The 71931-nt window shown below is 41.5% G+C and overlaps 3 protein-coding genes across 5 annotated transcripts; 1 reads left to right on the plus strand and 2 right to left on the minus strand.

Moving 5' to 3' along the window:
• The first annotated feature begins 453 nt into the window (after positions 1-453).
• TRAT1 (T cell receptor associated transmembrane adaptor 1) lies at positions 454-16585 on the plus strand. The gene is given in 7 exon segments (XM_077342157.1): positions 454-571; positions 6412-6525; positions 9412-9448; positions 11249-11319; positions 12291-12349; positions 14412-14615; positions 14617-16585. Coding segments are annotated over 6 exon segments (558 nt in total). The 5' UTR covers positions 454-571; positions 6412-6413; the 3' UTR covers positions 14692-16585.
• A 1150-nt stretch (positions 16586-17735) lies between these two features.
• Positions 17736-47886, minus strand: HJURP (Holliday junction recognition protein). Of its 3 annotated transcripts, XM_077342154.1 has the most exons (11): positions 47600-47886; positions 46401-46467; positions 43933-44000; positions 42605-42659; positions 41457-41518; positions 38317-38403; positions 37133-37205; positions 29310-30835; positions 28899-28962; positions 23124-23211; positions 17736-20089 (listed from the first exon to the last, which is right to left on the minus strand). In XM_077342154.1, the coding sequence occupies exons 1-11, from the start codon at positions 47789-47791 to the stop codon at positions 19972-19974; spliced, it is 2400 nt and encodes a 799-aa protein (XP_077198269.1). In that variant the 5' UTR covers positions 47792-47886; the 3' UTR covers positions 17736-19971. The 3 variants fall into 3 exon arrangements, with proteins under 3 accessions (XP_077198269.1, XP_077198270.1, XP_077198271.1); XM_077342155.1 differs by having other exon boundaries at positions 42600-44000; positions 47600-47617; XM_077342156.1 differs by lacking the exons at positions 46401-46467; positions 47600-47886 and having other exon boundaries at positions 42600-42659; positions 43933-43950.
• A 3223-nt stretch (positions 47887-51109) lies between these two features.
• Positions 51110-62895, minus strand: GUCA1C (guanylate cyclase activator 1C). The gene is made up of 4 exons (XM_077344237.1): positions 62707-62895; positions 56562-56711; positions 53847-53934; positions 51110-51871 (listed from the first exon to the last, which is right to left on the minus strand). Exons 1-4 carry the CDS (start codon positions 62893-62895, stop codon positions 51738-51740), a joined length of 561 nt encoding a protein of 186 aa, XP_077200352.1. The 3' UTR covers positions 51110-51737.
• Positions 62896-71931: the final 9036 nt, after the last annotated feature.

The following is a 71931-nucleotide window of genomic DNA, read 5'->3' on the forward strand; positions in this document are numbered from 1 at the left end:
CAGCTGCCGATCTGAGTAGAAAAAAATGTGCAGGCAATACTGTGGGTAGACACTACTGACACTGAGGAACCAATGGTCTTATTCAGTACAAGACTGCTTCATGTGTTCATGTGTAATTCTCAAAAATGTGCAATCTGAAGTCCCTGTTGAGAATCAGATTACTAAAATCCTCCTGAGACCTAATTGCTAAGATGATAAGAGTGTTAGATTTTATCATACAATACAACTTTTCTTGAGGTCTTTATAATCATGTATCTTTGAAATGGCAGTGAAAACCTTCATACAAGAGTATTTGGACTGGAGATGGCCTTTTACTGTCATGTTTCAAAAGCAGAGCTCTTCTCTCACCTTTTCTTCCTTACAAAGAAGAAGAAAGTCTCACCTTCGATCCCATGGTGGTTACAGAAGCTTCGTCTGCCACGTTTCCTGTTTGTAACTGCAAACATCTAAACTGCAATTTAAGTTCTCAGATCAACTCAAAGTTGGGTCAAGAAGCACAAGCCTCTGACACCGTCAGCCTTAAACCCCATTTTCTCCCACTTGTGCTATCAGCAGAAAGCAGGAAAAAAAGGTATGTGTTTTTCTTCTGTCAGCAGTTCTGAGTGTCTGTCTGAAGGCTCAGCTTATATTAATAATATCTCTGATAGACATTATTATCAGTATTAAAAATCTTCCCTGAAGTGAGAAGAGGATCTTTCCACTAAGAATTGTCAGGAAAGAAACGTGTATTTTATATTGTTACTTTTTAATCAAAATTATTCAGTTACTTTATGGATTTCCCTTTAGTAAGGTTCAGCGGTACTGAACTTTGTCATTTGTTAAGGCAGAATTTAAGGTCTGCAGTTTCTTCCTTGGCTGATTTGGCTTGGACTAAAAAAAAAGGGGGGGGAGGAGGGGACCATCCCCATACTGTTGTAATTCAAAGAGCTCTGGTTCCTGAGTGGCTTGGAACTTCTAGCCCTTCCTCTTCTCTCTCGTAATTTTAACACACAGGCCTATTTCATACAGTCCTCTTTGATTATACCAATGAGATTAGTGTCTGCTGTTCACACTATATGATATATCTCCCCCCCCCAGCTTCTCCTTCCTCCCCCCCTCCCAGCCATGAACAGAAGTACTTCTGAATGTTATCTTGCCAAGTATGAGTCCTAATAAGCTCTCAGTCATAATATTCTTCAGTGTTCTGGAACATCTCTCATCTTCTGCTTCTCTTCCATTTGTTAATTTTCCATCTGCTATTTGAACCTCCTTTTAATTTTTTGTTTGCAAATGGAGGAGCAGCACCATCTCCTTGCCTCTGTTTACCTCCTTCTCCCTCCAGTTATCAGGCCAGCCTTAGAACACAGAACACCCAAATAGCATTTAGATGTTTTCCTGCAGATTTTGTGTCAAAATCGGCCTTTGCACAAATAATGAGAGGGCTTTTCCAGTGACTGTATAATTGAAGAAACAGAAGAAAGTACTGTGGCACCTTTAAGAGCAACGTATCTTAATTCTGGATAGATGCTTTCATGTACACGTATCAGAAAGGTGCCACTGGACTCACACATCACTCTCTGCCTTCCTACCAACACCTGAATTCAAAATGATGGGGATGAGGTGGCTGATTTCAAATAGCTAGCTACTGTAAATGCACCAAGTTTGAAGGTCTGTCCTTTCCTTGCGAAGACACAGAGATGTTTCTGACATGACATTTCCCTGTTTGTATTTTACATTTTTTTGAAAAAGATGATATCTGAAACTATATATGTTGAGTTTGCAATTATGTAACCTATGTCACATTTCCTATGATTATCTGTAAACCGCTCCTGCGGAGCAGTATAAATAAAACTGTAAGGGCAAACTGGGAGGTGAAAGGGGCGGGCTGAGACCGTGATAAAAACTCAGAGGGGCCAATCAGGAGCCGCAAAGTGGCTCCTGATTGCCCCCTCTGAGCGTCACTCCGGGGCCAAATGGCCAATTGGGAGTCGTGCACAGCGTGGCTCCCCATTAGCTACTTGGCCCGTCCTCGGCTGTGCGCTCCGGGACTGGTAAGTAGCCCGTGGGGACAGCCTTCACCGGCGGGATAGGAGCAGGGCTGCTGCATCTTTGATGCAGCGGCCCTGCTCCTTTCCCGCCAGCCAGCCAGGGACCTTGGCTGGGGAGGGGGATGGCGCCAAACGACCGCGCCATGGGAAAGGAGCAGGGCACTACTCCTTTCCCACCTCCAAGCCACAGGCCTTGCCCGGGGAGGGGACTGGCGGTGAAGGAGCCCCAGGAGCTCTTTTGCTGCCGCCGAGCCGGCCACCTTCCCCGGGGAGTGAGGAGGGCAGCTGTGCGCTGGCTGCCGGCCACAGCCTTCTGCCAGGCCGTAGGACAGCCCATTTTTATAAATGGGCTTTCCTACTAGTATGAAATAAATCTTTCAAAAATCTCTCTTACATACAGTTTTGTAAGGCATATAAGTGCCCAAGTATAGAATTTATTACCACTACTCCTGACATACTGCTTGGGTGATATCCATCTAAATACTAACAGACAGCATCCTCCTAAACAGGATTAAATTCTTGTAAGACCACTGATGTTGGTGGACCTTCATAGGTGTAGCTCTGCTTGGGATGGCATTGAGACTTCCAAGTCTTTTCTGGCACTGGGTTTAGCATCAAAGTATGCTGTTTATCCCAACAGCTAGGCTATATCAAAATTCACAAAAGGGGAATGTATGAAATAGAGAGGTAATTATCAACTCAGCAGCATGGCTTGTCCAAAACACAGGCTCATGCATTCACACAATATTAACTATTTATGATGATTGGTTCAGTTTATGGAAATACAATAGATATGGATTAAATTACTTGTCTCTGTGGTTATTAAGACTGAAACAAAAATTTGGGAAGGATAGGGTTCAGTGTTTCTGAACCTTAAGCAGCATGTGATAACCAAGGAGCACCATAAAGAAAATATAAAATATATACTGTATGTGGAAACAAACACAGAAAATGAAGCTTGGTAGGAACTTTTAGCACCTTTGCAGATGATAGCGAAAGTGCAATCACTTTAAATATCACTCCAAAAACTCTCCCACTGATTTCAGCAAGTTTAATTAATATTATTCATGATCATCAAACACATTGAACTCTCCTCTGTCGCATTTTGTGGTTGCCCGTTGTAACAATCACAGAATCCCTGGATGGAGTCTGTCAATATATTTTAACGCAAAAGTGATTTCGCAGCTACTTTATGGCTGCCCTATCTGGATGGGAAGCCTGAAGAGAAGTATCAATAAGATTCAGTCTAACTTTCTGTACAAATTTTGACCAGCAAAAACTTTCTGTATATTATTCTGTATATATCCTGTACACTGCCTTGCATCTTGAAACTGGTCAAAGTAACTGGTCTTAGTAACAAAAGCATTGATAATGATTTTCAAATTGCGGTTAAGAGTTCATTTTACCAGTAAAGAGGAGAATCTGGTTCAGTATATGTTGAAAGAATCTGAAATCTCCAGTTGGAATCAAACTATTAAAAAATGACAATTGCTGAGAGTGGTGGGTAAAATTTGAAAAATAAATAAAATAAATAAACTTGGATTTGACTATGATTTCCTATTGACTATCAGAGAGGGAGATCTTTTCTTATATTTAAAATGTCTAACCAAATTAGAATATCAAAAATTAATTATTGATGCTCAGAAAACATACTTTCCCTTGACCTTGACCTTTGGTATCCTCCCCCATCCGGGCCAAATGGCCCCATACATTAGGACTTTAATTAGTTCAAATCTGTGACGAGTCATCTCTCAGACAAGGTTCAACTGACTTCAGCAGTTTTCGAAGGCAGATTCTGGGGGATACCTTTTGAAGATAGACTATGCCTGATGTTTTATTGCACTTTTTATGAATTTCAACGTAAATTTTATATTACGTACCTTTTAGATGAGAGCTCCAATCCTTCTGACTCAATTAAGACTCCATAATCTTTTTGTTGACACAATGCCTGAGAGAATTGAGAAGGTAGCTAGATTTCTCAGAGTGTTTAGTTTATTCACTAGAGCAATTATGGTATTAATAGAAAATTGATTTAATGTATCTCTCCTGTTATATGTTCTGTCAAATGGACCTTTTCTGTATAGTGTCAATAAAGATTTATGTATGACCCTGCATTATTATTATTATTATTATTATTATTATTATTATTATTATTATTATTATTATTATTATTATTATTATTATTATTATTATTATTATTGAGAGCAGTTTGTCTTGCCACCAACCAGCAACTACTAATCAATGTTACTATAGGAAAAGAAGGCCAGTCTAGAGATCTGATTGGAGTATTGTTCTAGATTCCCCCTCTGCCATCAAGCTTGCTGGGTGAAATTGGGTCTGCCACATTCAGCCTTACCTACCACAGGGCAGCTCTGAACAGGATAAAAATGCACTGATAAAGTCAATTGGCCTAGAAATGCTTCAGCATGTGATGTGGCCCTGTTTTTGTTTTACAAAACATGGCTGTAGAGGCATCAAACACAAGTGAGAGATTTGTTCAGAAGTGTGGAGAGAAAGGTTCTTTTCTACTACAGGTTGTATCTGTTGTGTATGGATTTCAAGTACCATGAGTCCGCTGCCGTCTTCATACTCCTTGGAGAAGTAGTGGGAGGACTACCCAGGGGCACAGGCAGAGACTCAATTGGGGGAGTTGGCTGCTGAGCCAGAAGCGGCTGCTGAGCCAGAGGTACCAGCCGAAGCCTCTCCATGCAAGAGTTAGCCCTGCTTGGGGCCAGTTGCTAGTGATCAGGTGGATAGCTCTCATGATAGCCGGTGGCTTGTTGCTTTTAATGAGGGGGAAGAGACCAATCAGCACGTGGAAAGATGACCCATGTGTGGTCTCATCGGCAGTTACCAGAACAGGGAGTATGTTTGCAGGATGAGAACTGGAATCTCTGGTATCAGGCTTATTAGGGGAGCTGAGAGCTTGGATTTGTGTGGAAGCAAATGTGAACAATGATCTAGGTGATACCCACCTTGCCTGACCCCTGCCGGAAATCCTGCCAGACTGATTGGACATTCTGACCTTAGACTAGACCACTGACCACCCTTTTTGGAGCTAGTTTGCCTGCTTGACTGAACCTCTGGCTTTCCGGACCAGCCTTGCTGACTAATCTTCAAACTCTCTGTTTTGCTTCAAGCATACTGAATGGCTGCTGGAGCCTGACACTTCTGGTTAAGCCTGATAACCAGAACAGTAAGAGACTCTAAGCTTGGACCTGAGCCCTTGCTTGGGAAATGCCAGCCCTGGGCTCTTAGCCAATCATGGAACAGACTAATGGATATGTATGTATGTATGTATGTATGTATGTGAAAACACACACACCCATTGCAACGAATATGTGTTGATTCGTTGCAACGGAGAGACCCATCAGCTGGCAGGTGTGTTTGAGCTGTCGTTTCATCGTTGCCACGCTCCCCCCAAGTGAACCCCCCCCTCACGGGCCCGATTTTCGGCCGAAAACAGTGTAAAAACTAAAGGGAAAATACATCAGCAAACGGGCTTGTCTGTTGTTTGTGCTTAGTGAATAAACAGCTCTGGGGAGGGACTGAAGCCGGGGAAGCCTCTAAACAGGCTTGCTGGTGGGTTGAACTTCGCTCGCTCGGAGAAAAAAAAATGGCGATCGCTTCGCAGGAAGATCAGAGGAGAGAGCCAGGGGGAGGGACTTTGTAGAAACCGCAACAATGTTAACGCACAGGTCTTCTTCGCTAGTGTTGCAGATTGGTTGCAGGAGTGTATCGCTTTCCAGAGGGTGAATCCACTTTTGGGGATTTCCCTGAAAGCACTACAAGGAAGCGCTTTTTGCGGATAGGTTTCAGGTGTGTGGCAGATTGTCAACGACGTTGTGCATAACGGCAAATCAGTAGCGTTTTCAATTGGCAACCATTGTGCGATTTTGAAGGCATGCGAAAAGCCCCCTAGTTTTCCTTCCATTTTATTTAAATACTCCCCAATGGCAGCCCCACCTAGCAAGAAAGACTGGCTTCCACTCTTGGATATATGGCAGTCATTTGTACCACTGTACAACACAATTTGTCTATGGGTTTTACCTCTGCAGGTGATGTGAATGGGTACCAGATAAAATTCAAATGATCATCTAGATTGGACAGGGAGGCATGTTGATGATAACTGGAATGGATATTTACATCTGAACCATTAGTTCCTTGCAAAACACATAACCAGCAATGGGTTAGGGGCCGATAATGCAATCAAATACATTATTAGGTTCAGCTAAAGCCTGATGCAATTCATAGGGCTGCCATAATTTGGAAACAATGGAACACACAAAGCATGATTACTTCAGTGGGACAAACACGTGCTTAAACTGTCTTTGAAATAAAAATGCTCATTTATTAAAAATAGGCATGAACATTTCTGTTACAGAAATGGGAAATTCAGAGTGTACCTATGTCTGGATGGGTTTTGCTTTCGTAACGGCAATTATGATTATTTCCTTGGTGAAAAATGTTTCATACTACCTACAAGAAAAGAAACGAGGTAAGAGAGATGGCCTGTTTCATCTTTGAGAATGATTGTTAGAAAAATGTCATAAAAGAAAATGAGTTTGCAGAGTATAGTGTATATTATCCTGAACTGGATTTTTGTAAAATGGTATTTTTAATGGAATAGTAACTTCAGTAATTTAATGTAATATCTAAAACATTATCACCTCACCCTCAGTGTCACTCAAGGATAAAATCACAGTGGCTTTTCAGCATTTTCTTTCAGTTTTAATAAATATATAAGCAATGATAAACTGAGTTACATTTATTCAGAGTATTTCACCCCTCCTATATTATATAGCACTTAAAGCAGTTCACAAAGTATAAAAATGTTATCCATTTGTAAAAGCATCAGTTTAAAATTTAATTGGTATACAACAGCATATAGTTAACATATTAGCAATATAAGGCAAGGGACATATAACACACTCTTTGCATGCACAATGTTCTCTCTCTCTCAGGCAGCTAAAGGAACACACGGTTCACATGTGAGTGACATTACTCATTGCTGTGAACAGTATTGGATTAGATAAACCAATTGTCTGACTTGGTATGGGTGAAAAGCAATGAGCTATATTAGAATTAAGCTTTGAAAACATATTGAACTAGTACCAAAGCCCATTTTAAAAAGGGACTTTGTTGCATAATGGCATAATGGCAATTGGCTGCCATTTTAAAAGGGGCGGCAGGCAGGAGGGCGTGAGAGGATGGCCACAGCTCCCGTTGACCCGTTGGCAAAGCAGGCTAAAGGGAAGGGACCCCCCCCCGCCAGGGGAAACAGGGCTTTGCAGCCTGCAGGGAGGCTCTAAACTCCCCTTCCAGCTCCCTCCCAACAGGAGCATACCTGCAGGCCACAAAGCCCCGTCGCTGCCTCTCTCCTCGTGGGCGACAATGGAGGCTGCAGCCACAAGACTTCTAGCAGGCAAGAAGGAAGGGTGGAAGCTGGAGGGGGAGGACCAATCAGGGTGGACCTGGACAGGGCCCCGGACAGTCTCCTCCCAGGGGGCTGTTTCCCAAATATAAGGGAGCAAAATAGAGTTAAGGATGACTGAGCAGGAGAAATCTGAATAACTCTTAGAGCCTCTCTTTGGTAGGGTAGTAGTTGAGATAATGAGGTTCAAATCAAGAAGTGCCTGGTTTCAAACATAAATGCACCAGGCGACCATATGTGAGAGAATTCACTTTTTGTTTGCAACATGGGGATAATACAGTCTAGTCCTGCTTTAATGATTACATGGTAGCACAGGATCATACAGTCTATTTGCAACAGCATAAGGAGTGAGGGTTAATTTTCATCAATTCCCCATTCCTCCTGTTTACTTCCATACTGTGTCCAACCTGATATATAGAATAATTCCCATGGCCCTCAGACAAAGCATTTTGAGGGGTTCTAGAGGCTCTAGCATCGAGCTAAGGCAGCCAATTGCCATTATGAAACAAGAAAAATTGATTTTATCAAGTGGTCCTGGAGAGGTGTGACATCACTTTTGTTTTTTCATTGAAGTGATGTCAAACCATCACTGACAGCTTACCCTTCATGGTTCTAGCTACACCAAGTCTTCCAACTTGTTGCCTAGAGATAATTCATCTCAAAATGAAACCAAATTATTAGAAACTAGAAAATAAGCCCGCTGTAGTCTAAATGCAGCGGGCGCTAGCGGTTAGCCCCCCCCCCCCGCAGAATGGCCTAACTGTACCGTAGACATGAGGTTGAGCCGAGAGCCATTCTTCTTCTCCTGAGCCGCCGCGCCACCTTGTCCCTCAGAGGGCCGTTGTGCCGGTTGCCCTGGGCGCTCCTCGAGGGCTCCTCAGCCTCTTCTTCCTGGCCTCCGGAGTGGGTGTGCAGGCCGCGCGGCAAGCCCAGTGCCCTTGGCGAGTGGGCGGAGGTTGGCTGGCCGACAGGTGGGCGGAGGAGGAGGAGGAAAGCTCGGCGCAGTGGCGGGCTGTGTACGCCGTAGCAGCAGAGCTCGTCGCAGCAGCAATAGGCGGCGCCATAGCTCATTGCAGGGGAGGGCCCCACTGGCATCTCCGCCACGGCAGAAGGCTCCTCCGGCTGTGTCCGCGCTGCCAGCTCACTAATGGGCACAGTGACATCGCCGTGGCTGCAGAATGTTGCGGCAGCACCGCTGAAGGCCGCGCCGGCTCTGGCGGCTCCTCCGGCTCCGCCGCCATCGATAGCTCCGCTGTCTCGGGCCAGAGACAACTAGCAAATTCATACCCGCAGAGCAAAGAGCCCTGCAAGAGGCATATGGAGACAAACCGTCCCTCAGATATGCAGGGCCCAGGCTATGGATGGCCTTGAAGGTAAGAACCAAAACTTTGAATCTGATCTGGAAGCTAATTGCAGCATAGGTTGGACATGGGCTCTCCAAGATGGCAGATGCATTTTGTACCAACTACAATTTCTGGGTCAGAGACAAGGGAAGGCCCATGTAGAGTGAGTTACAGAAATCTAATCTGGAAGTGACCATTGCATGGATCACCATGGCCAGGTGATCTGGGGACAGGTAATACACTAGTGGCCTGGCTTGGCACAGGTGGTAAAATGCTGTGGTAACAATGACTCGCCAGCTCACACGCCAGCTAGATGGGTCTCTACGTTAGGAGGAATCAAGGCATATTCGTTGTAACATGTGTGTTTTTTTTTTTAACTGTTCTTAAAGGGACAGGGGCTTTTTGGGAGCATGATAACAACCGCCCATTGGCTGTTCGTTTGATTGATGGCCAGGGGCGGGACAAAGCACAGAAAAAATCATTTCCTTTCTAGCGATTTTTGCGAGACTGGAAACCTGTGGGAAATGTTAAAGTTAATAGTAAATCATGCAAAGCTAAAAAATGCCTTGTGGTTTTCAGTATTACTGAATTGTTCATATTTTTCCAGGTAAAGCATACAAAGATGTTCCAGAATACAGCCCAAGGTAGGGCAAATGTTTTCATAGTTTTATTTTACTTCATGTCCTTCAGGTGAGTAGTCAGTTACAATATTAATTTATGTATGAACTAGCAAGAAAGCTCATTGCAACCAGGAATGCAATGGGCGCTAGGACCCAGGGGGCACCGGTAGGTGCAGATCTCTCTCTCTCTTTCTCTCTCTCTCAGCAGGAGCCATAGGAGGTAATCAGGGGTTGTCTCTGTGTGTCTCTCTGAGAGCAAAGTAGCTAGCGTCCACGGAAGAAGGGTGAGAGCTGGAGAGGAAAGGCCAATCAGGCCGCACCCTGATTGGCCCTATTCCATCTCGGACAGCCAGGACACTCTCCACTCCCAGGGCTGTTTCATAAATAAACAATGGATAAGGAAAAACAAACTGTTATTATCTGTATTTACTCTGTTAGATAATGCTTCATTTTTAAGCCAAAAACAAAAAGGTGGAAGAAATGTAGTAGTAGTAGTAGTAGTAGTAGTAGTAGTAGTAACCATAGCCCTTAACAACAATAAAACAGGCAACATCAATATTTAGTAGCATGTATCAAATACAAGGTATTAAAATAGGAAATTAAAGCAATTAAAATAAACTACCTATTATATATGATAAATTACATTCGAAAACATGGTTAGCATTTTCCAGGGCTGTACCTCAGTTCAGGACATTTATCAATTAATTGTAATCAGCTTATATCAGGTTCTGCAGGCTTAAGAGCATTTAACTTTTCTTAGTGGGGGCCAGGATTTCTGTCAGTGCACTACAGGCTCCTGATGCTGTCCATAATGGTTAGCAGACTCAGGAACAACATTGTGGGCAAAGTATATGCAAGTATTATTCCTGACAGAAGAAGTTCCTGATAGAGCAGTTTGTCAGTGGAACAGGCTTCCTCAAGAGGTGATAAGTTATCCTTCTTTGGAAGTTTTTAAGCAGAGGCTAGATAGCCATCTGACAGAAATGCTGATTTTGTGAACTTAGGCAGATTGTGAGTTGGGTGGGCAGGAAGAGATGTTCCAGTGTTTGTCTCTTGTGGCCCTTTCTTGCACACCAAGGGAAATGCTGATCGCCATTTTGGGTTCAGAAGGTGAAGTTCATCCAGACCAGACTGACCAAGGATTCTGGGGTTTTTATGGGGGCAGCATCATCTAGACATGGAATTGGGGTCACTGTGGGTGGGCAGGTAGTTGTGAATTGCCTGCATTCTGCAGGGGGTTGGACTAGATGACCTTGGAGATTCCTTCCAGCTTTATGATTCTATGAAATAAATGTCGTTCTCCATTCATAAAACAATGTGTGGAAAAGAAGATGATTTATCCCTCCCTTTCAGATTATTTCCACTGATACCACAGTAAGTGCCATCTCTGAAGGAACTACTTTGATGTGCAATCACAAGTAGAATTACACATTGATGCTTAATGGACTTATGATGCAGTGCTGCTGAGGATCCCATGGCTAATGTGGCATATCCTAATTTTTTTTTTAAATCTTTTAAAATTGCTCCTTTACCCCCCAAAAAATTGGGTGAATACTAGGCTCAGTCCAATCCTAAAGAGAATAATGCGCCTTGAGTCCACTGAGGTGGTCAGTCTTAGAAGGGTGGGCCTTGGGGTAAGATTGTGCTGTAAATGAGATAGGAGGAACAGCTATTAAAACTCAGTTTGGGTCCAGTGGCACCTTTAAGAACAACAAAGTTTTATTCTGGATATAAGCTTTTGTGTGCATGCATGCATGCTGCAAATGTTGTTCTGATCAACGTGGGCATCCACCTGAATCTAGCTTTTAAAACTTTCTTTCATAGACATGGCGAGTTTTATAATGAAGAATGCCCTGTTTATGACAACCTCAAACACCATCAACAAGATATTCTAAGTAAGTTGTGCTTAAGAATTTGCATCTATTATAATAAATCTATTCCTTATGGGGGCAATGGGATTATTTGGCAATTCAAAACTACTGCCGTATTTGCCGGCGTATAAGACGACTGGGCGCATAAGACGACCCCCCAACATTTCCACTCAAAATATAGAGTTTGTCACCATTGTACGGCCACAGCACAACTGCAGCGCCTCCGGCCCGGCCCTGCATCTCCCTGGCACTGGTGCGCAAGTGCGCATATGCAAGCTCTGCATAGACAAGGGGCGGGCTGGAGCGCCGCTGCTTCCCATCGAGCAGAACGGGCTGGTCACGCTGAAAAATCTGGCACCCCTGTCTCACTGCTGATGCTCACCGCAGCCATGCTGATGACCCGCTGCGGCAACACTGGATACCGTGCGATATTGGATGGTATGTAGAATGAGGTGGGCGGGCATCGGGAGGCCACTATGGGCACCGGGCGAGCATCGGAAAGCCACTATGGGCAGCTATGTCTATCCCAACTGAAGTGCACCCGGCGTATAGGACGACCCCCCCACTTGAAGGCATGTTTTTCAGGGGGGGGAAAGTAGTCTTATACGCCAGCAAATAGGGTATATAGTTTGGCTTTATACATTTTTATTGTGTACTCTATTTTATGGAGCTGTCTTGAGCTCCATAAGAAAGGAAGGCATCAAATAAATGTTTTAAATAAATACATTTGGTGTGTATGTTGCAGTCAGAAGGGGGCAGGAGGTTATAAGAAACAGCAATGTATTTTATGTATGCAAATAATTTTCTAAAAAAGGTTTTAACTATGCCTTATTGAGCACTGAGCATGTTCCATCATAATATTTATATAGTCCAAGACCTTAACCTTTATGTCTATTGAATCACATATTTAGGATTCCTATGCTTTGAATTACCTGTTTATTTTAGGACTTTTAATCACATACAGCATCACTCACTTTTTAAATTTTGATCTCCAGATGAAAGTTACTATGAACAAATGAATGCCCATTCTCAGACATCCAACAATGAAGTACAGGTATTAATACTAATACAACAGCGTTATTTTCCATATTTGGACATTTTAAAGCAGTGTTGCTTGCATGCATTTAAATGCCAGAATTTAAAGCATTTTGGAGCAGGTTAGCCAGTGAGCTGAAGAGAATCTAAAACTGAACATGAGGAAAACAAGCACAGACAGAGTAGTTCAGCAGTGGAATAGGCTGCCTAAGGAGGTGGTGAGCTCCCCCTCACTGGCAATCTTCAAGCAAAGGTTGGATACACACTTTTCTTGGATGCTTTAGGATGCTTTGGGCTGATCCTGCGTTGAGCAGGGGGTTGGACTAGATGGCCTGTATGGCCCCTTCCAACTCTATGATTCTAAGTTCCTGACAGTTAGAGCGGTTTCTCGGTGGAACAGGCTTACTCGGGCGGTGGTGGGTTCTCCATCTTTGGAGATTTTTAAACAGAGGCTGGAGAGCCATCTGATGGAGAGGCTGATTCCGTGAAGGCTCAAGGGGCTGGCAGGTTACAATGGATGAATGAGAGGGTTGCCAGTGTCCTGCATAGTGCAAGGGGTTGGACTAGATGACCCAGGAGGTCCATTCTAACTCTTTGAGTCTAGGATTCTCCCGTGGTCTAGGAAGCAAGGGATGGGAAGAACTTCCTGCACACAAAAGGATACCCTAGAGTAGCCTTTCCCCAACTTTTTTAGCATTGAAAATCCACTGAAATATTTTTTCAAGTTTGAGAACCCCCGTAAGTGGTGTGACTGTGCAGAATATGGTTGGGAAGCATAGCTGTGGACACACCCACCCTGGGCCACTCCCCTTCCCACCCCATTGAGGCCCATCAATTACCATTTCAGAAGCATCAAAATGATCATACATGGTCATATCACCTGATAAAATATTTAACAAATGTTGATATATATAAATATAGCGGCTCTGCCTCCCTCCACCTCCCCTCCTCCAAACGATGGCACACCCATTTGCAAAACACTTCCGGGGCTGTCAAGAAACCCCAGGGTTTCATGAAACTCTGGTTGAAAAAGCCTGCCCTGGATGAAACACATAATATTCCATTGAAACTAATGACATTTGAACCATTAGACTTCCTTATGTACAGACTGCATCAAATGTCCTTCAATTACTTCAATCTCTAAATTTGTCTAAGGTTTTATTCTAAACAAGAATTCAATTTTAGGGAGCAAACAATGCATGTGCAGACTCTTCCCTCAAGAGCAAATCCTTTCCATAGTAAAGAAATTTGGGGAAAGGTATGAATTCTGATGGCCCTACTTGCTGTTATCATTTCTAGGATGTAAAACAACTCACATTTATGTTTACCAAGGAACAGATTGCACCAAGTCCCTGGGATATCCACGGTCATATTTCACAGCATTTTAGAAGAGCTGCAGTCAGTCCCATTTGTGGCTCCGTGGGGAGAGGTGGGCAGAAAGTGGCTTTAATCTTTCCCTCCTGCATGGCTTCACCCATCAAAATTGATCCCTCCCTATTATTAGACCCGAAGGGAGAAAAAAATGTGGCCTGTTTATTTTCAAAGGCCAATAACAGTGTGGGATGTGCATGTGTTGTGAAAGCGTGTAAGGATCAAGAATCAAACCGCTTGCTTTCCACACATCTCTGGCCTGCATCAGGGTCATGTATAGGTCTCAAGGATGCAGAGCTACTGCTTGGCATGCATATCCCAGGTTCAGGCCTCAACCCCTGCAGTTGAAAAGGATCAAGTATCAAGTGACTGAAAAGGCCCCTGCTCAAGACCCTGGAGAGCTGTTGCCATTCGCAGCACCGAACTTGATAGGCCAGTGGTCTGGCTCATGACTACAATTTATCTTGCTAATACCTCCAAATGCAAATCTCTTGGCATTACATCTTATTTTATATTCGGCTCTATTAAACAGAGTAAAACTTAGTGAGTGAGCACACTGCTGCTAAGTCACACATAAATGGGGCAAATGAGCACTGACCGAATATATTTTATACAACAGTGATTTTTAATGCTTCAGGGTTTTTTTTTACCTTTGATGGTCAAGAACACAATCAACTCGAGATTATTAATGCAAATACATTTATTTTCAGCCAACAGCTGAACGTCAGATGTGCTATGCTTCCCTTGATCACAGCGTCAAAAGAAAACACAAAAACCTTCGAAAAAAGAAATACCCTCCATTAGAATCAGAAGAAGACCAACTTACCAGAATCAGCTCCACGCCCTCAGACACCTGTATTTATCTCAATAGTGAGCAGCTGAGCATCGAAAACAAAGTGACTGAAGATTCTTCCTGCCGATGATGATCCCTTAAGTTTGTTTGGTTCAATTGACACTACAAGTGCCAAAGTTCAGCTGGGCTATAGCTAAGCCAAATCATTGTAGCTGATGAAATATGTAATTTGATGACATGTAACTAGATGGGGATTACAGTTGGTAGTGAAGGATGCCTTTGGGTTAAGTTTTAAAGGTGCATTTAGCTTAAAGTGCAACTGCAAGTGTTTAGACCAGGGGTCCCCAACTTAGTGCCGGCAAACACATTTCCTGGTAACCACCGAATGTATTTAGAACGTGAGTGGGGCCAGGTGGGGCTTTTATAGTTACTGGATATTTGATTGCCTGTGCAGATTTAAAAAAAAATATTGCTTTGTCAGGAGCTGCCACCACATCATAGCAATCTTCACTATTTGACTGCAAGCAAGCTGCGTCATCCATTTCATGATGGGCATTACCTCCTGTGGCAGCCGGTTTGTGACTCTGCCCACCATGCTTGTTCAGGATTCTAAAAGGGCCTTTGGCTTCTTCACTATTTTTGACCGGTGTTCCAACAAAAGCCCAGCAACAGTAAAGTGACTATTTTGCTCAGCACTTTGCAGATAAATAGCATTTGTAATTACTTGGGATTTAGCTGTCAGATGGTAGACAGAATCCTTGGATGTTTAAGGCCTGCCACTCGTTTTAAATTTGCTCTTCCTGGCTGCTTGAATCTGTGGGGGAGGTTAGCTGACTGGTTCCAAGAGGTAGTTAAAGCCTCCTTGTGAAGGTAGCTGTCCCAACCCTGAAACTGTGCTGCCCTGGTCTCAGGGAGGGAAGGTATCATGGTACAGCCAGATCTTGTGAGGTCTCAGAAACTAAGCAGGGCTCATACTTGGGAGAGACCACCAAGGAAGCCTACAGAGAAAGGCAATGGCAAACCACCTCAGCTTCTCACTTGATCAGAAACCCCCTTGCTATGGTGACCATAAGTCAGCTGCAGTTTGATAGCACTTTACACATGCCCCCAGACTCAAATGCTTGAATAATTACTGACCTGGTCTCAAATGGTGACTGGATGGGTGGTATCAAGGATTCTTGAAGCAGATTGTCTGGATCACTGCCAATCTGATTTCAGGCCACTTTGTAGAACTGAAATGGCCTTGGTTGCCATTGTATTTTTACATGTGTATTTCATTTGGGGGGGGGGATTTTAATGGGTTTTATGATATTTTTAAATGTTAGCCACCTTAACGGGGATGTTTGTGTGTGGGTATCAGTATAATCATCAGTATAACTTGATGAAAATCCCATCTAGAGTTTAGGCTTAGTATTTTTAGTTTGAAAATGCAGCTTTATGTATGTTTTTTGATATCTGCCTTTGTGACCTTTATAAGGGCAGAAATTCAGCATTACAAATTTTGTAAACCTATAAATTATTCTAATTCAGGGCCCTGCCTTGTTATGACGTTATGATTTTTGAAGTTCAACATTCTAGCAATATTTAAATTATCTAAATACTGTAGCAACTGATTTCTGCAAGAGTTACACAATATCATCAATCAATATATATCATAAGTCAGAACCTCAGAACAAACAGAATTTAAGCCAGGCTTCTCCGACACACTGGGGCAATTGTTAAACACTTTGGAACAGAAGTAATTCTAACATGCCTGCAAGAGGAGACCTGCAACAAACCTTGACCTGCAGAAAGGGCCGTCGAAGATATTACCCTCCGAATTGACTCTTCTAGCTCATGAAGGGCTTTAAGGATAATATAACCAGCACCTTGAACTGAACTTGGATATAAATAGGCAGCCAATGAAAGACAAATCAAAATCTGTATATTCCACTTTGCTCTAGGTGATAGCTGTAACTGCATTTTAAACCGGGTGAAGTTTCAAAATTGTTCGAAGATTGTGCAGACCATGAGGAAATTGGCTGACCTCAAGGGTTATTCTGGCCTGGATCAGCCTAGTCAGATGGGCATCTGCAATAATAGGTTTGAAGCCCACAGTAGTTATCCTAATATATGAAAACTGCAGAGTATTTATGAATCACTAGTAGGCTCTCATTCCGCTCTCGAAGGTGAAGCACCAGAGATTGAACCCCAGGTAGTCTTCACGAACCAAAACTGAGCTATGGCCCTTCTTGTTTCACTAAGAGGAACTACATGGGGCAGACTGACATGTAATGTCCCACACAAGCATGGCAAGAAATGTGTGGGTAACCATGACATCTGACTTGTGAAGATGTTGTTTAATTCTTCTGGCTGGCAGACGGCAAAAACTGCCTAGATTATAAAGAACATTGAGAATTTACCAAAAGGAGGTAAGAAGTTGGGTAGGTTGCTTATTTGCTTTAAAGCAAATAATCACTCATGTGATTATTCAGCCCTTCAAGTTAGTACAACTGCCCCCACAACAGCTGGTGTAATGTGGTTTCTGTGGTTTCCTTGAAACAAATAGTAGCACATGTTGTGGGTCAGAGATGAAAGTTGTAGTAAGAGTGGCTAGACTATTGAAAGGTCCTTTTTAGGGGGCGGGGACTGAGGAAAGGGGCATCAGTATACCTTTAAATTATTTCAAGTCACAGTTTTGAATGTTTGACAGTTCAAATACCATGAGAGATCAGAAAATTCATACTTGATCTGTAGCAGCACAAACATGCTAGGCTAACATCCATCCGCCAGGCCACCCAGCAAACATTATTGTTCCAAATGTATATACTGACAACTGTTCCTTCTTAAACTCAGGACAAGACAACACTGTACACTATTGCAATACTGTGACTAAGACTATTATTTGATTTCTAAGTCAAGTACTAGGAGGAGACAGCAAGGGAAGCTCACTAATTACCTGCAATACAATTAGTATATTAACCAATGCAATGGACAGGTATAGACCTCTACTATCAGTGCCAACACTAAATAGCTCCCTCACATTTATCTTAGATAATAAGCTTTAACACAATAGAGGTTGACATTCACTTCTCTCCACCCATTTCTCCCATCATACATTTGCACAGATCAGCTACTTCTGTTTGGCAATCCAAAAGAGCAAGAAGGTAAGAGGCAAGCACCAGCTCCTCCTGATACCAACAAGCTTTCTTGTTACAGACATGGTACAGAGACCCTACTTTGAGAAGAGGAAAACAACATCTAGCATAAAAATAGTTTATTACAAAGAAAAGCAGGATGTGTAATACCACCCCACTTGCAGTTCTAGATTTTACATCATATTGTTATTCAAGACTAGGGATGTACAAACCATTCCCCCCCAAAAACCCACCAGTACTTTTTGGATTTGGTTATACTGAACCCCTAAAATACTGGTATTTCCCAATATTCCTGAATACCAGTACTGGTATGGAATTGTGATTCAGTAAATAATAAGAAATGCCACATTTTTTTCAGCTCCGTCAGAGACACTTACAAGGACTGAGATCCTTTTAACTGCCTGGGACTCGCCACCGGCTTCTGTTTCTTTAAGCTCAGTTTAAATCAAACTGCAAGTAAAAGGAGCCAGCTCCAGCTAAGCCAGCAGGATGCAGAGATGTTTAGACCTCTGGGCAGAAGAAGTCATATTTAGCACTTGTGTGTGGGAGGCATCTCCCCACCCCCTGCAGACCTAACTCCAAAAGTTAAATCACCATGCAGCAAAGCTGTCTCGGGTGGCCTATGTGGCCTACCAACTCTTGGAGAGATCTCTGCTCACCACACGCACACCGGAGAAGATAAGGTGGGGCACAGCAAAAGCTGAGAGCTCCTGCTGCCCCAGTTGATTGCTATAGCTGAATACTCCCAAATAAAAAAACAAAAGGAAAAAATCAACTTTTTTCCTGGTCAATGATACCTGTAGCCGAAGCAGATTCTCTAATCTGTATTGAATTTAGAAAAATACTGATAAAGTATTTTTCAATGTTTTTTTCCAACTCAGGTAAACCAGATACACATCCCTAGTCAAGACACACAGGTTAAAGAGTATATCAGTAATATTATTTTGCTTTCTCTATAGAAAAAGTAGGAGATAGGGTTGCAAAATAGACAAATACAAGGAATATAGTCAATATTTATAGACAGCTTTTCTACATCTCCCAGCTGTCTTCCCTATGCTTAGCTGAGAAAATCCTTATGACTTCCCCTTCCAATTCATATCCAAAATAAGTTCACTTATTAACAGGGAAACTTTCAAAACATTTCACAAACCTTTCAAGTACAAACCCAAACATACCTCTTAACAATAGATATCAAAAGTAAGCAAAGACAACAATATTCAATTAAAACTAATGCCAGTCTTGATTTCCTACCATATCAATGAACAATGGATTACAGAAACATCAGGATCAAAACAGCAATGAAAATAAAGGGAAATTTCTTTATGTGCTTGCATTTTATAGAATTGTTAAGTCCTCCTTCTTATTAGGGTAGATAACATGAAGACTGATTTCTTTAAAAGCCAAATAAGCAATAGAATACTGTGCCTCCTAACCACAGTGGTCTCAAAGTTGTTGGCAGAGGCACTATTTGAACTGTCTCTGAAAGCTTCTAGATGAATAATTATTCTTAATTAGAACTCTGAAATTAGATATTGCCCAACACTAAATAAATACCATGCAGTTTCTTTTAAAATACAGCTCTTTAAAGCAAAGTAAGCATGGCTTGTTGCACCTTTTAGACATTTTCTTGCCCACTTAATCTTGCTAAAAATTTGGGAAGAAAATGGTTAAAACCTGCAGTTGTCTAATCAAGGAATGCCGTTGCCCTTATAAGAAACGTTTTTCCATTGCATAGCTTTGCCCTTCCTATTGAATTATATCTATCATTTTTTATATCTATCATTTTGCCATCCAGCTTATTTTAAATTCTTTTATCCCCATATAGTTCATTTGAACTTGAGGTTGAGTTTGTTAGTCTGGTGAATGAGAGCACACAAAGAGGCAGACTGTTATATTTCATTGATTGCCAAATCAGTGATTTAACAAGATTAGATTGTAATAACTGAGTAGCTTCTGGAACACAGACCATATATAAAGGTTTATTACATAATAAAATTTAAAAGTGTCAAGCACTAGACATGTGCATTTATGACATTAAGACCAAATTTGCTAAGCAATGATTTAGATTTTTCCAAATCATTTATTTTCAATGGCTAATGCTCACAGAGTAGTACATACATTAAACAATGTGTTAAATGTGCATTAAGAATAAATTTTGTCCAGTGGATTATGTAACCAGAAAATGTACTCCAAATGATATTAGTTTCGTATAGACAATAATCCTCAGATCTGATGTATTTTCAAGAAAATGGTCTCTTGGTGCTATAGAAGCAAAATGAGTTTTAGAAATGTGTTTCCAAACGGCAGGCTGTAACTTCAATATCTTTCTCCTTTAGATCTTCACCACATTTCATCTCCCCATTCTTCTGAAAATGATCCTTGGTAATTTTTGCATACAAGTTCTTTCATATATGCATCTCTTGTTCTTCCTTCATTGTAGTTGAGCTTTTTGGAAGCCCTGAAAAGAAAGAAAAGTTATTCAAGAAACACATGCTACAACAGCCAAATTCATAATTACTAATAATTATTGTTCAGATTATCTCAAAATGCAACAGCAACTAAGAAAACTTTCACTTGGAGACCAGCGTCTTTTTTTCCCCCAGAATGAAACATTTCCCCTGAACACCTCAGACATTAATTTTGTATTGGTGAAAAGGAATGGCACTTCTTTTTGCCATTAACTCACAGCTGACTTAACCAAGCAAAAGATGTTCAGAGGTCGTTTTCCATTGCCTTGCTTGGCAACCCTGGTATTCCCTGGTGGTCTTCCATCCAAATACCGACCAGGGCAAACCCTGTTTAGCTTCTGAGATCAGACAAGACTGGGCTAGCCTGGGCTATCTGGATCATATCCTTACAAGAATAATTATTTTGTGTGTATCACATACAAAGAGTACCATAAGCAAGCATACAAGCAAAACATCAAAGCCAATTTTAGAGCTATTACTGCTACAGTGAGTCACAACCCTACAGCCTTAGTTAATTTAGCTCAAATCTTAGCTGTGGTCAGAGCATAAGTAGGTACTATATGCCTTGAGAGAGTCTAGGGCAGAGTCTGCACTTACTTTGTTTATTCCATTGTCAATCCTGTTGAATTTAGATCGATTTGAACTCGGGTGTTCCTCTCCCCCCCTCCCCATTGAAACAGAAAAGTGTTCTGCACGTGGTTGGGGTAGTTCAGAAGGGGGGGAGCCAAGCACAGCCTCTTTCTTTCTTTTCTTGAAAGGGGGGAGAGGATCGAAGAAGGCAGAGGAGGGAGAAAAAAAAATCTAAGGCTGACAGAAGTTGAGAGAAATTAGGGGCTTCTCCCTTAAGGCAAGCTTGTCACATGAACAGCTTTGGCCAATCAGGGGTTCTCTATCACAGAGCAGAGCCCAGATTCAAAACAGCCTGCTTTCTTAATCTGAATCTTAAAATATTGAGAGTTAAAAGCACTCTAAGATATTGCACAATAAAGGTAGAGTCACTCCGGATCGATCCTGCTTGTTGCAGAAGGAAAATTTAAATCACCCCTGTGTAGACGGCAGGGACTGAATCGACCTGGGATTGAAATAAAAGCTCCGTGCAGTTTACACCCAGGATTATTGTTGTTCAGTGACAATTTTGGCTACAGTAGATCAACATGATTGTATATAGAACAATGGCCAGTTTGATATAATACCAAAGTAAATCTAAAGTTGATATTTAAACAATCAGCTATCAATGGCAATTATTGGAATTCAATAGCAGGGACAGGCTGACTTTACACTTTATGGGAGTATCTGCTTGGTAACTTTGGAAATAGGATGCTGGATTGTGTGATGCAATAAGGCCGATGACTTTTTGGCAACAGCTTGATCTCCAATTCTAAACCAACCATTAACTTTTGGGATACTGCCATGAAGCAGCATTATAGCTATCAAGTGAGGCTATAAGCCACCTTGGACCAATGGTGATGCACAACATTCAGATATAAATTGCAGGTGACACACCAAGGCATTCATTTAAAGATTTGCATGTTAAAAATACCACATTCTCAATCACAGAACTTCCTACTCGCACGCTGATTTCTACTTCTTCATTAATGACTTATGGTAAAAATTAAGAAAACTTTACTGAATCTCTGAGGACCAGTTTCAAAGACAACATCTTCCATAGATAGTCATGACCTCAAGCTCTGTCTTTTTTTTCCATTACTATCTCTTCAGAGAGCTTATTCCACTAAATGGGGGCTGGAACAGAAAGCTCTGGCCCTTGTTGAGAACCGACGAGCTTGTTTGGGGCTAGGGATCACCAGCCAGTTGGAGGTGGCGGAACATAATGCTCTTTTGGGGGTATAGGCAGAAAGACGGTCTCTCAGGGCCCGGACCGCGTATGCCCTTGAATATAAGAACCAAAACCTTAAGCCTGATCAGGAATTAAATTGGGAGCCAGCTGAGTTGTTGACATATGGGCCGGATGTGAGATGTATTGGTGAGAATGCTGGCCACTGCGGTCTGAACCAATTGCAGTTTCCGGGTCAAGGATAAGGGTAGGCCTGTGTAGAGTGAGTTGCAGAAGTCCAGTCTAGAGGTGACCATTGCATGGATTACTGTGGCTAGGTGTTCTGGTGCCAAGTAGGGTGCTAGTAGCTTGGCTTGGCATAGATGGTAGAAGGCCTGCTGCGCTACTCTCGTGACCCGCGCCTCCATGGAGAGGTATTAAGGATCACACCCAGGTTTCTGATGGAGTGGGCTACTGCTAGATGCACTCTGTCCAGGTTGGGTAAGTGCGCTTCCTCGCTTGGTCTCTTCTTACCCAGTCACAGGACCTCCATCTTTGAAGGGTTGAGCTTCAGATGACTCTGCTTGAGCCATTTCGTCACTGCTTCCCGGCATCTGGCTATGGTTTGGGGGGGGGGGGGGAGAATCGGGGCGGTAATCCATCAGGAGGAACAGCTGGGTGTCATCTGCATACTGGTGGCAACTCAGTCCAAACCTCCATACCAGCTGAGCAAGAGGGCACATGAAAATGTTAAATAGGAGAGAGGACTACTCCACATGTGAGTTGGATTCTCTCTCCTATTTCAATTCTCTGTCCACGACCCCAGAGGAAGGATATCAGCCATTTGAGAGCTGTCCCCTGTATCCTGGCGTCAACAAGGTGGTGAGCTCAGTGCTCGTGAACTACAGTTTCAAACGCTGCTAACAGATCTAATAGTATAAGCAGTGCTGACCCGCCTCGGTCTAGCTGGCAACAGAGGCTGTCCATCAGGGCAACTAGCACTGTTTCTACCCCATGGCCAGGCTGGAAACCTGAATGAAATGGGTCAAGGGCTGAAGATTGCTCCAGGAATGCTGATATTGGTCCACTGTAGCCCTTTCTCAACTTCCTCAAGAACGTTAGGTGCGAGACGGAGCAGTAGTTGTTAGGCTTCTGCGGGTCTAGGGATGGTTTTTTGAGCAATGGGTGTACCCATTTTAAACAAAGGAAAGCATGAGATGGATACAACAGTATATTTAGAAGTTACTTACCCTCTTGAACAACTTTGCATCCTTTTGAGAGCATCACAACTCTGCAACAACTTGGGAATGTATTCATAGTCATTTGCAATCCCGGATTCTGTGAAAACAGTGGGTATGAATAGAGAGGTACTCCAGTAGGAACTTTTAATGCAACCCCAATTGGTTCAAAATATTGTAGCCAAGCTACTATCAAGGGCTAAATACAAGTACTATATATACACTACAGGAAAATATGTGCACTGGCTTACCATCTGTTTCTGGGCATAATTCATAGGACTTATTCTTATCTTGAAGGCCCTGAGTGGTTTAGGGCAATGGTAGTCAACCTGTGGTCCTCCAGAGGTCCATTGACTACAATTCCCATGAGCCCCTCCCAATGTTTGCTGGCAGGGACTCATGGGAATTGTATCCATGGACATCTGGAGGACCACAGGTTGACTACCCCTGGTTTAGGGCTACCCATACTGTCCCATTCACCAAGGTCCTCCTCACAAGGTCAGCCTCTGGGACAAAGGGGAAGGTGTATGTGTGCCCTTCCTTTCAGAGAGGACAACCAGGGGCATGGATTTTCAACGGTAGTATTTCACCTGTGAAATGCTTTCTCCCTGTGACGTTTTCCAGGCACCTGCAATACACTCTTTTAGCATTAGGCCAGAATATTGCTTTTAAACTAGAGGATTCAGCTTAAAAAAATTTTTTTGCAGACTCCTTCTGGCCTGAGGATAATTTTGCATGGATCAATTTAGGCTGCTAAATGTTTTATGCTGTGTTTATGCTCCAGTTGGGCTCAGTGGCTGGTTTCTAATGGCATGTTAATTTTAATGGTTTTATGATTCTATCGTGTTTTACTTTGTGAACAGCCTCAAGCAAATCTCTGGAGAGGAAGCATATACATTTTCTAAATCAAGTATAAGAAAGACAACACAAAATGCACAATGGACTAATGTAAGCCAAGTTATGCTTTATGTCTTAACAGGATAGATAAAGAAGATTTAACAGTTTAAAATGAAATCTTGCAAACATTCAAATTTATATTTAACCTTTAAAAATGAAATCTATAAAGCTCTAACTATCTGTTAGTTGAAGCTCACATAAAATCAAGCCATGGGTAAAAAAACTGATTTTTAAGTGAAGCATCACAAACATGGCGTAATAAATCATGTGTTGTTATGGAAAGCTGGGAATAGTTCTGACTGTCCTATCTTAAATTCCACTAATCCAGAAGACTTGCATCCAATGTGGTCATCCTAATCAGGCTTAGTCTCCTAAGGCAGGGGTAGTCAAACTGCGGCCCTCCAGATGTCCATGAACTACAATTCCCATGAGCCCCTGCCAGCAAATGCCCTAAGGGTTCTCAGTGGTAAGCGATTCTATGGAGAACTAAGTCCTAGAGTGGCAACTTGACTATACTCCCAGAGTTTGTTCTCCATAGGATTGTTCAGCACCAAGATTTTTTAGGGGACCACACCTGATTAGACCAACCGTATTTATTTCTCACTGTCAACCAAAATACTTTTATTTATTTATTTTTGCATTTATATACCACCCTCCCCTGGGGAAGGCACTGGCAAACCACCCCGTATTGAGTCTGCCATGAAAACGCTAGAGGGCATCACCCCAAGGGTCAGACATGACTCGGTGCTTGCACAGGGGATACCTTTACCTTTACCTTTACCACCCTCCCCGAAGGCTTAGGACAGTTTATATAAAACAAGAATGATACATGGACACGTGAGCTACAATCCAAACCTTTAATGGGTATTCTGGGTTATCTTGTTTTATGGTTTTATGCCGTAAGCCACCTGGAGGTGATATTTGTTACAAGAGGTGGGATACATATTTAAAAATAAATAAATAAATACACATTACACTCAAAAGGAAGAGTTAGGACAGTCCCTTCTGTATAAATCAACAGAATTAATATACAGTATTTGCTGGCGTATAAGACTACTTTTGCCCCCTGAAAAACATGCCTCCAAGTGGGGGGGTCGTCCTATATGCCGGGTGAACTTCAGTTGGGATAGACATAGCTGCCCATAGTACTGTAATGTAATGTAACAAACTCTATATTTTGAGTGGAAATGTTGGGGGGGTCGTCTTATACGCCGGCAAATACGGTACTTGCATTTATGCTTAGTTTAAACAATTATTTTCTGCCTTTGAACAAAAGGTGTTCATGGGATCTCTGTCCTCTTCAGAATAGAATAGAGGAATAGAAATTATTACCATCCTGACCCAATCCTATGAACAGAAGAGTTTGTACTGGGCGAGGAGCAGATTTCTTCCCATTTTCCCTTCTTTGCTACAGACTTTTATATACATTCTACTCTTTCAAATGTCCCTAGCCTTAAGAACCAGCTCTTAGGGCAGAGGTACCTGTGAGGAAACAATGAAAGAGTCATTCTATGACCTCCCTCTATTTATAGGAGGTCTTAGTATTCAACCCAGTATATTGTTATTACAGCAACACTTTGTATATATGTCTATTCAGGATTGGAATGAATCACATAATAGAAAACTTGATTTAAAAGTTAATGCAGACTTTAAATTTGGATTGCTTAAGGAACTAACATGGAATTAAAAATAAACTAGTAAAACCATGCAAGATATGGAAAAAATAACATGCCTTTGGATGGGTCCAAGCTCTCTACTTAAAACATAACAGGAGGAGCATTTGCACCACAAATGCAAAATACAGTTTTTAAGTGTTGGTCACTTTGAGAAACACAGAGAATCTTTTTGTTCTATTGGATCAACAGAATGTTAAAATCCTAATGACTAGCTGAATTACCTTTAAGTCTTGTGGCATGGACATGTTTTAGAGCCACATAACACCATTAAGATATTATATATGTACAAATCTTTTACTGGAGTGCCTTAGAATCATAGAATCATAGAGTTGGAAGGGGCCATACAGGCCATCTAGTCCAACCCCCTGCTCAACGCAGGATTACAGTTTTCATTGAGAAAATGAAATGGAAAAGGACAAGTGTACAACCTTACTTAACCGCCTCTGGCTATAATATTATTAGTGAGAAAACTAGTGTACTCTTTTTACCTTTGCATAAATAAATATATTTAAATATTCAATCAGTAATACGGGTTTTTCTTGGAGATCTTTCTTTATAGCCTCCATTTATAGAACTGAATATGATTTTTAGGATTACAGAAGAAGCTGAAAACCTTCCTCAAATAGAAGCCAGGGATGGAAGGGATTAGGATGAGCATTTGATCATTTTAAAGATTTGAAAAGAAAGCAGAGGGATGATTATTAGAAAATTTTCTGTTTAGCAAGCTGCCACAGTGTTTCTCTATAGATATTTGACATGTCTAGTCCTGGTACTTGCTTACAGAAAGACACTCTTGCAGTTATCATCCTACTGCTTGTCCCTTCCATGACTAAGGGTAAGGCAAATTCAAATATTCCCAAACAAAGGAACCATGAAGACACTGTCATGCTATAGATATTTACTCAAAGAGACATTGTAAGGATTGTACATTCTACATTTTAAGGATAATACCAAACACAAATATGAATGCAGTGCTCTTGCAAAACATTTATTTTACTGCCTTTCTTTCCAACTTGCCATAGCTTTGCCTTGGTAACCTACCAGGTTAAAAAAAAAGACACAATTTCTCTCTGATATCAAGATGAACTGTATATACAAGCTGTATCTTCCCCTTGTCAAATATACTAAGTAACTCCATAGGAGATGCTATCCTCCTTGCCATTCTAGTATGTACTTGGTATTTGTGCTGCTGTGCCAATTCCTGAACAGAAAGCACTATTTATGAAATAACAAATGCTACCTTCCCAAGGTCTCAAAAGGACCACGTTGAGTTGTCGTTATTCAGCTTTGAAACCCTACTGCACTCATGCTGAAAATGAATTTTTTAAAACTTGATTCACTTGACTCACTATGTTGAATTGTATAAACTACACTCAAATGTATAAACTAGACTAAAAGACAGGGAGTTGCATAACTGTTTGTCTCAAACACAAATTAGTTTCTGAAACTGGTGTTTGTTTAAGCTGTTTTATTGCTCAATAATTTGCTATGTTGAGGAAGTTCAAATTTCTTTGAAATCTTCAAACTGAATATCCAGGTTAAAGCTCATGTTATTAATTATTATATTCATAGTATGCTTTCTCCACTAAGACTCAAAGCAGATTATACAGCATAAACAGATATAATTGCGGCTGAACGGGCCTTCTCTAGCCTGCAGGCTCCATTACACCCAACACCTGGATAGGCTTCACTTTATATGAAATTGCCCACAGAGGGTCAGAACCCCCAGCTTCCCTTTTCAATTTTGAGGGCTTGTCTGTGACTCCAACTTTCTGGCCACAAGGACAATTTACTTCTGGGTATACCCCAGGACTAATAGCCACTTGCTATCTGCCAACCTCCCTCTTTTTCTGGGGCACCCCTTTAGAATAACATAAACAAGATGGTGAAGGTCAATGTGATGCAGAAAACCACTATCAGCATCCAAAGTTATAAAGTACTGATTAAAAAGAAAATATTTACAAACATACCATTTAGCAGAGCACCAGATTGAGCAAGAGATTCCAAAAGAAATTCGGTAAAAACACAATCCTTCTAGACCTCTCACTAAACATGTCATACCAGATTTTAAAATATAGGGCAGGCTCCTCTAGCTTAAAAAGTTACAGGTTCCTACATTCCTATTACCTAAAAGCTTGCTCCAGTTCTCAAGGTGACTACATGCCTAATGGCTGCCTGCTCCCAACCTCAAGTGAAAGCTTTCCCCAATTGGCTCTTTGCCAGAGACTTCCTCTCTGAGTTTTATCACCTCTCTATTCCCCACACATTTGACCAAGTCAGGCCAGGTCAAAGAGCCACTTCCTGGCAAACTTCAAGAATTACTTCCTGGAAATTATACCTGGTCCTCCAAAACTCTATTCCTGTTTGGAGAAAATATTAGTGGTAATTATTACATTTTGTTTTTTCCAGTTTCACCATGTCAATATGAGAAAAAAATATTCTGAAAATCAGTATTTACCGGCCCGCTTTACAAATCTAGTTTTTCCTAAAGTATTCCTAAATAAAGTAAAGAGAGCCAGTTTGGTGTAGTGGTTAGGAGTGCGGACTTCTAATCTGGCATGCCGGGTTCGATTCTGCGCTCCCCCCACATGCAACCAGCTGGGTGACCTTGGGCTCGCCATGGCACTGATAAAACTGTTCTGACCGAGCAGTGATATCAGCGCTCTCTCAGCCTCACCCACCCCACAGGGTGTCTGTTGTGGGGAAAGGAATGGGAAGGCGACTGTAAGCCGCTTTGAGCCTCCTTCAGGTAGGGAAAAGCGGCATATAAGAACCAACTCTTCTTCTTCTATTCTATGTAAGAGATGAACATACAGAAACCAGAATTAGTGGACCTGGAAAAAGAACAATTTGCAGCTTCTGCCCTGGGAAATAATTTGATGTTATGTTCAACTTCCTCTCAGATACATCAAAATACTTCAAAACTGAAGTTTGCTGAGTAACATTTATGGACTGGCCATTTTAAATACCTTGTTTAAAAAGCCATTTTAAAAAGGTCTTTTAAAAACCTGAGGGGGGCAGTATGGGATTGAGGATCATGGCGGTGGCTATGCCATGGGATCACCAAGAGTCAGACATGGCTGACAACAGCAACAAAATATAATTGGGTTAAGATGATGGAAAATATGACTTCTCTGTCATACCTGCAAAGAGGAGTATCTGACTTGCTTCATACCTATTGAGTATAACAACAACCAAACCTTTGAAAACCTACCATGCATATAAGTGCTTGGTCTAACCAGAAAGGTGCGATTTGAAGAAACAGGAAATCCAGAACTCTGAAAATTAAGTGTGAAGCATTATTATAAATTCAGAGGTTATTTACAACAATCAGTATACCTTGTTTTTTTACCTTTTTCTATGCAATCAGGTGGGAGAAAAAAAATTACTTTCCCCTTCTCCTGCAGTATATTCTAATTAGTTATTTAGGTGAAATGAGCAGCCAAGATTAAATTGCTGTGTTCAGTGAGGCTTAATTAGGTAGGCATGCAGAGTAGCTAAGCCATGATGATAAATGAAGACTCAAATAGTCAGTAACCTTGTCAGTCACTGAAAGCACCCATGTCTGTAAGGAAGAATTCACGCTGCAGTACTTTTCATATGACTCAAATCAAAATTTACTTACTGATTTTTTTGAAGGCCATTTGCTTGAATTAGGAGAATACAATGAGAGACTCATGCCAGATTTATCAAGCTCGATATTCTCCCAGTCTGGTAGTTTCTTGTGTACTCTAGAAGAAAAGCTCTCAGATATATTCTTTAGTCTTTTTACAGGCGAAGACTGAAAACCTTCATTAGAAAAATTTGCTGTTCTTTTAGTTCTGTTAACTGTAGGTAGAGTTCGTACAGGAGAATTGACTAGGGCATTTACTGTGTGAGATACTTGTACTCCTTCATATTTCTTTAATCTTGCAGCTCTCAAAAACGTAGAGTTCTTTGGAAATCCTTCAGAAACTGATCTAACATACATCTCTCCAGACTTGTTAGATTTCTGATGAAACTTTGTCCAATCACTCCATTCAGGTTTTAACAGCTTGTCACCATACTGTGTTGGGTTGGTGCATATGTTTGAAGACCTAAATGATTTCTGCAATGATGGACCACACAGTTCTTTGTACATCTTTTCAAATGCATCGTTGGATTCCTGCTGAACTTTGATGCGACTGTGATTAACAAGAAACTGTGAAAAGGACTGAACTCGCCGTAGTGCACCACTTGTAGGGAAAATTTTAATCTCATGATTTCTGCACGGGGATTTCAGTGGAGAAGACTTGTTTGCTGGCAAATGTGGATTTGTGTTACTTCTCAAAGATAAATTTAAATACGCTGGAGCCTTGTATGATTTAATCCTTGCCACCCCAGTTTCATCTCCTTCCATCAAATCAGATGTTGCTCCTGGATCATCAGGGCAAAGAACACAATGCTCTTCAAATTGCTGACCCTTTCTTTCACACTCTGAAGACGAAGGGAACCCTGATGGACTTTTAAGATGAAATATATTTCTTCCAGAAAGTTTGTTAGGAAAAATGGTAGCTCCTATGCCATTCTGCCTAACTCTCTCAACATAGGAGTAATCTTCGGTATCAGAGGAGTCCATTTTCATTCCATCTGCACTGCAGTATGCAGGAGAGGTCACACTAGATTCACTGAGCAATGTATGGTTCATTTGACTGCTGCCATTCCCTAAAAGTCTATTTATTCCACTGTTCTCCATATGCGATTTACACTTCTCATTTTCTCTTGTAGTTGCCAGGATACAATTTTGTTTTAATGGCTTGAATTTCCTCACTTTTTCGGTAGCTGTGTTAAACTTTGGTTTTTTGGGGTGCCAGTACCCGTATCCATACCGTTTGATCTGAGAACGGGAAGAGGCTTTATGGGGCACTTTATGCATAAGCCTGCTAAGCATCTTAACCATTTCTGGATACAAGTCTGCTATTGTAATATTATTCCAAGAACAATGTTCATCTGCAGACTCATAAGTTTCCAAAAAGCTATTATGGCCAGTTTTTTCACTATTCCGAATGGACAGATTGCCAGATGCAACTATGTCATCTGCTGAATCCTTAGCGGTAGAGTTGAATAACTGGAGAGACATAGATGCAGAATGCCCATTATGTTCTTGCTTCCTTGGAACCACAGCACGGAAACCTATCAGACCAAATGAAGTATTAGTAAAAATACATGAAACCATGAAGTTTTACTTTGTTATTGATAAATCTACCCAACTAGAATAAGATATAAAGTACCTGGTAACCATTTCATAGAGATGAAGCACAATCTTCTAGAGGCTTGTCATATACAACCTCTTCCAGGGAGGGGGGGGGGGGGCTCCTACAGCTCAAGGAAGGCTTCCCACAGCATAAACCATAGCCCCTTTGGTTCACACAAAGACCTCTTTGTTCCAAGATAAGGGCTTGGTTTCTTTATTAAATGTTTTATGAGAGCCTTTTTTTACCCCCAAAGTTACTGTACATTATGATACTCTTATGAAAGTCCTTTATTCATTTATATGTCACAGATATAAGTATAGATGTGAGCCCACAAAGGCTTCCGCAAATGTCACATGTGCAAGTATATGGCTTCTGGATTATGCTGAATTAGACCATTTTTGTGGGTTGCAGGTTGATCACCTGCCTTCCCCTACATTTATTCATTCTAATTATTCAAATATGTTTAGTGTTAATCGCCTAGAAAGAAAACTAGGAACAGATAAAAAAGCACTTCAAGATAAAACATGAGAAAAATCAGGATATCTTACATCATTAACAAGAAAATATCAGCTCTGAGAAAACAACTTCACAGACAAGTCAGATCTGAGCATGGATCTCATCCATCCAAACTGCCCATCTTCTGCATTACACTAGTTCAAATTAATGTCAGTCTAGCAATTTGGCTACTTACTATTAGGAGGAAAATATTACAAATTGCTCTTCTGCCAAGAATGTAAAAATATGTATTTCTCTGAGACAAAGCTTCTTTCAATCACCGCAGCATAGTAGACAGCTATCAGCCCAATGATTTGTCTTGATCACAACAATCTTTTATTGTGTTGTCAAGTACAGGTTGCTATATACCCCAGTAAGCATAATGCTCTGGATAATTTGACATGATTATCCTTTTATAAACCACTTGGAGACAAATTTACTAGACAGTAAAAGGATGAGATGGGGAATAACCGTGATTACTGAAAAGAGTCTTAATTTAACCCTTTGGAGCCCAATACAGAGAGAACAGTAAGGAATAGAGCAGCTTTTCTCAACTTTTTACAACTGGAAACCTCTGAAACATATTTTAGGCTCTGGGAAGCCCCCCAAAGTGTCATGATCGTGCAGAATATCATTGGGAAGCATAGCTGTGTACATGCCCACTCTGGGTCCCTCCTCTTCCCATCCCCTCTAGGCCCATCATTGGCCATTGAGGAAGGTCAACATGACCACATATGGTCATATCACTGATAAATGCTTAACAGTTTTAAAAACCCTTTCAGGAAACCCTTCAATGGCTGTAAAGAAAGCCCAAGGTTTCAACCAAAGGCCAACATATTGTAGGCTCTGGGAAGCCCCCCAAAGTGTCCCCCAAGGCCAACATATTTTAGGCTCTGGGAAGACCCCCAAAGTGTCATGATCGTGCAGAATATCATTGGGAAGCATAGCTGTTTACATGCCCACCCTGGGTCCCTCCTCTTCCCATCCCCTCTAGGCCAATCATTGGCCATTGGGGAAGGTCAACATGACCACATATGGTCATATCACTGATAAATGCTTAACAGTTTTAAAAACCCTTTCAGGAAACCCTTCAATGGCTGTAAAGAAAGCCCAAGGTTTCAACCAAAGGCCAACATATTGTAGGCTCTGGGAAGCCCCCCAAAGTGTCCCCCAAGGCCAACATATTTTAGGCTCTGGGAAGACCCCCAAAGTGTCATGATCGTGCAGAATATCATTGGGAAGCATAGCTGTTTACATGCCCACCCTGGGTCCCTCCTCTTCCCATCCCCTCTAGGTCCATCATTGGCCATTGGGGAAGGTCAACATGACCACATACGGTCATATCACTGATAAATGCTTAACAGTTTTAAAAACCCTTTCAGGAAACCCTTCAATGGCTGTAAAGAAAGCCCAAGGTTTCAACCAAAGGCCAACATATTGTAGGCTCTGGGAAGCCCCCCAAAGTGTCCCCCAAGGCCAACATATTTTAGGCTCTGGGAAGACCCCCAAAGTGTCATGATCGTGCAGAATATCATTGGGAAGCATAGCTGTTTACATGCCCACCCTGGGTCCCTCCTCTTCCCATCCCCTCTAGGCCCATCATTGGCCATTGGGGAAGGTCAACATGACCACATACGGTCATATCACTGATAAATGCTTAACAGTTTTAAAAACCCTTTCAGGAAACCCTTCAATGGCTGTAAAGAAAGCCCAAGGTTTCACCAAACTCACCAAAGCCTGGTATAGAGGCTTGTTTACTCTTCCATTCCTACTCTAAGAAGCCAGGTATGCAGCACTTGCATGAAGCCTGCAACCTCAAACATAACTTGAAACATTACATCAGGTCATGGCCAAGTAATGAAAGGCTTTCTGTTCATGCACTGGCTAAGGATACAAATTGCTTCTGATTGGACAGCATATAAAATCCAGACAGTCCATCAATGCAGTTAGCAGGGCCCCAAATTAAATATGAGGAAAGCAGCCTATAAGAATGACTGGAAAGGATATCAAGGAAAGGAAGCCACTAACGTTTGTTCTACTTTGTTTTATAGTACTGAAGATTGAGGATTTTTTTCAATGATTGTATGTACAAGGAATGTGGGAGGAGCCCTGGGAGCATGTAACACACAAGCTTCCATAGAACAAAGGAATTCAGCTTTGCCATGGACTTGCTGAGAATAACTGAAGCTTACACCCATTAGAAGGAAAAGAAAAACAGGTGCAAAATACTGGTGTAATGACAAGCAAAAGGCAACCATTTTTGACTATTCTTTGTACTCATTTGAATTCTGTGACTAATATTTATTTATTAATTGTATTTATATATCACCCTCCCCAAAGGCTCAGGGCAGTTTACATGAAACAAGAAACAATACAGCTAACTCCATTTATAGTAATAACAAGGTAATAACAACCATTGGAAACTCACTAAGAAGGGTCCTTCTCCTCGTAGGTCATGAGGACAGCTTGGTGGGTGTTTCCCATCTCTCTCTGAGGGAGGCAGGTCAAATTAAACTTCCTGTCTTCCAGTGGGAAACGCCCCCATCTTGCCAGTAGGGACCATCTGAGAGATTTTCTTTGTACAATAACCAACTTTAGAGTTTAACTCCCGTTAGTAAAAGCAAAAAAGGGAAAAAAACGATAGAAGAAGACAGGGAAAACCTTCCATTCTATAAACATGACGTCTATAACTAATGAGAAAATGTAATAATCATCAACTCTAGCCCCTTTACTGTAAATACAGGGAATGTAAGAAAATGTTAACTGTCATACTGAAACGCCCAATTAAATAAACAGATGCGATAGATGACAAACCTCTCGGGAGGGACAAGCTGTCCTCATGACCTATGAGAAGGACCCTTCTCAGTGAGTATCCAATGGTCATTATCCCTCTAGGTCAGGAGGACAGCTTGGTGGGAACTACTAGAGCTGTTCCAATAACCCGGGTAGGATGAGGTATCATCCAACACATGTTGAAGGACCTTTCGGCCAAAGGCTGACTCAGCCACCTCAAATTCATCTACTCTGTAATGTCTCACGAAGGTGAAAGGAGTGGCCCAGGTAATAGCCTTGCAGACCTCCTCTAACATGGCCCTACTGGCGAAGGCCCTAGAGGTGGCAGCATTCCTAAAGGGAATGAGCTGTGATCCCCTCAGAAATCACCTCCCTCCATGGCCCTAAAAGCTTCCACTATACCAGAACGGAGACTCCTCCTGATGGCAGTCTTAGACATAGGCTTGCCCACATTCATGCCAGAAACATAAATGAACAATCTGACTTCCTGATGTCCTTAGTTCTACGAATCTGACCTGCCTCCCCCAGAGAGAGATGGGAAACACCCACCAAGCTGTCCTCCTGACCTAGAGGGAGAACAATAAGATTAACATAATAACAATAACATTACAGAATGGTGGAAACTGCAAAGAGCGTAAGTTCAATTCATACTGAGGCCCAGTGGGTTGGGCGTATTTGTAGTAGTTGTAAGAGGGAAGCTTGGGGACCAATGGGAAGCAGTGGTTTAGGTCGACCACAACCAAATGCCTGGTGGAGGAGCTCCCTTTTTCAGGACCTGCAGAACTGTTCAAGTTTCGTCAGAGCCCTGATCTCCTCTGGGAGCTTGTTCCACCAAGTGGGGCCAGGATGGAGAAATCTCTGGCCCTGGTTGAGGTCAAGCAGGCTTACTTTGGGCCAGGGACCACCAGGAGGTTGGAGGTGGTAGTGCGCAAGGCTCGTTGAGGGGTGTAGGCAGAGAGGTGATCCCTCAGGTATACTGGGCCCAGACCATGTGTGGCCTTAAAGGTGATAGCCAAAACTTTAAGTCTGATCTGGAAGTCAACCAGAAGCCAGCATAGCTGCTGGAGGATGTGCTGGATGTGGGACCTCTGAGGTGTTGCAGCGGTGTTCTAGACCAGTTTCAGGATCAAGAATAAGGGCAGGCCAGAGTTGCAGAAGTCCAGTCTAGAGGTGACTGTTGCATGGATCACTGTGGCTAAAGCTGGGCTGCACAATTAACTTCTGTAGTTTGGATTTCTGCAGTATCCTAAGCAAACTCTTTTCTGCTCTTGTACAAACCACCAATTGCTACCAGTAATCTTCTTAGAATACTCATCAGTTGGGCCTGGCAATATTTCAACCCAGCCCATTAGGAATACTCAGACCTGTATCAATTGGAGTTGTGAATGTGGGTTTATCCAAATCATAAATAAACCTTAAAAATGCCATATCAGTATTTTCCAGATATATTTAGGTTTACTAAATATATCCAGGATGTCTTAGGAAAACTGGAAAAAAAATCCCTGAAAAAATCCTGGATATGTTCAGGAATTAACAGCAAAGCAGGGCTATTCAGCAGAGCCCCAGCTGTCCCTGTGGGGAGAATTCTCCCTAGAACATCTCCTGGGCAGGCTTTGTGGGCAGTTCAATCTAAACCAGGCTGCCCAGCAGAGCCTGCGATAATTGGCACCTTGGCCAGCTCTGTTGGTTAGTCTGGTTTAAACCAGGCTGCCCAGCAGAACCCCACCTGAGTGTGTGAGCAGAACTGTAACTGCAGGATTAGTTCCTGGCCAGGCTGTTGGACAGTCTGGTTTAAGCTGCCTAGCAAAGCTCCAGCTGGACTTGTGGACCCCACAGGATCAGCTGCTGAGTCGGGTCTTTTGAGCAGTTTGATTTAAAGGGACTGCCCAAAAGACCCCCAAGCTGAGCTGCCTCTCAGCTGTTTTTAATGGCTTTGCTGCTGCTTTATTGTCTTGACTAGTAAATAAGCCCGCTGCAGTCAAAATGCAGTGGGCGCTAGCAGGGCGCGCCATGAGGGCAGTGCCTACCTGTTTGCAGGTCCTTGGGTGCTTGTGGGTCGTGGGGCAGGCCACAGCTGGTGGCGGCGGCTTGTGGGTTGCTCCGTTGGGGCGGCGGTGGCGAAGCTAGTATTTCCGCCATCTTGTTGCTGGCTGCGCCGGGGGGGGGGGGGCAAAGTGATTGTGTCATCGGCAGTTGGTGGGCCACGGTGCCGGGAGGCGCTTTGCGCCTCCTGCTGCGCCGGCCCGCCGGCCAAAGAGCAACTGCGAGGCGCGCGCAGTTGGTCGGGGCTGGAAATCGCAGGGACAAATCGGCAGGTGCTTTGCGCCTGCCAATTGGTCCCTCTGATTGTCTGTCAGGGAGAAGGGTCCAATCCGGAACCTTCCTCATACCGGACACATCCCGCCCCTAAAGGGCTTACTGAATTATTTAGTCCGCGGCTGTTCAGATGTTTTTTAGTTTGGATCTGTTGTTGTTGTTGTTGTTAGGTGTGAAGTTATGTCCGACCCATCGCGACCCCATGGACAATGATCCTCCAGGCCTTCCTGTACTCTACCAATTTCCGGAGTCCATTTAAGTTTGCACCTACTGCTTCAGTTACTCCATCCAGCCACCTCATTCCCTGTCGTCTCCTTCTTCTTTTGCCCTTGGATCTATTGGACCTGAACAAATGTTGGAATTTTGAAAAATCATGGATCCTAATATTCTACCAGTATTGGGATCCAGGTTTTTTTCAGGAATTCTGATGGGGTTGAGGGGACAGTCAGCAGACCTGAACCGAAAAATACCAAGGGAAAAAAAATATTGCACAATGTGGGTTGTATCCAGTCACCCAAAACTATCTGTGCTCACCAGATTGCATATTTACAGCTTTGAGCCTTATTCTGTAATAAGGTGAACTGTTAATTTCTTTTTCAGTAAAATATTCATGATTTGCTGTGATGCTCACCATGTAAGGATTCATTCACCGGCTCTTGAAAAGTAGACTCTTCTTGAACATTCTTTGATTCTTTCCTTAAAATCTAAGTCAAAAGCCATCAAACAAAATAGTGGAGAGTTTTACTATTTCCAGAAAAACATAATGCAACCCAAAAGATTATGCTTTAATTTACAATACATTTCCTATATTTTACTGTTGGATACTGGCTAAACCAGCACACTTGTTCAATATTACACTTTTAGAAGTCAATTAAAATGAAGCTGAAGGAAGCATAAATGAAATCTGAATGCAACCTTAGCCAGTTCAGAAATATATTTCTTGTGAGCACAGCAAAATGCAGTGATCATACTGAACCAGTACTGGCTGCTGTGATCATTAAAAGGTCTCCATGAGCTTCTACTTTGTTTGGAGATCTGTAGACATCGTTAAAGCACCAGACACATGAGATCTGTTTTCTCAATAATCAATATGCCCATCTTCACAAAGCCCCTTACAACATATCCATGCCTTCTAAGATGAAACAAGTGATTACTGAAAAGGATCGTTCTATGGTGGCACTCAGGGAGTGGAACTTTCTCTCAAGGCATCCTCGCTATTAACTTTTAAGTGCCAGGTGAACCATTCTTTTAGAAGAAGAGTTGGTTCTTATATGCCGCTTTTCTCTACCCGAAGGAGGCTCAAAGGGGCTTACAGTTGCCTTCTCTTTCCTCTCCCCACAACAGACACCCTGTGAGGTGGGTGAGGCTGAGGGAGCCCTGATATCACTGCTCGGTCAGCCCAAGGTCACCCAGTTGGCTGCATGTGGGGGAGTGCAGAATTGAACCCGGCATGCCATGTTAGAAGTCCGCACTCCTAACCACTACACCAAACTGGCTCTTAATGGTATGCTTTTAATGGTATCTTTTCTAGGCTTTGAATTGCTACTGCTGTTTCTGTTTCTTCATTATTGATTTTTAAGGTTTTTCCACCAAAAATATTATTTTTGTAAACACCCGCAAATGGGCTGAATGGGCAGGAAGTATTTTTTTTTAAACGAGAGAAGTAAACTACTATGCTCATAAGTTATCTCCACAAACATGTGATTATACACCACTTCTGAAAAACTAGGAATATCTGCCTGGGCATGTGCAGGCAAATAGGAACATTCATGAATTCTAGGCCAGCGAGATTTATAACCTGTACATTTGCATTACCATAGGTGACTCCAACACAGTGTAGGCATCATCATTCACTAGTATATCCATTACAGCTCCAGAATGGCAGACAAGATTAATATTGTCCTTTAGTAAAAAGAAAAATCAAAAGTGAATAAAATGTGGCTGCTTAAGGAAAGAAATTCATTTGAAAAGATAGCAAAGAGTAGTTAATTCAAGAGCACAGTGCATAGTCCTGTATCTGACAAGTTAACCTTATATTCAAGAAAAATATTTATTTGTTCAGCTTCTATACCACCGCTCACTTGATGTCTCCCTTGGACACAGCAATTTGTAAAGACATATATTTTTTAATTTATTAATTTAATTTTTATCCTGCCATTCTCAGACAAGCTGGCTCATGATGGCTTACAATGTTAAAAACATAACCTCATAAATACAAGCTAGAAACCAGATAAACATAAAAACAAACAGTAATCCAAAAATATGGTTATCAGATAATCCTAAATACCTATTCCTCTGATTCCTTCTATTCCCAGCTGTGTCCATCCGATGTAAGTCTGGGGGCGATGGCAGTCCCCCTCCCAGGGGACCAGATTGCATAGGCACAAATCCTATTGCCTGGTATGCAGCCCAGCCTCAACCAAAAGCCCGGTGGAAGAGCTCCATCTTGCAGGCCCTGCGGAAAGCTGACAATTCCGGCAGGGCCCTCAGCTCTTCCTGGAGCTCATTCCACCAGTTCTGAACACCAGTGAATGCATTCCAAACATACCAAGGGCAATCCTAAACTTACCTCCTTCAAAGGCCATCTGAGTCAGTGGGTTTAGAAGGGTATAAAATTGCAAAGCTGAACTGTTCAACTTCTCATTTCATAGAATCATACAATAGGGTTGATAGGGATATCCTGGGTCATCCAGTCCAACCCCCTGCACTATGCAGGACACTCACAACCTATCGCTCATCCACTGTAACCTGCCACCTCCTTGAACCTTTACAGAATCAGCCTCTCTGTGAGATGGCTATCCAGCCTCTGTTTAAAAATCCCCAAAGATGGAGAACTCACCACCTCCTGAGGAAGCCTATTCCACAGAGAAACTGCTCTAACTATCAGGAACATCTTCCGGATGTTTAGACGGAATTTCTTTTGCATTAATTTCATCCCATTGGTTCTAGTCCATCCCTCCGGGGCAAGAGAAAACTGTGCTCCATGCTCTATATGGCACCCTTTTAAATACTTGATCCGCTCTCAGTCGTCTCTTCTCCAAGCTAAACAGACTAAGCTCCCCCAAACTTTCCTCATACGACTTAGTCTCCAAACCCCTTACCATCTTTGTTGCTCTCCTCTGGACACACTCCAGTTTGTCTACATCCCACTTCAACTGTGGTGCCCAAAGCTGAACACAGTACTCCAAGTGAAGCTGAACCAGAGCAGAATAAAGCAGTACCATCACCTCCCGTGATCTGGACACAATACTCCGTTTGATACAGTCCAAAATCTCATTTGCGTTTTTTTCTACCGAGTCACACTGCTGACTCATGTTCAATGTATGGTCTACTGAGACTCCTAGATCCTTTTCGCACATACTACTGCCAAGACAAGTCTCCCCCATCCTATATTGGTGTATATGATCTTTCCTACCTAAATGCAGAACTTTACATTTGTCCCTATTGAATTTCATTTTATTTACAGTAGTTTAGTCCAGTTCTCGAGCCTATCAAGATCATCCTGTATTCTGATTTGGTCTTCTGTTGTGTTTGCTACCCCTCCCAGTTTAGTATCATCTGTGAATTTAATAAGAACCCCCTCTAATCCTTCATCCATCCAAATCATTTATAAGTATGTTGAACAATACAGGCCCCAGGACAGATCCCTGGGGCACTCCACTTGCCATTCTTCTCCAAGAGGATGCTGAACCACTTACAAGTACCTTTGGGTACAATTTGTCAACCAGTTATCTGACAGAATTAGGATCCACATCGCATTTTATCAACTTGTCATCAAGAATATCATGTGGAACCTTATGAAAAACGTAACCAAAATCCAGATAAACTATGTCCACAGTATTCCCCTGATCCAGCAAGCTAGTCACTTTCTCAAAAAAAGAGATAAGGTTGGTCTGACATGACTTGTTCTTGCAAAACTCATGCTGATTCTTAGAATTCACAGCTCTTTGTTCCAGCTACTCAAGGACGACTGATGATTTTATTTACTTTGTTTATATTCCCTGCCTTTATCATCAATAGGACCCAGTCCTCATCAACCATGTGAGGTAGGTTAGGTTGAGAGTACATGGCTGGTCTAAGGTTACTAAGTAAGCCTCCAGGGCAGGAGATTCTATACTGGGTTTACTAGATGCTAGACACTCTAATCACTGTGCATGCTGTTTCTCCCAAGTGGCAAGACAACATCTTTGGGGAGGTATTGGTGATAACCGAATTGCATTTCATCTTATTAATAAATAACATTTCATATAATGCTTTTGTCAATACCCTGGGCTCTAAGCAAGGCTTAGTTTCTTTTTTCTTTATAATTTTATTATTTATTATTATATAAAGCATTTACAGAAAAATTAAGAAAAAAAGCGACCAGCTGATATGGTTTGCCATCTCTTTTAACATACATATTCAGTTCCCATCACATATTATTCCTAATCTAGAAGTTTTTACCATTTTTCTTAGCCAAGTGATTGTTAATACATATGAGAATATGATCTGTTATAAGAATATATTCTGTTATTATCTTAAATGGTATAAGGTCAGTCCCCTTCATAAATTGGCCCTGACCTAAGAGTTACTACTGCCGTCTTGTTAATACCTATGAAGTATAGTTTGTCATCCTCTTTTAGCATACATATTGACATACATATTCAATTCCCATTACATATTGATCCTGATCTAGGAGTTATTACCATCTTCCTTAGCAGAGTAGTTGTTGATACATATGAGAGTATAATCTATTATAAGGATATATTCTATTATTGTCTTAGATGATATAAAGTCAATTCCCTTCATATATTGGTCCTGTCCTAAAAGTTACTGCTGCTGTCATTCCCACAGGAAACCAGGAGAATACTCCATTGTTCAACTCATCCTTCAGGTTTCTTTTTTCTTTAGACCAAAATTTTCTAAATTCAGTATATTTTCAGTTAAATACGTGTTTATTTATGCTGAAATGTTACCTTGAGGTGCATATTATCCAAATATCTTTTAATGGATGACATCTCAGAATTGTCTGGGAAATCTACAGTTCAAAATTAAAGAAAAACATTTCAGTTAGCATAATTAACAGACAGGTTTAATGTTTTATAAAAGTCACATTTTATTGTTTTAACTTCCTGTATTTGGGGAGGATAATCCCAGCAAAGCTTTCAGAAAATGCATTTCATGTAGTATTATATTTTTTCCAAAGGATATGGTGATTCTGTCTCTGGGTTTATTAATCTAGGGCTTCCTTATCCGCTAGGACTCCATGTAGATTTGGATTGTTTGAAGAAATAGTAGGTGTCATAACAAAAAAGGCTGCCACAAGAGGGTGGGTTCAATCATAAAATGTTCCAAGATAGGGCAACTTCCTACAAGAGAAGCATCTGCTTGAAATGAAAACTCTCTGCATAGACAAAAAAGGTGTTTCATGGGTTCTTCTAGAGAATCTCCTGCACTAAGGAGGTGGTAGAAAGGCAGTACACCAGCTCATCTTAAGGGGAAAGGAGCTGTTTGGTTTCAACACCACCAGAAAGGTTTTACTTCCTGTATGCGCATGGATGAAGTTTCTATGTCCAGTACTGTAAAAGTCTTGGTTACGGCCAAGACAGGGACTTACAGCAGTGACATGTCTTCCCAGGATGAATTTAGCAATTTGCCAGATAGGCAAGTGATAAGGAATGACCAATCAGTTCTCTGACTTTCTTCTGTCCCACAGAAAACCCCTGGATTTTATCACCAAGACTCAAGTAGCAAGTAGGAAAAAACATCTGGAAGTACCATGGCCCCTCAACCAGATGCTACGTTGGAGATAACGGTATTAATTTTTAGTATGAGCTACACTTTGGTAACTTAATCAATAGCTTTAATCACTCCAATAGATAACTGCACCCGGTGAAGCAGTTGGGGGTGGGGGGAAGGTGAGAACAAACAAACTGAGTGATCAACCACTGTTCTGAAAATTAAAGTCACTTTCTATCACTCCTCCAGTGCTACTGTAATTGCTCTTTAATAGTTTTCTCTAAAGCAATTCAGCAGCTGCTCTCCTCTTTCAAGAAAAGGGGCTGGAAGGTGCAGCCTTAACTAAAGCAGATTATGTTCTTCTCACCTTCCAAACTCACCTTACCTGTACCAGATGGACTATCTTCACATGAGCTCATGAACTGTTCTTCTTCCGTTAACTTAAAGTTCCAGGAGAGGGGGGAAATTAAAGTAAAAGCTTTATAAAGTATAAAGATAAAGATGACAGCAAACTAGAAGCAATCCAAATTCAAACTCCTCAGATCCTTATCTGGAGCTCCTTGTTGTGTGCCTAATGCCCTTCTTAGGCTTAGAAGAATGGTTGGTTCCACTAAAAGTGCGTGCCTGTTTCCAAGTTATAGGCTTCTGGCTCCCTTCTCCTTGATTAACTTTATTAATCCTCTCAGACAATTCCCACTCAAAATGAATGAGAGCAATAGAGGACAAAGTGCAGCTTCCTGTTTTTTCCGGAACAGCCTTACTGCATTTTGGGTACTCAGGAGACAGAGGGCTACTCAAACAGAGGACTTGAATGAAGATGTGCATGCAACCAATATGCACAGTGTCTCTGTCCACATCAGGCTGGAATGGTAGAAACAACTGAATGTATCATTTTACATTGCCAATTTCACCAGGACATTGAGAACATGTACATTATGCCAACCCTATCCAGGAAATATCCAGGAATTATTTCTATTTCTATACTTTTCTTCTTGCTATTTCAACAAAACTACTCTTAAGATAGCAAGATTCTGCACTTGGGCATGTTTAATAAGGCAGAAGAACATGGTCTACTTTTAAAAATAATTTTATTATCGCCATTAATTGCATATTTTCTGTGTTGACTGCCAATTTTATGGATTCATTGTGTACTGTTGATGTCCCTGATGGCCGATAATGGATTGTAATAATACTAAACTGAAATAAGCCATTATTGCAGTCAACCATTACATTTTAACATATCACAGAATTTGATAATTTTTGACACTGTAATGGTATGCATCTAAAGACATTTTGGACAATGCTAGACTTTTAGCTAAGTTTGCCTCTCCAAAATACTTTGCATTAAGCATCTACTTGAATGTATCACAACAACAACAACAATAATAATATCTAGTAGTAGGTATTTTGATCCTCTTGCACAAAGTCTGAACATGCCACAAATACTATAGATATATGCTTTACTAGACAGAAGTATAACAGGTTAGGACAAATAATTGTTGGATAATTTTGCTATGTATTTTACCTGGACTAAAACTAGAGCTTAACAAGAAAACCAAAGAAAAGGGTTCTTCAGACAGTATTTTTAACCCCACTGCAATCAATACAACCATTCAATCAAAATTTCTAGCTTTACTGCAATCAGTTCAATTATTATAAAGTAATCTTGCCTGATAATAGTAAACATAAAAATGCACTAATTAAAAAACAAACATTTTTGGATGTCTTGTCTAGATCATTTATGTTTTCTTCTTCAGATTCGTCACCCCAAGGTTTTGGTCCTAGAATGAGAGCATAATCATTATGAAACATACATAGAAATTTGTTAGAACAAGCATTTTGACTTAGCGTGTTGATTTTAGCTTAACCATATGAAATTCTATCTGAAATCATGGGAGAAACTGACAAACTATATGCAGGACTGCAGCCTCAAATTACAGAAACATCCATTTTTGTAAAGAGAATACTATTACAGTGAGAACTCACACGAAGCACTTCTCCAGTTGTTCAGAATAAAGCATGCTTTGACCTACACAACCTCATTTAATACCTTGGGCAAACTAATGCATGACAGAACTATTTTTTAGACAATCAGTGTATTTTTATACAGTTATCTATTCTTTCTGACTGAAAAGACTAGCCTGGCAACATAGTTCTGTTCTGCCCTTCTACACAGACGGTAAGATACTGAGGGGCTTTACGCATCGGGATCTTTGTAGCAAATTGGTCACTGAATGAAAAATCGCCATTTAAAATAGTGGAATTTGTCGTTATGCATACCTGCCTTTGTAGTGGAATCCAGTTGCGTTTTGTAGCGTTTCCCACAGGCTTCCGGTCTCGGCAGAAATCGCTAGAAAGGAAGCGCTATTGCCGAGCTCGTCCCGCCCCTGGCCGTCAAGCAGCCAATGGGCAGCCGTTAGCATGCTCCCAAACAGCCCCTTTCCCTTTAAGAAAGGTTTTTTTTTTTAAAAAAAACAGACCCATTGCAACGAATCTGTGTTAATTCGTTGCAACGGAGAGACCCATCCAGCTGGCAGGTGTGTTTGAGCTGTCGTTTGATCGTTGCCACGCTCCCTCCGAGTGAAAAAAAAAAATCCCCCCCCCCTCTCACGGGCCCGATTTTCGGCTGAATGAATGTGTAAAAAATAAAGGGAAAATACATCAGCAAACGAGCTTCTCTGTTCTTTGTGCTTAGTGACTGAAGGGGAGGGACTGAAGCCGGGGAAGCCTCTAAACTGAAAGAGGCTCGCTGGTGCGTTTATCCTCGCTCGCTCGGAGAAAAAAAAATGGCGATCGCTTCGCCGGAAGATCAGAGAAGAGAGCCAGGGGGAGGGACTTTGTAGAAACCGCAACAATGTTAACGCACAGGTCGTTTTCGCTAGTGTTGCAGATTGGTTGCAGGAGTGTATCGCTTTCCGGACGGTGAATCCACTTTTGGGGATTTCCCTGAAAGCGCTACAAGGAAGCGCTTTTTGCAGATTGGTTTCAGGTGTGTGGCAGATTGTCGACGACGTTGTGCATAACAGCAAATCAGTAGCGTTTTCAATTGGCAACCATTGTGCTATTTTGAAGGCGTGCAAAAAGCCCCTGAGAACTGACTAGGCAGTAGTAGTTTTTTTTCTCAGCCACAGAACAAGAACTCTGTCCCCAAAGCTTCGTTTTCTTTCCTGGTGCTAGAGGAACTGGGCAAGACCCTAAAGGTCTTAAAGCTTTGCTCAATCTTGAAGTTAATAATTTTCACTCCAGTTTTATATAATCTTTTAGCAAGGTGTCTTTTGTAGCTGGTATACTCATAGCTTCAACACCATGGATAGTCTGGTGTTTTGTTAGAAGTGGATTGTTAAATTCCTCCATATAGTAGATAATTTAGAGAGAGAAAGGCAATGGTTATTCTGCTACTGGAGAGACTGCACTTTGTAAACTAAGTTGAGAAAGAATGCTATTAGCCTATAGCTTAGCACTGACAGGGGAATAATAATGATTTACTAAGAAAATACTTTTCAAACTGAAGTTTGAAGAACACTAAAGGACTCTGATGGTAAAAAGGAGCCGAGGACTCACTACTATCTGCTAGCATGCAAATGGAGTCCTCTCATTGTTCTAGAAATGGGACGAGAACTGACACTTCTGTAGGCAGATCAGAATGTGTCCAAAGAGGTTTTGTTTTGGCATTTCAAATCCATCTAGAAAAGGGGTAGTCAAACTGCGGCCCTCCAGATGTCCATGGACTACAATTCCCAGAAGCCCCTGCCAGCGAATGCTGGCAGGGGCTGCTGGGAATTGTAGTCCATGGACATCTGAAGGGCCGCAGTTTGACTACCCCTGATCTAGAATTTGATTTCTCTTTAATTCTTTGTCTCAGTTGCTGCACAAAGATGCAGGTATGTGATAAATATGACTTCCAAAATTGTCAAAATAATTTTTTTCTTCCAAAGGTATCAGTGGAGCTATTGCATCCATGTTGGAGAGAAAGAAGTTACGCTACATATACCATTGCTTTAACACGGGAATAACCTAGAATACCATTAGGCTAACTAAATAGTGAAATGTGCTAGAATTCTGAACAGACTACGAAAGTTCCGTTCATAAAACAGTGTACACATATACTTCCAAATTTTCCTATTGTGTTTAAAGTCCAAAAAAACAAATGAAATACAAGAAGCTAGTAACAAAAATCTTACCATCAGGTGTATCATACATCAGTGAATTCATGGAGATAAGCTTATCGTCTTCAAAAGGAAAGTTGTACTAGTTTAAAAGATAGAGATGTTGTTTTCACATGAGCTCCAGACAAGAGAAACATTCACAGAGGCAAACTGATGTAATGGAGTATAATGAACAGTAGCGTGTAATATAATTTAGAATCTAACTCTCTCTGTCTTAAGACAGGAGACTGGACTCAGTATGGCTTGTTACTTGTGGGGATGCTTCCATGCTTGGGTAGAGATGGATAAAGCTAGCAACAGGTTGCTTTGAATTACCTTTGTTCACAACTGGAAATGCATCTGCCATTAATCATTACCTTAACATTTTCATTCCCCTTATGTTTTTGTGAATGAGAACTGAATCCAAAGGACTGATAACCTCAGCTTGTTATTCTAGCAAGGCACTTGATTATGGTGCATATTTGGTGGATATCCTTGTTATGCTAATTTACTGTCCTTATATATGTACTCAGAAGATTTCTATTTCATTGTCTGAGAAAGTGTACACACACCCCTTGAATAAAACTTTGTTGGTCTTAAAGGTGCCATTGGACACAAATTTTGTTCAGAAGCAAACAATACTACATACAGGACAGAAACCCCAAATGTAGCAAAGAAGTCTTGATGGGTTTCTTCATACCAGAAGCAACTATGCAGCAAAATCTACCTAGAAAGTGGCTAGCTGCCTTGCACTGCAGAGAGCCAAACGAGGCAGAACAACGCGGGAAGACTTAAACGAATCATGTTTTAGACTTTGTGAAGGAGAGGGGGGCCAGTCATCTACTTTGCACTACTGCACAGTACGCAGCCCTTTAAAAAAGCAGTAATCCGGTTAAAAATACAAGCACAAACAGCAAAGCAAACCATGACTGCACTCTTATGAGCCTTCCCTGCTTGCGTTGCTCAGTGAGAGTAGGTCACAGAAAAGGACGAAAGACATCTGAGCCAGACGTTTGCCGCACTCATGACAAAGGCCTCCCATCCTCCCACCCCCAAGAGAGACCTCAACCCGGCTCTTCCCCTTAAACCTCTGCGGGGCACAGAGGTTCCCCCTCCCCCTCCCCCGGTCTTCCTACAGGTTAGGGCGGGACCTGCGGCTCTTTCCCTCGTTCAGTGTACTCGCACAGGAACCCTGCGAGGTGGGCCTCCGCACACACGCCCCGCCCCCCGCTCACCTTCTCCACAATGCTGGAGATGGACAAGGCAAAGCGGTAGGTGCTCCTCCTGAGGAGCTCGTCCATGAAGCTGAAGCTGCTCTCTGAGTCGCGGCGCTTGTACGGGACTCGCCCCTCTTTCCGCCGCGAGTGTCGCCGTTGCCCGTCACGCTCCTCTTTCCCCCACGCTTCCCCGCCCGCTCGCGTCGCCATCGGGGACAGGCCGCGGGTCCCTCTCTCCGCACCGGACGGGACAGGCAGGAACCCAGCCGCGCAATTCAAATCTAGCGCCGGCCCAATCGCACCAGGCGGCGTTCCATGCTCCACGTTCCGATAGGCGGCTCCCAACGTCGCTTTGGGCAATGCGTCCAATCAGAGGCCTCAGAGGAATCCGTCGGGTTCCGTGTGTGTTTTTTGTATAGGGGAACGAGAATGCCTTGGCTGATTGGCTGGTTTCTGAAAGCTCCCAGTCCCGCCTCTTTAGTTCTTAAACTGGCTACCGACAAGGTTGCGCTGCAACAATCCAAACAATTTAGCAGCTCAGTTGAGAATTCTTATCGGAGATCAGATTACGGGAGAGGTGGGCCGGCCGGTGCAAAGACGCTGCAGAATATGCGGAAGGAGCGCAGCAGAAACTGGCCTGTTCGCCTTTCTCAGAGGATTAATGGAAGCTGCTGGTTGTATTAGAATGAGGAAAGGGAACTTTCTCTGAGTAAAGGTAAAGGTAAAGGTATCCCCTGTGCAAGCACCGGGTCATGTCTGACCCTTGGGGTGACGCCCTCTAGCGTTTTCATGGCAGACTCAATACGGGGTGGTTTGCCAGTGCCTTCCCCAGTCATTACCGTTTACCCCCCAGCAGCAAGCTGGGTACTCATTTTACCGACCTCGGAAGGATGGAAGGCTGAGTCAACCTTGAGCCGGCTGCTGGGATCGAACTCCCAGCCTCATGGGCAAAGCTTTCAGACAGCTGCCTTACCACTCTGCGCCACAAGAGGCTCTTTTTCTCTGAGTAGAGGGGATTTATTTCCGGGGAGGGAGGGAATACAAAGATTTTCCTAATATTGCCAAAACATTTTTATAATCGTACGTTTTCACTATACGTAGTGGATTCAAGTGGGATTCAAGTCTGAAGTAGCACAACAAAAATTGAGTCCAGTAGCTTCTTATCCGCCTCCCCACCCCCACTAACAGTGGGTGTAATAAACATCACCGAGAAGGTGGAAAAGGGATTGCGGGGTTGAGGACCATTGTAATTACATTGCGGAGAGGGACCTGCATCTGCTTCTTGAGAATGGCATGAGATGTAAAAAAGAAGAGGAGTCGGTTTTTACACTCTGCTTTTCTTCTTGTCACATCCTGGCTTGTAATCACATTCCTTTCCTCTTAGCCAAAAGGCACCTTCTGAGGTAGGTGGGGCTGAGAGTTCTGAGAGAACTGACTGGCCCAAGGTCACCCAGCAGGCTTCATACAGAAGAGTGGCGAATCTGGTTCTTGAGATGATTCAGCCGCTCTTAACCACTGTACCAGGCTGCTTTTTGTGAGTTTCAGCACACTTTCTGGTTTTCAGTCTATCCAGAGCCCAGGACAGGATTTGTAACTTCTGGATCCATTTAGTCCAGTGTGGACTGAAGGTTGTGTGGGACCCATGTTCATCAAAAGAAGAGAAGAGAGGAAGTGTAGTCATGGTGGTCTGTTTCTTGTTTTAAAAATGAAAAGACTGGGAATATAGCCTGAATCAGTGCTTGATGGTGAAGATACTTCTTTCTCTTGTTTGTCAAAATCCCTGCAGTGCTTAGTTTGAGTTTGTATTATGTTGCCAGTGTAAGATGCTGTAATCATTCAGGAAGATGCTGATAGTCTTTTTAAAAATCATATATTTTTATTTAAAAGACACCAGGATAATAATATAAAAAGGACACAAAAGAAAAGAAGGTACTACAGAACAAATCATATATATCAAAAATCATTATACCCTATCAGGTATAGAACAATGACTTTGGCGATATCAGAAAAGGTTCTAGAAATTAATTGTTTTTCGCTTATGTTTTAACTTTTAGAGTATTGCATATTATTATAGATTATGATGATATTATACAGTGCCCTGAGCCGGCTTATACCCTTATATACAAAACTTGTTCTCATTCTGCTTCTGCACTGTAATACATTTAAATGCATTGTAATACATTTATACAGTTTAAACTGTTTCTCATTCTGTTTCCTGCTTACATAATAAATATTCCATCTCTCCTCATATTTTGCAACAACTCAAATAAGTTGTTAATTTTGCCATTCCTACATAATCAAATTGAGAATACACCATGAAAAGAGGGCAGTTCGAATGGAACAAAGCAGCAGAAAAAAATGGATTCTTTAAAGATATGTCCATCAATGGCCATTAGCCATTGAAATTGAACTTCCACATCTATGCCTGGTTTGTTGTCCCTCCATGGCAACTGGTTGGCTTTGGTGTGAAACTGGCTGCTGGGATAGATGGAGCATTGCTCAGTGATAAATAAGTTTCAGAGTTTTGATTCACACTTTTTACCAGCCATGTACTTTGCACCTGCCCTCATTTGAGCATTCTTTCTGCTCTGACAGTGTGTTTCCATTCCAAAGACATGTTTTTGTTCAGAGGGGGAAATACACCTGATGTGAACACTAATAAAGATGATTCCATGAGCTGTACATTGTAAATGGAACAATAGGTATATCTTTGTAGCTTTTGATTAATTGACTATCTTTCCTATTGCTTGTTTTCAGTACTTAGTAATTTAGGTGTTTTTTTAAGGCCATTTTTAAGGTTTTTTTGAATCAAGCGATGAGTGACACAGCTGGTGCTGTGCCTAACTGTCAGAGTTTTTTGGGAGAAATCAAGTACTTCGAAGACTCCAAAATATTCCTGGTAGATGTACAGTCTCATTATTTCTGTGGAACAGCCTCTATTTGATTCCTTTGTGCTTCCTTCCTTTCTACAGTGAGTTTTTTCTTCAGTTGTAAAAGTATGAGACAGACTATGCTACATTAATGTCCCCATGCTGAATAAGTAGAAATGTCTAAGTTCAAATTTATTGTTACATTGCTGAGAACAGATGTAAAATATCTAAATACCAAAGCTAGAATGTCAAGTGTGTTTATAATGTCAAGCAGTACTTGTTACATTCACTTGCTGTCTGCTATATTGATCATAACTAACACACTGGTAAAGTAATTACAGCTGATGTGGCACATTCAATGTACATGCAGACATAGAGTTCAAAAGAATCTGAAAGGGGAAAAATCACTAGGTTGTTAGTCTCTTCCTTTCACTTATCAGGTTTGATAGTTTATGATAGAAAAAAATAGGCTGTACAAACTTATTTATTGCATATCTGCTTGCAAGCAGAGTCCTAGCGTTTCTGGAAGTGCTACTTCACCTAATGGAGCTGGCCAAAAGTCACAGTCAGACAAAACTGGTTCCCTGCAACATTCTGTCTTGCATTATTCTGGCAATACATAAAATAGAATGATAAAAATCATGTTATACAGAGTGGCTTTCTGTTTGTGCTTAGTTTCAGAGTTTCATTAGGTCTTGTCCAGACCCAAGAAAAACCTCTCCAAAGCAAAGTGGTGTAAATACCACCACATTACTTATACCTGTTCTAATAATACTGAAGTGGTAAATGTATTTTCCTAGGGGATATTTATTTTTGAAGCTATAAGGATATTTTGGTGTTTCTCAAATAATTCAGTTGTATTTTAAACAGTTATTAATGCCAATATTAGGTAAATGCAAACTCTGCATTGTCCTTAATTGATCTAGTTGGAAGTCAATCCTATTTAGGAGTTTATCACCGCTCAGTAAATTGCAGATTAAACAGCTGGAACTTAAACAATTCAACAACTGAATCCATTTTTCTTAGTGTTAAGTATGTGGGGTCCTCCACACCATTACAAATGTTGGTAATGTTGTTTTCTGCAGTATTAAACAGCGTTTTATGATGGCTTGTAGAATCCAAAGCCAAAGGTGGGGAAAATAGCAAAAGAGACTTGAAAGATCTCTGAAATGATAGTTCCTCTTTTGAATCTTAATCTTCAATAGTAGATAGGATGTAAAATTCTCCGAATATATTTAATAGGCTTGTAGTGATTGTTTCTACAAGTTTCTTTTAAGGTCCAAAACTCAGACCGCCATGTTTGTTCTCCCATGTTGTATAATTCTCAGTACATTGGAGAGGTCGAAGATCTTCGAAATCATTCTGAAAAGATCCACATCGCTCTCCACACCATTGATGAATTCTTCTAAAGAGAGTTCTCCTAGAATAAAGATATGGGAGATTTGGAATCAGTAGTTATTAGACGAAATAGGTGTCATATCTTTCACCCTCAGTAGTTGGAAAGTGTAATAACTCAAAAGTCTGAAAGACCTGAAAAATGCCAACAGGTCTCAGCAGAAACAACACGTGAGTATTTCTGTAGTGATTGTACAACAAAATGAAATTATCTGTTTCAATCCCCCCTCCAACTTCGAAGGGAGGGCATGTTAAGGTATGGAATATAGTTCTTGTTACAAGTTCTACCTTTCTATTTCCATTCTTTGGCCCATCATGCATGGAGTGGAAGGTCCGCATTCGGGGTGGAATGGCGGTGGCTAAAATCACCAATTATGCACGCTGCCAGCAGCAACTGGGCGCAGAGTCAACATATGCTGCCGAAAAAGCCGTGTTAGCGAGATACGGAAGAAAGTGGAGCTTCCCGGGACCAGGGTGCAACCAGAGTAGCCGCGTGCATAATCGGATACTCTGGGTTTTGCCGCTGTTGCATTCCGTCCCGTGCGTAAGCGGTTTGCTTCGCTTCTTCCTCCTCTGCGTTCTCCATGCCGCCGTTTCAGCGGCCGTGCATAATAGGCCTTTGCCACCATTCACGCAGTAGACATTTGGTCTGAATCAGACACACTAAGGAAGAATTCTTCCATGAGTGGTCTAATTCAGGGGGGGGGATTTTTAAGGTATGGCAGCACTCCTGCCTCACATGCTGGCACACTATTCCATAACTGTATGTAACTGTCTAGGCTTGGGAGCAAGCCAGACACAGGAACACGCTGAAACACCCTGGCAAGACACACTGCTAGGACAGAATCCATCTTGGAAACCAGGACATACCTCAGCTTGTCCTTTGTTACAGGTTGGAATTTCAGGTGCCTCTAACCCCCCCCCCCCCCAGTTCTGCTGAAAGCATGGTCTGACCAGAACTGGTTTGGCCAGGGCTTCTTGGCCAATTTCTTTGTCTTTGCATATCACTCATTCTTGGCCCTTCTGCCAGGGGAAACCCTACAGATATACCTATTGAGATATGATGGCTCCCTTCCTCAGACCCATTAAGACCTTTGTCTAAGGTCATCAGCAGCCATTTTCGGCTTGTAGCAGCAGTTGCCCAACACCAGGATCAGTGGAAATTTCCAACTAGCTTCCACCTGGCTTGTTTCATGTAGGCCAGCTCCCCCAAACTCAATATAAACAATGGCTTTATCAAGCCCCCCCCCCCCGGTGTGCATTTCGGATACGGGATTCATCCGAACACCCTGCACAATCTCCGTGCAGCCTGCTTTCTCTTGCCTATCATCTCTTCAGGAAGTGGTAACTATACTGGACCCTCTCTTTTCCACCCTATTCTTCTATATCCAACTGCTTGTTAATGTGCTAGATATTTTTATGCTCTTTTATTATTTTCTTTTCAATAAAGCTTATATTACTATTTTACTGTTTACATTCGCTTGGAGTTCTTATGGGTGTAATTGACCCTCGAATACATAGGCATTTTGATCCATAAATGCTAAGGTACCTCCCTTTCACTGCATTTGGGCTAATCTTCCCCACAAGCTCAAAGACATGTGTTTTAGGACATGTATCCATGAAATTTGGGTAACAGAAGTGAAACCAACAGGTGAAATGGCTCATAGCCATTTCAGTACAACAGCTCGACTGGCAGCCATTTAAACCTAACAGTAGAGCTTGGTCTGTTTAGCCTAGAGAGGAGATGACTGAAAAGGGATTCTTGCAGCTTTCCTATTTTAAAATACAGAGAAATAATCATTTTTACTGAGGGACAACTTTTCCAACTTCTAGTTTAAACAATGTCCAGATTGTAGCTTTCTTCCATAGATTTGTCCAGCGTAAACCACACATGTCTTAAAGGAAGAGTTCCACATTTATTGACCCTGTCTATTTACAAGCCTCCATTTGTATTTTATTTCTAAAAGAAAAATGTCACTCGAAGATCCATATGGTCTTACCATCATAGTTGATATCTACCTTCTTGAATACCATTTCTGTGAACTCTTCAGGAGTTGTTTCAGAGTAGCCTGTAATAGCTTGAACAGCCTAAAGAAACAGAAATGCAAACATGTCAAAGACTTGTCGTTCTCTATATTGTGAATGCATATGGTAGCTGTTATGCCACACACTGAGCCACAGGGGGAATATGTATAGATAAAATTTCTAGTAAATCTCCAGTAATGAGGATTAGAAATTAAATTAATGTAACACTGCCTAAAGGATTATGGTTTGAATTTGCATATCATTGAAGGCCAGATCACTCCATGTGATTTATTCTTAAACAGAGCAATGTCTTTATCCTACCCTAGAGAATTTGGTATTCAGGAAGTTCAATATGCTCTATGTCTCTTAAAGAGGGGATTATTTTATATAGATAGATGTGGGTGCATGGCATCAAAGCTTAGGAAAGGTTTCTTATCACAAATAAAAATGTGTATAATTAAATCTTCCTAGTGAAGTGAGTATAACTCACATAGTCTTTGTCACTCAGCACAATAAAGTCACCTTTAAAAATAGATTTGTGTGAATGTTTGACTGGTGGCCATCTTCCATCATGCAGAAACAAGCAAACATACTTTGAAGTCAAAGTCAGTTTTACCTCTGCATTGGAACAGATGGACTGTAGCCATGTGACACATCAGTGTATCGAAGTCTGGGCAATGGTCGGACAGGATAGAGCAAACAATCTGCATGGCAGGACCATGTACAAATGGGAAAGATGTTTCTGTACATCTAAAGAATTCTCTTAGATGTGCGAAATCACTTTTTTATACTGTTTAAGGTTATAATTCCTCCAAAATATAGAATGACTGGGGAAAGATGAATAATAGAATAATAGTTGGAAGGGACTTCATGGGTCATCTAGTCCAACCCCCTATACTATACAGGACACTCGCATCCCTATCTCATCCACTGAGATAGTGACAGGATTATATGGAAAAGTGGTGACTAGGCTGGGAAGGGATAAAAAGGTAGGTGAAATGGAAAGAGGGAAGGAAAGAAAGTGGAAGCTCTCATGGGGGATGAGATTTCTTCCTGCAGGTTGCCAGCTAGTAGAAAACCAATGCACAAGTATGCACTGCATTTGAAGTGATATAGGCTTTGGAAATCTGTACACCTTCTCTGAATATTTGAATAAGGTCATTAAAATGGCTAAGCTATAGAACTGCCATCACTCCATGTGTGTTTCTTCCTTGTTACATATAATACACAAAGTACAATATCCCGTACAGCTGTGCTGTGTTTCCCCTGCCAGCCAATGAAGTAAATTTGAGAAGATCAGATGGCCAGTAAGATTGTATTATTTCATATATAATGTATTATTTATGATAGGAAGCAAAAGAGAAAATACATCATTCCTATAAATCAGTTTTGGCTCCCTTAAATCAATGGGTGCAGACTATCACAGCTTTGCGTATGATTACATAGTTAATCTAGGAACGCTTACAGTTCTTAGCAGCTTTGGTTACCACCTCACAAAATGAACTAGTTAGTATCTCCCCCAAATAAATGTTTTTTCCAATCTGGGTTTTTCTTTGTTTTTGGCACATCCACACAATGTCATCCCTTAATCACCTACTTCCCTGGTTTTCTGCAATTCTGTCATCTTCTGACTATTAAGAATAAGAATTTGGTTTATATACTGTTCTCCTGGCAAGCCAGATCAAGGTAGTGTACAGCATCTATAACTATCAGCAACCTCAGTTGGAACTATTATTTCCAATGGGTCTATTTCCAGGTATAATCTTTTGAGAAAGATTGTTATACACTTTGTGGATAGGAAAGTGCACATTTTTGTGGATCCACACAAGAAGCTGCCTCATATCAAATCAGATCAAGCTATCAAGTTCAGTATTGTCTATTCAGATTGGCAGCAGCTCTTCAGGGTCTCAGGCAAAGGTTTTTCATGTCACCTCCTGCCATGTCCTTTTAACTGGAGTGGTTGGGGATTAAACCTGAGACCCTCTACGTGCCAAGCAGATGTTCTACCACTGAGCTGCAGCACATCCCCAAATGGTGCCATTTTCATTGATTCAGCCTTCTGATACTATTCCTGTGTGCCACAGAGAGGACTCTCAAAAATGGCAATACCATTATAGCAATTACTATTTTTATAATTACTTGTTTTAAAAAGGTCAGTTAATTGTGGTGATTGCTTTAAATATCTGTGCATTAGCAGTGGCACTGAGAGCTGCATGGAGAATCATTTATGTGTGAAGATATTTCTATATATACGTGAGAATGGGCTATTGCCCTGGTCCACACCATGATACATTCAGAGATCCATCCTTGTTCTTGAAATCCACAATCCCCTAACTGCTGCAATCCATGGGAAGGAGCAGTATCTTAGAGCAGCCAAAGAATCGTTCCCATCTAAGAATTCTTGGTTGGGGTAAAAATGACAAAACATCTGTCTAGTTGATGATGGTGATGATGATGATGTTATCCGTTCAGTTGTGTCTGACCCTCAGCGATTCTATTGGAAAGTCCGCGCAACAGGTCTCTGTCAATGACCGCCTCTTTCAGTTGTTAGATCTTATAAAATGTTATGAGATCATTGTCTTGGTAGGTATCTTTGAAATGGTCAGTAAACTAACACTGAATACTGATGCATTTAATTAACTGATTTCCTGTATCAAACAGATATGTGATGCTATATGCAATTTCCTTACCCTGAATATTTTTGCCAGTTCTTTTTTTTCAATAAATCCATTTCCATCAGCATCATATAGCTTAAAATACCATTTCAGTTTTTGGTCGATTTTTCCTCGTATAATGAGATTTATTGCAGCTATAAATTCGAGGAAGTCAATAAAGCCATCCTAAAGAAGAAAAGATAGGTATGTGTTTAACATGCACATTTGTCAAAGGCAGACAGACTCACAAGGCTTCTGGTTTAATATGTTTAACAAATTAATTAACTCCCACCTTCTCGATCCTGGGCCTGACCTGGTGGAATTATTTAAACAACCTAGGATAATAAATCTCAAGAAGATACCACTTTTTGCTTATTGGTTTCATTTGCTTTTGGGTGTATCCCTCTCTTTTCACCCAGAATGTGACTTTTTTAAACTGCCTGCGGCAACGAATAGGTGTACAATCGCCCAGGCAGAGATGGAAGAAAAACTTTGTCCCACCCATTTACACAAAAAAGCAGGCCTCCCCCCAAAAAAAACAAATCGGGGGGAAAATGATTTAACAGCTTTAAGGCTCAGGATTCCAAGCGGGGTGGCAATAAAAAAAGCCCTATGCCTATAAATAGATACATAGGCATTTAAATGGAGAAGTTTTATTTTTAAAATATTAGCTGGCATCGCAGTCCCTTTAAAAGAGGTGATTGGCCGCCTGTCTTGATTAGCAGGTGGAAGAGAGGACCATGTATAGCATGTTCCCCTCTTCTGCCATTTTAAGTAGGTGTGCAGAGTAGCAAGACTCAAGAGAGGGGGGCAGAGGAGCCAGCAGGTGAGGAATTCCCAGAGGTGCATTTTTCTTTAGCATTACAACATTGTCCTCGCATAACGCTCATTACTGTGCGGAATGGCCCTAACTGTGTGTACCCTACTTGCCCTTTCCCACAACAGTTCCCTGTGACATTGACCCCTTCCCCAAAGATCATATTATGACCTTGGTCCACTTGTGGATGTAATGGAACGTAGTATTAAGGGCCGCAGTAAGAAAAAGCAACTCAGCGACCACTCCCCATTCCACCTATGGAGGACTATGTCTGACCTGTTTTGGCAGAAGAGGCAGGGAACAATTTAATTCCCCTTGCTTACTGCAACCCCCCACTAGGTCCAGGAATATTTCCCAAACCTCACAATATTCCTTTAGGAGGAATATCTGGAGGAAATCTGTTTCATGCATGGAGGTTATAAATAAACTGCACAGGAACTAAACTTATTCATAGATTCCTGCAATATCCACTGAACTCCCTCACAAAGCTGGTGACTCTCCTGTTACACTTTTATTTTTCTGCTCTCTTAAATATCCTTCTATGAAGCCTTAAAAGCTAGTTCACTGTTTCATGGCATTAATTTGGACCTAACAAAAGCATGATGCTACCATCTTTAGATAATCCTGCAATCAAATGCCCAAGAACAAAATGATTATTCCTTCAAAATTGTATCTTTTCTCCAGTTTTTAATGGTTGTGCTTTGTTCTGTTGCATCCTTTAAAAATTATACATTCAGTTCATTCCATGTGCTTGCGGAATGCTTTAACATTTTCTTACAATGTAAGAAATACATTCTTAAAATGTATTTAATCATCTAACAACTGACACATGAATGAGCATAACTTTTACAATAGGTTAAAATTAAATAATTTATGTTTGTTACTAATCTCTTTTTGTGTGATTTGTATAATTCATTTTTGTCACTTGTAAGTATATTTCAGTTTTACTTGTTACTAATCTACATTTCAAAACTGGATGACAAAAATTGGTACTGATGGTATTATAAGGACCTTTTCTAGTTCTAGGAAAATAATTGGGGAAAGGATATTGTAACAATGCAGGCATAAGTAGAGTTATATGTTAATTTTCACTTTGCTTAAAAATGTCCTGCACCAGCATTACACTCCTAAACACCAGGGCCTTGTCGGAGCTCACTGAGTTCCGCAGGGCCTGTAAAATGGAGCTCTTCCACCAGGCCTAGAGTCAACAGTATAATACTTAGCATCTATATTATATCAGATTGGCCTCCCACCTTTATTGGACCCTACCCGGGGTTCTAGGTACTGGCTATTAGGCTTCTGGCTTTTGTATTTTTAAAACTTTTAGAATGGTTTTAATGTAACTTAATTGCATTAACATGTACACGTTGTCCGCTGCTCTGAGTCCACCTCAGTGGATAGGGTGGGTTACAAATTCAAATAAATAAATCCTATTATTCTTTCTTTGGACAGAATTACTCATTAAACTGGAGATCCATGACCGAATCTACAAGTGTTTCTTGTAGTGAGGGCTAATTCCACGTTTTAGGGAGCCTTGGACAGAGAGTGCCTGGGCCTTACTGCAGTGTCCCCCGTCTGAACTCCCCCCTTCTTGCCCCATTATTATTATTATTATTATTATTATTATTATTATTATTATTATTATTATTATTATTATTATTATTATTATTATTATTATTATTATTATTATTATTATTATTATTATTATTATTTCGATTTATTTCCCGCCACTCCCAAATGGCTCGTGGTGGGTTACAGTGTCTAAAAACCCATCACAGCATGGCGGCACAATAATAAAATCCCCTTCCTACCCCCCTTCCTAAAAAAAGGGGGGATGGAGGAGAAGGGGGTCAACGGTGTTCAAGAAGAAGCCCGGGGGAGAGCACTTGATTCTTCCATTTTATCTCACTCTTTCAACCCTTCCCATTGCCTGCATTCCAAGTTGCTTGCACTGCACACATGACCTTCTCCCGACAGCAATGTGTGACCAAGAGCGCAAGTTGAAGGAGTGTTTGTAAGCAGGTGGATACTGGGAGTAGCAGCAGTAGGTCCCACGAGAGGATCTGAGCCTCAGCATCTGTCTTACTGGTGTGTGTGGGGGGGGGGGGTTTGCTGACACCAGTCCTACATATAACACATACTACAATATCATTGTCTTTTCTAACATAGTTAATAGCAGCTATTCTGTAAGGGAAATGAAATGTGGAGCAGGGAGGGATGGTGCTTTGTCATGTTCAGGAAAATATTTGTTTATTGTTACATTTATTTGCTGCCTTCTCTCCAAAGAAAGGTGGATCACAACAATATAAATTACATAGTAAAAACAATTTAGGAATTTAAATGAATTAATAGATTTAAAGAACTTTAAAACTACAGTCAAACATTAATCTTAATCCTATGGGAGAAAGCTGTGGGGGGGGGGGAGCACAGGACCCTAGCTGAAATCTAATTGGGTGACTTTCCAGCAGCGAGGCCCACAATTCAAGGTGTTGTTTCGGCCTTAACCACAGGATCAGTTCTGTCTTATAAGCCCTGCAGAACTGATCATGGAAATCCTGTCATGACTTTCCCACGCAGGTACTCTCAGAGTCCAAGAGTGGTGGCCTCTAATCTGGAGAACTGGTTTTGATTCCCCACTTGTTTACATGCAGCCAGCTGGGTGACCATGGGCCAATCACAGTGCTCTCAGAGTTATCTCTACCTCACCTGCCTCATAGGGTGTCTGTTGTGGGAGGTAAGAAAGGCAGGTGATTAAAAGATGCCTTGAGACTCTTTTGATTACTAAAAAGTGTACAAAAATGGTTCTTCTCTGTTTAATTCTGTAGCCATGTGACTCTGCCACTTAGAAAACTGCTTAGAGCAAAGATGAAAATCCTAGCTTCTAAAATCGAGGAAATAATTACCTTAAAATGATCCAGAGTACATGTGTATTCAAATAGTAACTGAAGTGACCCTTTGGTTGCCTGAGTCTGTGATTTATTTGCTTATATACTTGATTTGGTGCTATCATTTCCCATTTTATTTAAGGGACAAATAATCAGGCCTCCTCCAGCTCATGACTGAACTAAAATACTGCTTCAAAATGACATTGAAATGCCAGTACATGTTGACAAGTGGATTACCCCGTATTGATGCACCTGCAGTAATGAAACACTCTTGAAATCTCCCAAATCATTATAAAAGGTGAGAGTTTACCATGAGCTTGAATACCGTGCTTAATTCAGCAACGGGTAAGAGGCTGTGAGCGTCAAAATATAAAAAGCATCTTAAATTAGGTAGGATTTCCCCCCTTTTCTAGAAGGTTTGTGTTTTAGACTATTTAAGAGCCAGAAATGAATGTTGACACTTTTACATATTTTTGCTCGGAAGAACTGTATATGGCAGCAAAACTAAACTGGTATAATACATTGCTATAGTTCTTGTGTGATTCGATATATTGTCTCTTATTATTTGCCCAGTGGTGTAAAGTATCGTCAAGCCACAGCTAATTTATGGCGATTTCATAAGGTTTTCAAGGCAAGACACTGATAGAGGTGGTTTGCAGTTGCTTTCATGTGTGCAGCAACCCTGTTCTTCCTTGGTGGTCTTCTATCCAAGAACTAACCAGTGATGGCCCTGCTTAGCTTCCAAGATCTAATGAGATCAGGCTAGCCTGGGCCATCTAGGTCAAGGGAGTATTTGCTCAGATGCCATATAATAGGAAGACAATTTTGGAAATGCATCTTTTCTGCCTCTTCCTGTCTTCTTCAGGCCTGCCCCAGTCACCTGCAAAACTGAGGGTAGGGAGCCTACAGGAACAAACAAGGGTGTAGCACAAAAGAGAGCCTGCAGTATGACTGTTTATGTACCGGGAATTTCACTGCCCCAGCTCCTGTGCAGGAGCACAAATTGGGGGCGGATGAGGTGCACCAGGTCAAATGCTCCCCTGTGTGGGTGCAGGAAGAGGTGGGGCAACCTGCCACGACTAAAAACTTCAGCCTGCAGCACGACATGAAACCTCCAGTGCATAAACGGTCTATGAGAAGGAGTAATGGACTGCCCCTTGTACTAGCAGAGTTATATTTCAGTTGAGTCCCCACCCCTGGCCACTTTGTGACATACAATTCCTATATTTATTAGTCAAAGGTTGATTTCCATGTGGGTGAGCAAATCCTTACAATGGGGTTTCATTTAGAATTTTGCAAGTCTACTGGACACCCCAGAATACCAGAGAAATCTGACTTTTAATCCTCTGATCATCCTGTGAGAAAACATGTATTCTGGGATATAGTCATATCCCAAGGTCAAATTCCATTGTATTGTGGGAGAAAAGTTCTTACAAAAACACAAACATTTGTGGTAACACAAGCCATTGGATTTGACAATACTAAAACATCCAGAGCTGGAAAATGTACTTGGATATGAGGCAAAATGTAAGAAAAGGCTTCATCTCACCAGAGCACTTAAAACGGTTCCTTGGCTCAGTGTTTTCGGAAACTCATGGAGTATCTTTTAACCTCAATAAGTTGAATATGCTTTGCCTAAAAAGGCAATGGCAAAATGCATAGATTGCTGGGTTTTGTGTGTTTATTTAATCTGTGCATTTTTGTTTACAGAAAACAAATTAAGTAATTTGGGATCACTGTTTACAGGTGACAATGCCTTAGGAGGACAATGTTTTACAGCCACCTGTGTATGCTTTCTGCTAACAAAGTAACCTGAGTAGGCAATTAATGGCAAGTTTGGACAAACAATTGAAAAACAAACTTGTTTGGTAATACCAGTAACTTAAAAGTGGACACTGGCAGCCATGGACTAAATGAGGCAGGGGGAGCTCCAAGGAGAGCTCAAGGTATTTGTTGTAGAGGAGGGGAAGTGGTTCAGTGGCAGTGGTGTTGGCATAAGGAAATCCAGTGGGGGCAGGAAAGAATAGAGAAGCCTCCTGAGGAGGTCAGAAATAGGATTTCCATTCTTTCACAAGACCTCTCAGATGCTTTCTATACTGAAACATTTTGAAATGTTTGAAAGCTATACAAACAAATGCTATAAAATAAGATTATGGTTCACTAAAAAAGCCTTTAAGTCATTTACAGATAGGTTTCTTAATTTTTCCTCCCCCCCCAAGTGTTATTTGCATGGGTACTAGTCCACTTAATAGAGCCTACATTGAAGATTACTTAAAAAAAAAGATGCATGACCTGTCACAAATTAGTGTTACAACAAGCAGACCTTCTTGGAAGTACTTCCAAATTTAGCCCATGAAATTGCCATCAATGCAGAATGGGTATCTAAGCCAGTCGGAATAAAGCTGTAGCATAATTATACGCATTAATAATGTTAGTTACAAAGGTCAAGTGCAAAAGGTATTAATAAAATAAGTCTTACCTTATTCAAGTCAAAAGTACTGAATACTTGATCGACATAATATTCTGCCTCTGAATTCATACCATGCAGACCCAAAAAGGCCTTGCATTCATACAAGCTCAATTGCCCCGATGGGCAATCCTTCATAAATTTGTTGTACCAGTTATAGGCCTCTTGGACGTTGATTTCTCCAGATTCATTGGCACCCATTGTACCAAGTGCTTACTTGTACACCTTATTTCATATCTTCAGTGGTGCCTACACAGCTAAAAGGTGCACATAGCAGAATTACTTTTGTTTAAGCCCATGGATTTCAATGGATTTAGACTGGAGTAACTGCATAGGACTGCACTGTAAACCTATTACATGATGACGGCAAATGCGGGCCAAACAAGAATAGAAGCTTGAGTGAGATTAATGTCAATTCCCACTTGTAAATAAAAAGAGTTGTATAAATCAAATATACCCATTGTTTTGATTTTAAAAAGTAACTTATTTAGAGATTTCATAAATCATGCCTTGCATTTTTAGTGTACCCCTCCCCCCAATTCCATGCTTTCCCACAAGTATTCAGGCTGTAGATTTGCATCAGTAACTTGCATTAGGCTTTAGATTGCTGACAAATATCTGACCCAGGGCAAGAGTATAATTAGTGTGCCCTTCGTGATGGTGGAAGAAGTTATAAAGGAAAGAGCAAGAGGATGAAACACTATATAGATGATGCCAAGTGGGTAGCTATGTTGGTCTGAAGTAGCACAACAAAAATTGAGTCCAATAGCACCTTTAAGACCAACAAAGTTTTATTCAAGGTGTGAGCTTTTGTGTGCATGCACATTTCCTCAGACAAAATGGAATAATGATCATGAGAGTACAGATAAAAAGAAAAGGTAAATTAGTGGCAAATTAGTAAACTATGTCATAATATCCAAATTATGCCATATGAGAATTCTTTGCTAAAACAGCTAATCAGACCTTTTGTTTTCAGTTGTAGTTCACAAAAAAATTGGAGAAATAAAAATGTCCATGTTAGTAATTAATAGCAGACACCTTCCCATTTGTGAAAAGAAATAATTAAGAGACTAGCTGTCTCTGTGCCTCATAGATTTCAGTCTGATTTATTTCCTTGTTTTAAGCTTCCCCCTGATGGATGACAGCCAGATGTCTAGAAGCAGTGACAAAATGGATCATGCAGAGTCGCCTGAAGCTCAACCCTGCAAAGACGGAGGTCCTGTGGCTGGGTAGGAAGGGACCATGGGAGGAAGCGTGCCTGCCCACCCTGGATGGTGTGTAGCTCCTAGCGACTCACTCTGCCAGGAAACTGGGCGTGATTCTGGATGCTTCACTTACAATGGAAGCCCAGGTCACAAAGGTAGCACGGTTGGCATTTTACCACCTCCGCCAAACCAAACTACTAACACCCTACTTGGAACCAGAGCACCTAGCCACAGTGATCCATGTAATGGTCACCTCTAGACTGGACTTCTGCAACTCGCTCTATGCAGGCCTAACCTTATCCTTGATCCGGAAACTACAACTGGCCAGGATTCTCACTAAGACATCATGGAGATCTCACATCCGGCCAGTACTCCAAGAACTTGGCTGGCTCCCAGTTGGATTCCGGATTAAGCTTAAGGTTTTGGTAATCACCTTTAAGGCTGTACATGGTCTGGGCCCAGTGTATCTGAGAGACCGCCTCCCTGCCTATACCCCCATAAGAGCTCTACACTCTACCATTTCTAACTGGCTGCGAATCCCTAGCCCTAAAGAGGCACATCAGACCTCAACAAGGGCCAGGACCTTTTCAGTCCTGGCCCCCACCTGGTGCAATGAGCTCCCTGAAGAGATCAGGGCCCTGCCGGAACTTCCATAATTCTGCAGGACCTGCAAAAAGGAGCTCTTTCACCAGGCATTTGCTTGAGGCCGACTGATCCATAACATCTGCAGGTCCCCTTCCCCCGACTGAGAGGTCGAACCTACCAAGGGAGTGTCAAAGTTATTGTTGTTGAAATACTGTTCTAGTTGGTATGTTATTGTTGTTATTTTGTTAAAGTGTTATATTGATACATTGTTCCATGTAAATGTTCCAAAGAGAAGGGCGGTATAAAAATCTAAATGAATAAATAAAAATAAATAAGTGCTCAATTGACTGACACCTCTCTGAATCCATATGCAGAGGTCTGCTATGTGTCCAGGAGGGAAGGCAAATGAAGCATGCTCATTTTGCTTGGGGTATTATGGGCTAAGGAATTCCTCTGGCAGAGGTTTTTTTTTTTTTTTTTACTGAGCAATGACAAACTACAAGTGTCAAACCCTATTAAGGTTCCCATTTGCCTGCTTGTGGTAGGAAATCACAAGGGAAGATCATCTGGGACAAGGCTACCTTTTCAGTAGCTGACTGCATAAGCTGAAAGCAAATGTATGAACTGGCTTGCAGGAAGAAAGGAAGTTCCAGTGAATAAGCAGAAATAATAGTGGAATCTGGATTTCCCTAAAATTTCCAGAAAGTGTATTGAAGAAGATTGTCTCATCAAGGCTGCCCAGAGCCATCATAACAAAAAGTCCCTCTAAGCTGCCCTCACATTCCAAAGGACAGATATAAGATGCTTTGAACAGCTGTGCGGCTACTTCTATAAAATCTTATTTCCTAGGAATATAGCAAAAAGCATACAGAACTCCTTTAATTTACAAAGTAATAATTTGATCCATGTCATCTTTTAATCAGTTAAGATAAACAATGTTTTTGTTTAATGTAGTATTCTGATTGTGAGCAAACTCAGAGTGCCTTTCCAATCCACTCCCCATATCACCCACAAGATAGAAAGACAAACTGCAAGACATTGCCTTTTTCTTGTTTTTAAGCACAATTCCCTTGGGACAACCTATACAGTCTGACATATTATTTTTTAAAAATCCTTTAAAAAGCACAAATTAGTTTCTCCCAAAAATTACATTGGTACTATAGATCAAACATTACAATGATGCTGCCATTTAAAAAAAATCCTAGCTAGCAAAGGTGATACATTCTATTGCCATGTCCTAGATTCTGCAAGTTTTAAACATGACCAGGCAAGCTATGGAATGAACAGTGGCAATGACTAGAACATAAGTAGTAGAAGTAGTAGAAATTGCAAACCAATCAAAATATTTGGGTTTCTCTTCAGATTGCATAAATCTTTTATCTTTTCCTAAAATAGTGTCTACATAGCTTACATAGGTGGCAGTTTTGTTAAGCACTCTATAGATTGAGCCAGTTTTGAATAGGAAATCTTGATATATTATTTCTGGTTGTTGGTATTAGAATAATTTTGTGCCATTATGATCCTAATCATTCACCCTCAAACATTTATTTGGGTCAAGAATCCTTGCTTATGTTTTAAAACTATCACCGAAGCATTAGAGGTCAACTTCTCCAAGCACTATTCACCTATATAGCGATGAGCTGGTAATAAGTACCCGAGTCTTTGATCCCTGAGTTGGAGACTTTTGAGGCTGGAGGTTACTATACAACGCTTCTGGATTCCTGTGCCATATGTTTTAGGACAGCAACATTCTAGTGAGAATTCTGAAATATGTGTGATGTACTAGATCTAGAGCAGGGATTCCCAAGCTGGGGTCCGTGTCCCAGGAGTCTGTGGGAGCTCCAGAGGGGGTTCTTGGCCTATTCCATCCTGCCTTAATGGACTTAGCCATAAGCTAGGGAACCAGGTGCTGCCATTACTCTTCCTCCCAAGCATGAGTGAGTGCTCTGATGATTTCTGCACCTGGGAAGGGGTGCAGCCAGTATGTCTACTTCTACTATTAACTGCTTCCTGCCTCTGCCCCCATCAGCCCTCCTCAAGCCTGCATGTTAGTGAAGGCGCTTCCAGTGATGTCACATCTGGTGGTGTGGCAGGGAGGCATGGGCAGCTGACACTACTTCCAGGGCTCCTCAAAGCCTGAAAAATTATTCCAGGGCTCCTCCGTGATCAAAAGGTTGAAAAAGCCTGATCCAGAGAGTTAACCTCCTAAGACATTATGCATTCTTTGAGAGGGTGGCAGTGGCTCAGTCACAGAAGGACAAAATGGCTAAGTTGAAATATGTGTCAATATAAGTCATCTGTCTAGAGTTCTGGAATTCACTTGCTGATTGCCTAGTTCCCATGCTGGGACTCACTTATGCCATATAGCTCTGCTCTATCATGCTGGACCTTGATGACTTCAAACCAGCACTTAATAATTTACTTTTCTGTGCCTTATAGATTTTTGGCAGTGTTCCACTCCCCCACCCATAAACCCCAAATATCTATTTGCTAGTATGTAACACAGCATATAGACAAGTGTAGAAGATTTAGATCCACAAGACAAAAGAGTAGAGTTGATTAAAAATAGATTTATTATTAGGAAATCATATTCTTTGGAATTCAAGCATTATAAAATATCCCATATTTCTGAGATGAAGTTATTGAATGAAGAAATAAATGACATTCTGGATTTATGTTTTAGAATTTGCTTCAAAATTAGATAAAATTTCAACATAGCTTGATATATGGGGATTTGGAGTTAATATGAGGGATTCCAGATATTATTATGCTTAATCTGTTGGCTTTTGAACATGTAATATAGCTAAAACTGGCTTTTTACATTGATGACTGGGTTGCCCCAAAGTAACTTTATGTGGTCATTGAATCAATTTATGAAATGATAGTTCAAAGATTTAGAAAAAGGTATAAAAAACCCTGGGCTCCAGCTGTTAATGCATTTTTAAATTTTGAATGACCCAAAGAATATAACTAATGTATATAATTTATAATGAAAATTAAATACTATACAGCTGTTCTGACCGAGCAGTAATATCAGGGCTATTTCAGCCTCACCTACCGCACAGGGTGTCTGTTGTGGGGCGAGGAAAGGAAAGGTGATTGTAAGCTGCTTTGAGACGACTCCTGATAGAGAAAAGCGGCATATAAGAACCAACTCTTCTTCTGCTATGCCAGATCAAAAGAAAGGTTGGGAAAAATCTGGAAACTTGTGGAAAATCTGGTTCACATAATAGTACTTAGAAGGAAGACTTAGATGATCTAGTAGATTTTACTGAAAATCAGTTTAAGATTGTGAATTTCTAGATCAGCAGTTATAGATATGCTCTTCAACAAGCATTAAGTATCTTGCAAATTTTGACCATTGTAATTTTGATATGTAATATACTCAGTAAAATGCTTTTATTAACACACCTAATAAAAACATTTTATTAGAAACCTAATCTAATTACATAATGTTAATAATCAATTTGTTTAATATTATTTAGGCCATAGAAATCAGACAGTTGAGTTCCTTTGGCCCAGGTATGCATTTTGCTATAAAGGACTAAGAAATAGAAATAGGAATTTTATTCTGTGGTTATAGACAGCTTCAAACTGAATCCAGGGCAGAGTCTGCACTTACTTTCTTTATTCCATTGTCAAACCTGTTGAATTCAGATCGCTTTGAACTCGGATCTTCCTCTTTCCCCCCCTCCCCATTGAAACAGGAAAGTCTTCTGCACGTGGTTAGGGTAGTTTAGAAGGGGGGGGGGAGCCAAGCCTCTTTCTTTCTTTTCTTGAAGGGGGGGGGGGAGAGGAGCCAGGCAGGGAGCCTCTTTCTTTTCTTGGAAGGGTGGGGGAGAGGATCGAAAAAGGCAGAGGAGGGAGGAAAAATCCAGGACCGACAGAAGTTGAGAGAAATTAGGGGCTTCTCCTTTAAGGTAAGCGTGTCACATGACCAGGTGTGGCCTATCAGAGGTTCTCTACCATGGAGCTTTCTTTCCCACTTTCCCAATCTGGATATTGAGGATTAAAAGCACTAGAAGATATCGCACAATAAAGGTTTCTGACCTGCCTGGCTGACAATTTCATTTATCAAATGGTAGATGAACCCACAAGAGGTTCAGCCATACTGGACTTAATACTGACCAACAGGCAAGAGTTGGTGGATGAGGTGAAGGAGGTGGGGACCCTAGGGGGAAGTGACCATGTCCTCATAGAATTCCTTTTGAGATGGGGAGCCAAGGAAGCTTGTAGCCAGACGCGGATGTTGGATTTTCGTAGGGCAAACTTTAATAAACTCAGAGACATGATGAGTGTCATACCATGGACGAGAATGCTGGAAGGGAAGGGAGCATGTGAAGGGTGGGTGCTACTCAAACAAGAGCTATTGCATGCTCAATCAATGACTATTCCAGAAATACGAAAACACTGCAGGAGCTCTAAGAAGCCTATTTGGATGAACAGAGAACTTCAAGAGGAACTAAGAAAGAAAAGGAAAATGTTCAGGAAATGGAGGGAAGGACAGAGCTCTAAAGAAGAGTACCTACAGGTTACTAGGCACTGTAGATCAATCATCAGAAAGGCCAAATCTGAGAGTGAGCTAAGATTGGCCAGGGAAGCCCACTGTAACAAGAAAAGATTTTTCAGTTACGTGAGGAGCAAACGTAAAGTAAAGGAGGCAATAGGCCCGCTGTTGGGTGCGGATGGACAAACTCTAACGAAAGATGCAGAGAAAGCAGAAAGGCTTAGTGCCTATTTTACATCTGTTTTTTCCCACAGGTCAAAGTGTTTAGGCACATCTAGAGATGGCTGTAGCCAAAGGATAGTGTCTGGGTGGCAGGTTAACATGGATAGAGAGGTTGTCGAGAGGCATTTAGCTGCACTGGATGAGTTCAAATCCCCTGGTCCAGATGAAATGCACCCGAGAGTACTCAAAGAACTTTCCAGAGAACTTGCACAGCCCTTGTCCATCATCTTTGGAACCTCTTTAAGGACTGGAGATGTCCCGGAGGACTGGAAAAGAGCAAACGTTATTCCGATCTTCAAAAAAGGGAGGAAGGATGACCCGGGAAACTACAGACCAGTGAGTCTGACCTCCGTTGTGGGGAAGATAATGGAACAGATATTAAAGGGAGTGATCTGCAAACATCTGGTGGATAATTTGGTGATCCAAGGAAGTCAGCATGGATTTGTCTCCAACAGGTCCTGCCAGACCAACCTAGTTTCCTTTTTTGACCAAGTAACAGGTTTGCTGGATCGAGGAAATTCGGTTGATGTCATTTACTTGGATTTTAGTAAAGCTTTTGACAAGGTTCCCCATGATGTTCTTATGGATAAGTTGAAGGACTGCAATCTGGATTTTCAGATAGTTAGGTGGATAGGGAATTGGTTAGAGAACCGCACTCAAAGAGTTGTTGTCAATGGTGTTTCATCAGACTGGAGAGAGGTGAGTAGCGGGGTACCTCAGGGCTCGGTGCTCGGCCCGGTACTTTTTAACATATTTATTAATGATCTAGATGAGGGGGTGGAGGGACTACTCATCAAGTTTGCAGATGACACCAAATTGGGAGGACTGGCAAATACTCCGGAAGATAGAGACAGAGTTCAACGAGATCTGAACACAATGGAAAAATGGGCAAATGAGAACAAGATGCAATTTAATAAAGATAAGTGTAAAGTTCTGCATCTGGGTCAGAAAAATGAAAAGCATGCCTACTGGATGGGGGATACGCTTCTAGGTAGCACTGTGTGTGAACGAGACCTTGGGGTACTTGTGGATTGTAAACTAAACATGAGCAGGCAGTGTGATGCAGCGGTAAAAAAGGCAAATGCCATTTTGGGCTGTATCAACAGAGGCATCACATCAAAATCACAAGATGTCATAGTCCCATTGTATACGGCACTGGTCAGACCACACCTGGAGTACTGTGTGCAGTTTTGGAGGCCTCACTTCAAGAAGGACATCGATAAAATTGAAAGGGTACAGAGGAGAGCGACGAAGATGATCTGGGGCCAAGGGACCAAGCCCTATGAAGATAGGTTGAGGGACTTGGGAATGTTCAGCCTGGAGAAAAGGAGGTTGAGAGGGGACATGATAGCCCTCTTTAAGTATTTGAAAGGTTGTCACTTGGAGGAGGGCAGGATGCTGTTTCTGCTGGCTGCAGAGGAAAGGACACGCAGTAATGGGTTTAAACTTCAAGTACAACGATATAGGCTAGATATCAGGAAAAAGTTTTTCACAGTCAGAGTAGTTCAGCAGTGGAATAGGCTGCCTAAGGAGGTGGTGAGCTCCCCCTCACTGGCAGTCTTCAAGCAAAGGTTGGATACACACTTTTCTTGGATGCTTTAGGATGCTTAGGGCTAATCCTGCGTTGAGCAGGGGGTTGGACTAGATGGCCTGTATGGCCCCTTCCAACTCTATGATTCTATGATTCTATGATTCTAGGTAGGGTCACTCTGTATCAATCCTTCTTGCTGCAGAAGGAAAATTTAAATCACCCAAAATCCAAACGGAAATCACATTCTGTGTAGAGGGCAGGGACTGAATCGATCTGGGGTTGGAATAAAAGCTCCGTGCAGTTTACACCCAGTTCTCATCATTTATCTGCCAACAAAGTGCTTCAGGTTATGCTCTTCAATGGGGAAAAATCCTTTCAGGATTGGAGGAAAAGATGACCTTCCTCAATCTGATGTAGACCAGTCATTGTTGTACAAATCTGGAATTAGCAAGGCTTGTGAAAGGCAATCAAGGCAGCTTATTCTAAGATCAGGTTTCCATTCTCTTCACTAATGAAGTTTCATTAGAATCAAGTACTCTTCAGCATGGACTCATTAATTAGAACAGGAAGGACAGAATTTCTACTTGACACTGTGCTGGTGTGACGGAATTAGAGAATTTTCCTAGAATGTTTGAAGGTATATTAACAACAATTAACATGTTGTGAAAGGAGGTGAGCTGGAAAGCCAGGCCATATTGCCTTGGAGACATGCACATTTTAAGACAAATGTATTCTGCCAAGTGTTCATGTACATATGGAAAATCTATATTATACATTCATTTATTTAGACTACTTATATTCTGCCTTATATCCTTGGCTTCAAGGGGTCTATGAAAGCAACAATATAAAACAGTGGCGTCTTATAGACAACCAACATTTATTTCAGTCCTAACTGCAGATAGGGGCTACCAAGGAGGAAGAAAAAGAAAGGGGGACAACACAGTACCCTATTTTGGAGTAAAACAGGCCACGATTTTACTGATTACAACAGATGGAGCATTGTTGCAACATTAGGGAGGATCCATTACATTAGGTGACCTATATGTTAATCCCATCCCCATCCTACTTGATGGGGGATCCAGAAGTAGCAAGCCAGTGGTCCCAAAAAGGTAAAAGCCTCTGTATGAAACCCTTGTTACCAGGCAACCGCTACAAGGCTTGACCCTCAATGATTCTATGATTCTATG

This window comes from Paroedura picta, chromosome 6 (genome assembly GCF_049243985.1).
Source record: "Paroedura picta isolate Pp20150507F chromosome 6, Ppicta_v3.0, whole genome shotgun sequence".
NCBI classification, from domain to species: Eukaryota; Metazoa; Chordata; class Lepidosauria; order Squamata; family Gekkonidae; genus Paroedura; species Paroedura picta.

What these genes read in the sequence shown, in the direction of transcription:
- GUCA1C (XM_077344237.1), bottom strand. Translation starts at nt 62,895, where the DNA reads ATGGGTGCCAATGAATCTGGAGAAATCAACGTCCAAGAGGCCTATAAC. An exon ending in AACTGGCAAAAATATTCAGG is followed by an intron (nt 53,935 to 56,561) that starts GTAAGGAAATTG and finishes CTGTTTCTTTAG; the next exon opens with GCTGTTCAAGCTATTACAGG. An exon ending in GGTAGATATCAACTATGATG is followed by an intron (nt 51,872 to 53,846) that starts GTAAGACCATAT and finishes TCTTTATTCTAG; the next exon opens with GAGAACTCTCTTTAGAAGAA.
- HJURP (XM_077342154.1), bottom strand. Translation starts at nt 47,791, where the DNA reads ATGGCGACGCGAGCGGGCGGGGAAGCGTGGGGGAAAGAGGAGCGTGAC. An exon ending in GATGTATGATACACCTGATG is followed by an intron (nt 44,001 to 46,400) that starts GTAAGATTTTTG and finishes CTCTCATTCTAG; the next exon opens with GACCAAAACCTTGGGGTGAC. An exon ending in TGGATAATATGCACCTCAAG is followed by an intron (nt 38,404 to 41,456) that starts GTAACATTTCAG and finishes TTTTTACTAAAG; the next exon opens with GACAATATTAATCTTGTCTG.